The following is a 66,784-nucleotide window of genomic DNA, read 5'->3' as shown; positions in this document are numbered from 1 at the left end:
GTCAGTGATGCCATCCAACCATCTCATCCTCTGTCATGCCCTTTTCCTCCCACCTTCAATCTTTCTCAGCATCAGAGTCTTTTCCAATGAGCTGGTTCTTCATATCAGGTGGCCAAAATATTGGAGTTTCAGCTTCAGCATCAGTCCTTCCAAGGAACATTCAGGACTGATTTCCTTTAGGATTGACTGATTTGATCTCCTTGTAGTCCAAGGGACTCTTAAGACTCTTCTCCAGTACCACATTTCAAAAGCATCAATTCTTCAGTGCTCAGCTTTCTTTGTAGTCCAACGCTCACATCCATACATGACTACTGGTAAAACCATAGCCTTGAGTAGACAGACCTTTGTTCGCAAAGTAATGTGTCTGCTTTGTAATATGCTGTCTAGTTTGTTCATAGCTTTTCTTCCATGGAGCAAGCATCATTTAATTTCATGGCTGCAGTCACCATCTGCAGTGATTTTGGAGCCCAAGCAAATAAAGTCTGTCATGGTTTCCATTGTTTTTTGATTTTATCATTAGTTTTATGTTTAGTTCAGCCACAATAACACAAGAGGCACAGAGGGGGAAATTTCCTCTCCCCAACAGCACACAAATGAGACAATATTATCTCATAAAAGCAGAACCTCAGTGCTACCCAGAGTTCAGTCATTTCTTTAGCAGGTCAGTCACAAGCCTGCTATGGGCCTGGAGGTGGCTGGGCACCTGGGACACAGGGTGATCCATGTGAGCTTCCTGCCCACAAACTCTGGGCAGGGAGAGGGCACGGGGTGGTTTCCTCCCCTTTACACCGGCTTCCAGGCTCTCAGTTGGTCAGCCCTGACCTACGTCATCAGGGCACCCACGCCCTCCGGGGGTATTACACCCACAGGGCCATTGAGTTTCCCTCCTTTGATCCCTCCCTTCCCTGCATTTCATACCTGCGGCTCCTCCTCCCACTTACTCTTTCCCCTCTGGCCGGCCACTTTCTCCCCTCCTTCCTGGGTGGCTGGCTTTCTCCGGATGTCCCCTTTCATGGCTGTATTTATTCCTGCTGGGGTTGCTTTGAAGAGGACCAGACCAGATGGGTCTTCCTGAGCTGAAGGTTCTTGGTGTTCTATGCATCCATGGTCAGACCCCTGATATTGAGTGTTACCCCACTTCTCTTCTTGCTGCAGGTCACTGATGTGCTCATGAGTGTAGGTGTGATCGCAGGTGTCATTTTACAAGTGGGCCTGGCCCCTGCCTCACTGCGATGCTGCAGAAGCAAGAGGCAAAAGCAGTAGGTTCGAGGAATTGTCATGAAGGCAGCCAGTTACTATAGGGAAATCTTGCTTAGCTAGCAAGCATGGAGTTTAGTTTATTGATTTCCCTGTTTTGTGATCATTTAGGCTTATTTTAATGGAACTCAATAAAAACACAGGAAGATTTTATTTGGGGAAATGCAGACTAGCATGATTCTATTAAAGACACAGTCTCAACCCTCAGGCTTCCCTGGTGGTCCAGTGGTGAAAAATTTGCCTTCCAAAGCAGGGGGCACAGGTTCAGTCCCTAGTTGGGGAACTAAGATCCCATATACCTCGGGGCAAGTAAATCTGAACGGGGCAACTACTGAGCCCATGCCCTCTGGAGTCCACATGCTGCAACTGGAGTCCATAGTGAAAGTGAAAGTTGCTCAGTTGTGTCCGACTTTTGTGATCCCATGGACTGTACAGGACTGGATCACTTTTGTGATCCCAGGACTGTACAGGAATTCTCCAGGCCAGAATACTGGAGTGGGTAGCCTTTCCGTTCTCCAGGGGATCTTCCCAACCCAGGGGTCGAGCCCAGGTCTCCCACATTGCAGGCAGATTCTTTACCAGCCGAGCACACAAGGGAAGCCCAACAAGAGAGTCCATGCACTGCAACAAAAGATTTTGTATGCAGCAACTAAGACGCGATGCAATGAAAAAAAAAAAAAAAAAAAGACAATTTAACTCTGTTACGGACTGCTATGGGAGAAGGCAATGGCACCCCACTCCAGTACTCTTGCCTGGAAAATCCCATGGACGGAGGAGCCTGGTAGGCTGCAGTCCATGGGGTCGCTAAGAGTTGGACACGACTGAGCGACTTCACTTTCACTCTTCACTTTCATGCATTGGAGAAGGAAATGGCAACCCACTCCAGTGTTCTTGCTTACAGAATCCCAGGGACGGGGGAGCCTGATGGGCTGCCGTATGGGGTCGCACAGAGTTGGACTCGACTGAAGCGACTTAGCAGCAGCAACGGACTGCTATTTTGTCTTGTTTATGCCTCTCTCTCCATGCCAGCCACTGTGAGTTGAGGTTCCTAGCTCATTTGCTCTGTGGTTCCATATAAATCCTCCTCTTCTCACTGCTTTTATTTATTTATTTTTAAAAATGTATTTATTTAGTTTTGGCTGTGCTGGGTCTTCGTTACTACACAGGCCTTTCTTTCGTTGCGGAAAGTGGGGATTACTCTCTAGTTGTGGTGCGCACGGTTCTCATCGTGGTGGCTTTTTTTGATTGCAGGACGTGGGCTCAGTAGCTGCGGCTCCTGGGCTTTATAGCACAGACTCAGTAGTTGTGGTGCCCGGGCTTATTTGCTTCACAGCATGTGGGATCTACCCAGACCAGAGATTGAACCCATGTCTCCTGCATTGGTAGGCGAATTCTTTACCAATGAGCACCAGGGAAGCCCTCACCTGCTTTTATCACATGTCAATGGAAAGCACTGGACCTGGTGTTGTCCACATTGTCCCAACTTTAAATTCTCTGATTCACCTCTATAGGCTGGCTGCATGCTTCACGCAGTTTTTTTCAGTCTTCAAATATTTTTTTTATTGGAAGGCCACGCGTTGCCTTCATTTATTGGATTTCATATTACAATACGTCTACTTTGGTGAAACATGCCTGCATTTTCTAGTACAAAAAAGCTTTACAAATTGTTTCAGGCATGAAAAGAAATATCCAACTTAAATTGCGGAAATAGTGCAGCATACGTCCTGCTGCCCTGCAGGCATTTCTGCATTCCCCATGTTTCTTAAGTAACTATTGTCTGACTGCACACAATGTGAAGAGCAAGTACGAAAATCAGACATTTACATATTCTTCTAAAGTCCTCTTGAGAATATCCTGTTGACATTAAAGGCTCAGCTGCCGTGGCAAGATATGCATATGCCTGTTGGAAAGCTGGAATGACCGCCCGGTGATGCGCCTGGAACCGTCAGGGAGGGACCGCTGGACCTGCAGGACGCAGCGGGGCTCACAGGAAGCCTGCGGACAAATGTCCGTCTCTGAACAGCCGAGTTACCGAATGACCAGCTTCTAAATTCACTCGTGTGTGTTTCCCCTTTAGCTCACCTGTTTTATTTTCTTTCAAAACGCCATTTAAAAAAAGTCCCTGCCCCAGCTCGCTCCAGCTATAGGAGCAGGGATGGAGGTAGAGAAAGAGACTGCTGAGTCAGTACCAGGAGGGGCAGCGCTTAAGTCTTGCCAGGGTTGCCGATCCCGACGAGAAGGGGAAGGTGGAGGAAACAAGGTTAATATAGGCATGGGTATACGTCGCCAAGAACTGATTCTTTTCCATGAGAAAAGCACATTGTCTCCTCTGTCTCAACCCCCGAGAATCTCCCAACCTCGAGACTCTCCTGGGTTCATTTTCCTTTTTCTGCCTCCCAGACTCCGCATCTCCGCGATGGGCTTCTTCCTTTCCCCAGTAGAGGGCGCCCTCTCCTATGTTGCTGAGGGGAACTTGAACAACAGCATGTTGCTTCCTCTTTTTGAGGGGGTGGGTAGGCAGTTTCTTAAGATTAACCATTCGCTTACCGGTAACTGCACAACCCTACTTGTGTTTACCCAAAAGAAATGAAAAAATACGTTCATGCATGCAAACAAACCGGTATAGTAACGTCCATCTGTTCACTTCAGTTCAGTTCAGTCGCTCAGTTGTGTCCGACTCTGCGACCCCATGGATTGCAGCACCCCAGGCTTCCCTGGAGCCTACTCAAACTCACGTCCATCCTGTCGGTGATGCCATCCAACCATCTCATCCTCTGTCGTCCCCCTCTCCTCTTGCCTTCAATGTTTCCCAGCATCAGGGTCTTTTGCAGTGAGTCAGTTTTTTTGCATCAGGTGGCCAAAGTATTGGAGTTTGAGCTTCAACATCAGTCCTTCCATTGAATATTCAGGACTGATTTCCTTTAGGATTGACTGGTTTGATCTCCTTGCAGTTCAACGGACTCTCAAGAGTCTTCTCCAACACCACAGTTCAAAAGCACCAATTCTTCAGCTTCCCTGGTGGCTCGGCGGTAAAGAATCTGCCTGCAATGCAGGAGATCAAGAGACGTGGATGAAATCCCTGGGTTGGGAAGATCCCTTGGAGGAGGAAATGTATACCCATTCCAGTATTCTTGCCTGGAGAATCCCATGTACAGAGGACTCTGGTGGGCTACAATCCCTCAGGTTTCAAAGAGTTGTCACGACTGAGCAACTGAGCACTCACGCACACATTCCTACATCACAGGGTTGTTTCAAAAGCTAAATAAAAGCCTTTCTCACACTGCAGGCTGTGGTGAGCACTCAGGAAGTGTGGATATTTTTGATCCAGAAGGGAGAAGGACCACGTGGAGGAGGATAAAGGGATGGAGGGAAAGCAGAGGCGCTGCTGCGATGGAAGATGAGGGGGGACAAGGATGCCTTCTGACAGTCCACCCGGGCCCACCGCTGTGAACCACGCTCCTGGTCCCACTGATATGGACAGCATGACTGAGGAGGTGGGGCTGGGCTCCCTGAGCCCACCATTCCTGCCTTCTCAGGACTGCCCGTAGGAATGCTCCCCACCCAACCTGGACCCTCAGGTCTCAGCTTGTACCTGCGCCCCTCTGAGCCAGAGCTGCAGACCAACAAGGAAATCATCACCAACAGAGCTTGTTTTTAATTCTTTTAATGGTAATAGTGCTGCTTAGATTTTTTGGATTCATCCTGGATTCAATTTTGATTACGTGTTTTCCTTAGAATGTATTAATCACATCCAAATTTACTAATTTATTGTCTTCAAGTTATTTATTGATTTCTTGTTGTTTGATCTTAGCATCTGTAGTTATATCTCCATTTTCTAAAACATTAACTTGTGCATTCTCTTTTGTTGCTTATTTTGATTCATTTCTCTTGGTTCATATCTTTTTTACTTTCTTCCTATTTTTTCCCTTCTGCTTCTTTCTAGCTTTTTTTTTTTTCCAGTCTTTTAAAGGTATAATTAACATACAACATTGTCTTATTTTATCTTAGTTTCAGGAGCACAACATAATGATTTGATATTTGGATATATTGCAAATCATCGCTACAACAAATCTGATTAACATCTGTCATCATACATAGTTACAAACTTTTCTTTTTCTTTTGATGAGCACTTTTAAGATCTACTCCTAGAAACTTTCAAATATGCGATGCAGTATTTTAGCTATAGTCACCATGTGGTACATTACATCCTCATAACTTATTTATATATAAATGTAAGTTTGTACCTTTTGATCTCCTTCATCCATTTTGCCCACCCCCAAGCCCCACCTCTGCCAGCCACCATCTGTTCTTTGTGTCAATAAGCATAAGTCTTCTGAAAGATCCAATATATAAGTAAGATCATACAGTATTTGCATTTATATGACTTATTCACTTAGCATAATGCCCTCAAGGTCAATTTATACTGTTACAAATGGCAAGATTTCATTCTTTCTTATGACTGAATACTGTCCTGTTCCATATGTATATACCACAAATTTTTTCATTTTTTAGTTTGCAGTGAATCAACATCTTTTTAAAATTAAAAAAAACATTTTTTTAACCACCAAAAACATTTTGTATACCACAATTTCTTCATCCATTTATCGATTGATGGATACTTGGGTTGTTTCCGTATCTTGGATGTTGTGAATAATGCTGTGATAAACATGGGCGTGCACGTATATTTTCAAATTAATTTTCTCTTTTCTTTGGATAAATACCTGGAAGGGGGAATGCTGGATCATATGGTAGTTCTGTTTTTAATTTTTTGAAGAACCTTCTTACTGTTTTCAATAGTGGTTCCACCAATATACATACCCACCAACAGGGGACAGGGTTTGTCTTTTCTCCACATTCTCACCAACATTTGTTATTTCTTGCCTTTATGATAATAGCCATGAACTGTTATCTCGTTGTCAATTTGATTTGCATTTCCCTGATGATTATTGCTGTTAAACATTTCTTCATTTACCTGTTGGCCATGTGGGCTTCCCTTGTGGCTCAGCTGGTAAAGAATCTGCCTGCAATGAGGGAGAACTGGGTTAGATCCCTGGGTTGGGAAGATCCCCTGGAGAAGGGAAAAGCTATCCACTCCAGTATTCTGGCCTGGAGAATTCCTGGGACTGTCTAGTTCATAGGGTCACAAAGAGTTGGACATGACTGAACGACTTTCACCTCCCATTACTTCATTGGCCATCTATATGATTCTTTCTGTTAATATCTTCTTAAATTGGATGATTAATTCATTCAGTTCAGTCGCTCAGTCGTGTCTGACTCTTTGCCACCCCATGAACCACAGCACGCCAGGCCTCCCTGTCTATCATCAACTCCCAGAGTCCACCCAAACCCATGTCCATCGAGTCAGTGATGCCATCCAGCCATTTCATCCTGTCATCCCCTTCTCCTCCTGCCCCCAATCCCTCCCAGCATCAGAGTGTTTTCCAATAAGTCAGCTTTTTGCATCAGGTGGACAAAGTATTGGAGTTTCAGCTTCAGCATCAGTTCTTCCAAAGAACACCCAGGACTGATTTCCTTTAGGATTGACTGGTTTGATCTCCTTGCAGTCCAAGGGACTCTTAAGAGTCTTCTCCAACCCCACAGTTCAAAAGCATCAATTCTTCAGTGCTCAGTTTTCTTTATAATCCAACTCTCACATCCATACATGACCACTGGAAAAAACCGTAGCCTTGACTAGACAGACCGTTGTTGACAAAGTAATGTCTCTGCTTTGTAATATGCTGTCTAGGTTGGCCATAACTTTCCTTCCAAGGAGTAAGTGTCTTTTAATTTCATGGCTGCAGTAATCATCTGCAGTGATTTTGCAGCCCAGAAAGATACAGTCAGCCACTGTTTCCACTGTTTCCCCATCTATTTCCCATGAAGTGATGGTACTGGATGCCATGATCTTAGTTTTCTGAATGTTGAGCTTTAAGCCAACTTTTTCACTCTCCTCTTTCAGTTTCATCAAGAGGCTCTTTAGTTCTCTTCACTTTCTGCCATAAGGGTGGTGTCATCTGCATATCTGAGGTTATTGATATTTCTCCCGGCAATCTTGATTCCAGCTTATACTTCCTCCAGTCCAGTATTTCTCATGGTGTACTCTGCATATAAGTTAAATAAGCAGGGTGACAATATACAGCCTTGACGTACTCCTTTTCCTATTTGGAACCATCTGTTGTTCTGTATCCAGTTCTAACTGTTGCTTCCTGACCTGCATACAGATTTCTCAAGAGGCAGGTCAGGTGGTCTGGTATTCCCATCTCTTTCAGAGTTTCCACAGTTTATTGTGATCCACACAGTCAAAGGCTTTGACAGAGTCAATAAAGCAGAAATAGATATTTTTCTGTTATTCTATTGCTTTTTCTATGATCCAACGGATGTTGGCAATTTGATTTCTGGTTCCTCTGCCTTCTCTAACTTTCAGCTTGAACATCTGGAAGTTCACAGTTCACATATTGCTGAAGCCCGACTTGGAGAATTTTGAGCAATACTTTACTAGAATGTGAGATGAGTGCAATTGTGCAGTAGTTTAGTTTGAGCATTCTTTGGCATTGCCTTTCTTTGGGATTGGAATGAAAACTGACCTTTTCCAGTCCTGTGGCCACTGCTGAGTTTTCCAAATTTGCTGGCATATTGAGTGCAGCACTTTCACAGCATCATCTTTCAGGATTTGAAATAGCTCAACTGGAATTCCATCACCTCCACTAGCTTTGTGTGTAGTGATGCTTCCTAAGGCCCACTTGACTTCACATTCCAGGATGTCTGGCTCTAGGTCAATTATCACACCATCGTGATTATCTGGATTGTGAAGATCTTTTTTGTACAGTTCTTCTGTGTATTCTTGCCACCTCTTCTTAATATCTTCTGCTTCTGTTAGGTCCATACCATTTCTGTCCTTTATTGAGCTCATCTTTGCATGAAATGTTTCCTTGGTATCTCTAATTTTCTTGAAGAGATCTCTAGTCTTTCCTGTTCTATTGTTTCCCTCTATTTCTTTGCATTGATTAACTTATTAATTTGCACCTTTTTCTTTCTTAATGTTAGAATTCATGGTATAAATTCCTTTCTAGGTATCTCCTTAGTGCAATAACCCAAATACTGATATCTTAATATTTTTGTTATCACCTAGTTCTAAATATTGTCTAGTTTCCATCGTGTTTCCTTCTCCGACTCATAATTTATTTAACAGTGTGTTCTGAAATGTCTTAAAGTATAGGATTTTTCTAGCTATCTCTTTGTTATTGATTTCTAACTTAATTGCCTTATGGTTAGAAAAAACAATCTTTGTCTTACCAGTCCCTTGAAATTTGTTCAGACTTGCTTCAAGGTCAAGGACATGGTCAGTTTCATAAGCATTCCTTTGTGTGTGGTCAAAAAGAATCTGTATTGCACAATTGTACTGTATGTGTTCATTAAACCAGCGTGTAGGTAACTTCTTCAAAGCTTCTGTATCTTTACTGATTTTTGTGTACCCTTAATTTATCAGTTCCTGAGAGAGGTGTCTGTAGATCTCCCACTGTCATGGTGAATTTGTTATTTTCCCCTTGCAACAGGCTAACATTTCAATACCTATTTGAGGACTTTTATGAGATTCAAACAATTTTAGAATTATCGTACTTTCCTACTGAGTTGCAACTTTTATCAGAATTGTTGTGGAGTATTTTTTAACACCAGCCACTAATTCTCCAAGTTCCAGCCACCAACTGGTTGCTCAACAAGTCAATTCGATTTTGACACTAACCACAAACCTCGCAGCATCGGTGCTAAGCACCCTGACTGCCCTCCTTCACCTTCAGATGCTGTTCACCACTTGCAAGTCCCAGGCCACATGTATTTCTGACAATGGATTAAAAACCACAGGTTCCCACAACCCCTCCGATGGTTCAATAATTTACTAGAGAAGCTCACAGAACTCAGGAAAGCACTTTAATTATGTTTAGTGATTTATTGTAATGGATACAACTCAGGAACCACTAAGTGGAAGAGATGCATAGAGCAAGGCGTGGGGGCAGAGGAGGCAAGCAGCTTCCCTGTCCTCTTCAGGCAGTCACTCTCCAGATACCTTGGTATGTTCACCACCAGGAAGTTCAAGTCTCCTCGCTGAACAGTTTTTATAGAGCTTAATCTTCAGCACCCCCTCCCACGTTCCCGTCTTAGAGATCTGTAGCCTGAAATTTCCAACCCTCTAATCACTGGGTCTTTCCGATGACCAGCCCCATCCTAAGGCTATCTTAGGGTCTAAGTCACCCCTTTAGCACAAACTCAGGTTGAACAAAGGGGTTCCTTAGAAATAGCAAAAGACAAGCCTATCACTCGTGAAATTCTGAGGGTTTTAGGAACTCTGGCCCAGAACCAAGGACAAAGACCAAGTGTATTTCTTATTATGCCCCACTTTTTATCCTCTTTCTGTCTAGTAATCATTTTTGCTTTAAAGCTGATATATAAGATATGAAAGTGGTATACAAGCTTTTAGCTAATTAGTATTATTAATTAACAAATTTTTAGTTAGTACTGGCCTAGCATATCTTCTTGTAATTAAAAATAATTATATAATTTATTGAAGCCATTTTGAAAGTTTTATATAAATTTTCAAGTACAAATTTTGAAAAATTTAAGATGCTTTATGTAAAAATTTTAATATACACAAAATACTATAAAGACTAGTACAATGACTATTCATATATCCAGTGCATGGATTAAAAATTTATTTTTTGTCATAATTTGCTTTATCTGCATCTATTTTTAAACTGGATCATGTGCTTTACATAAAATTTCATGCCTATCACATTTAATAAAATTCATAATTTTTTAATATTGTAAAATACTTATTCCATATTTAAATTTCCCCAGTTATTCCAGATTGCATTTATAATCATTTTTCAAACTTAATTGTTTTGTCTCCAACATGTTTTTCTGTCTAGGACAATTTATACACACTCTCAATTTTTCTTCTTGATAACATTAACATTTTAAAGACATCAGATGAGTTGTCATGTAAAATGTCCATCATTTTAATTTGTGTTCTTATATTTCATTTTATCTGCTGTAAACAGTATTCCCTGGTTAGTTTTCTAATCCAGTGTAATGTTTGCTTTTACTTTGCAAGTTTGGCAACTTTAATCCATTTCTATTTATGGTCATGACTAATACATTTGGAACTGGTTCTTCCATCTTATCTGGTTATTTCTACCCACCACAGTTTTTGTGTTTTATTTATTTTTAAATTGAACTGGGTGTTTTGATTTGCTTTCTTGTGTTTATTTTTCCTCATTCCTCTTTTCCTACATAGTTAGTTTGGAGGTTTATATCTATGTGTCCACATCACATTCTGCCGCATGTGAGAGAAGGGGCTCTAAGATACCCACCCTTTTACGTTTGGCCTGTGTCTCTTGGGTTTGGGGAGCTTGAGAGCTGGCATGACATGTTACATCAATAGGGCTGAACTAAAAAAGAAAAAGAAAAACTACACTGGGCGAAAATTATTCTTTATCAACACTGGGGCATAAAAAGGCACAAGCTTATCCTAGGCCAGATATGGTCCAAGCAGGAGGGAGCTGGCAAGGGGCCATTTATAAGTTCTGTCCAGGATTCCACAGACAGATAGTCCCTATACAAGCAGAGCTGATCAAGGAAATACTGGCAACTAGATGGAGGAGAAGACTTGTCCTGTGGACTGAAGGACAAATTGGCCCCATCAGGGTGCTTCTGAGGAATGCATGAAAGCTCTTTTCAGGAAAATGGTCACTTTGAACATCTGCCAAGCCCAGTGAGTGATAGCAGCAAATCTCAAGGGTCCAACCAGGAATGGCCATACCTCCTTCACTAAGCCCTCTCCAGAGGCCTAAGCAGCAGGCAGGTCAGGTATAGGACCATCCACAACCACACTCCATAAGGCAGCCTTGTACCATGTGACCTGGCTCCACTGGGCAGAGCTGATTGGTCTAGTGGGGCCACCTGACCCAATGGCAGTCAACCAATTGGTAGATAGCTCAGTGTGGTGAGTGAGCCAATCAGATTCTTTCTCAGGAGCTGGTGCTAGGAGCTCCTCTCAGGCCAGGGGTAGGGATGGAGCTAAACAGATGTGGGAAGAGAAGCCACAGGAGTGGGTGTGGGATCAAAGACTTGGGGGCCGTGACAAGCCCCAAGAAGAGAAGATGCAGGATCACTAGAGGGTTGAAGTGATAAGGCAGAGAAAAGCTGTGGAGAGCAGGGGAGGTTTTAAACAAGGTTGGCCACAGCATATAATTTTCATTATGGCTGTGGTTTGGTTTGGTTTGAGCCCCATTGGACATCTACAGACTCTGGCTGCTGACTCCTGGAAGCCAGCCTGGGTCTAGTTCTAGGTCAAGGGTCCTGGTTTCCCTTGATTCCTGTTCTTGCATATCAGTCAGGTTTGTCTGTCTCTCTTGCTGCTGAACTGTTCCTACACAACTGGAAACACCCATTACTTGAAATATCCAGAGCTGGACTTTGTTTCCTACAGGTAAAGAACACAGCCTACAAATCGAAAGTGAGAGAAAATCACCAAAGAGCCAGAGCAGAGCCTGGCATCAGCAGGAACAGAGCCTTACTGCAACCTCAACAGACTTCATGCCAGGTAGGTCTCGATGCATGTCCCCCAATAAAATCCTCCCTTATTGGGTTTTGTTTTATTATTTGCAGAATTCCAAAGAATAGCAAGAAGAGATAAGAAAGCCTTCCTCAGTCATCAATGCAAAGAAATAGAGGAAAACAACAGAATGGGAAATGCCAGGAGCCAGCATGAGGAACTCCGCCCGTGGCAAAGGTCATGAGGAAGGAGGCTGGGCATATGCAAAGGTGGGATTGAGCCTCAGGAGTCCCCCTGGAAATTCTCGAGCATCTACCCCCAAAACCAGAGTCTGCCTACTTTACTGCTTTGTGCTCTCACCTACACCTCTGACTTTATGGGGGGCTGTCCCCCACCACCTCTCTCTGAAAAGGAGTTAACTTACAGCTCCAGTTGATAAAGTTCCTGGGCGTGACAAGAGTGTTTCAACCTACAAACTCCTCTGAAGGTATTCCGGCCACATGTGATTGTTCACAGCCTCCCAACCATGAGAGGCATGAGATGTTCTAAACTGTCTAAATACAGATTCCTTTGAGCAGTTAAAAGATTGATTAGAAATTGTATTGGTGAAGGGTTTTTCACTTGTTGGGTCAATGTTTGCTGCCAAGTTTCCATATCCCTTACCTACTGTGTCTCTGTGAGTGTATTGATTAATATAATTGGTGTATAGGAATGTAAGTAGTACCTTTAATGTTTGTAACCTTGAACCCTTGAGTTAATTCTTTTCTTGTTATAGCCCATCACACCTTTGCCCTATAGGAATGCAACTTTATCTAATGCTTTCGGAGGGTGGCGCCTGACTTTAGAATAATCACCTTTAGAGAAAAATAAGTTTTCTGAAGAAAGGATCTTAAAATGTTAACAGGCCTCTTGGCCAGAAGATGATGTAATTTACCTAAACTTTTGCATATGATAAGTTAGCAGGAAGAAAGCCTGGCTTACTGCTAACTCTACCCCTTCCCCCATTATCCTCTATGCACAACTTAAGGTATAAAAACTACTTTGGAAAATAAAGTGTGGGCCTTGTTCACCAAAACTTGGTCTCCCCATGTTGTTCTTTCTCTCACCTTCTTGCTGAATTCCCATCTGGGGCGTGGAGGCTCGTCAAGCCTACTAATTTTGCATGGGCTTCTAAGATCTGACCGGGGAGGCCTTAGTGTCTCCTCTCCTTCGGGAGAATGGGAGGATACCTGCGGCCTACGTAGGTGACGTAAATTCCTTATTTTGGAATTTTATTAGCTTTCCACGTAAACCAAGTTATTCAGCCTCTTTTCTCCACTGAATTTTTCTCACTGAGCTATCCTTATTTAACCAGTCTTTATATCTTTAATTCTATCGTATCCTGATTGCCGAAGCTGTCTCCTCTTTGAATTCCCTGGATCCACCGGGGCTGGACCCCAGTAGGGAAAGACTAGAGATCTTTTCAAGAAAATTAGAGATACCAAGGGAACATTTCATGCAAAGATGGGCTCGATAAAGGACAGAAATGGTATGGACCTAAAAGAAGCAGAAGATATTAAGAACAGGTGGCAAGAATACACAGAAGAACTGTACAAAAAAGATCTTCAAGACCCAGATAATCACGATGGTGTGATCACTGACCTAGAGCCAGACATCCTGGAATGTGAAGTCAAGTGGGCCTTAGAAAGCATCACTACGAACAAAGCTAGTGGAGGTGATGGAGGTGATGGAATTCCAGTTGAGCTATTTCAAATCCTGAAAGATGATGCTGTGAAAGTGCTGCACTCAATATGCCAGCAAATTTGGAAAACTCAGCAGTGGCCACAGGACTGGAAAAGGTCAGTTTTCATTCCAATCCCAAAGAAAGGCAATGCCAAAGAATGCTCAAACTACCGCACAATTGCACTCATCTCACACGGACCTGTGGTGTTGGAGAAGACTCTTGAGAGTCCCTTGGACTTCAAGGAGATCAACCAGTCCATTCTGAAGGAGATCAGCCCTGGGATTTCTTTGGAAGGAATGATGCTGAAGCTGAAACTCCAGTACTTTGGCCACCTCATGTGAAGAGTTGACTCATTGGAAAAGACTCTGATGCTGGGAGGGATTGGGGGCAGGAGGAGAAGGGGACGACAGAGGATGAGATGGCTGGATGGCATCACTGACTCGATGGATGTGAGTCTGAGTGAACTCCGGGAGTTGATGATGGACAGGGAGGCCTGGCGTGCTGCGATTCATGGGGTCACAAAGAGTCGGACACGACTGAGTGACTGAACTGAACTGAACTTTTATTATTGTAAGAAAAAATGAAATCCACAAACCAAACCAGAAACTGATAGCTTATGGTGTTTGCTGTCGAATTTGTGGTCTCCAAAGGAGATTTAACTCTAGGACCAAAGATGCAGTCTCAGTCACTCAGAGCTTTGTGCAGCCAAGATATTTATTTAAAGTAAAAGGACAGAGAAAGCTTCTGACATAGGTATCAAAAGGGGGTAGAAAGAGCACCCACCTCACTAGTTTAAGCAGGGCATTATATACTTTTCAACTGGTTGCTGAGACTAGATAAAAAGAATGCCTCAAGACTGAGAAAGTTTTATCCAGACCCTCTCCACAGCATACATCTTGAGATAGCATTGGCCCAAGACTAGTCTGGAAGAATGGGTTTCAAGCACTCTGTCCCTGGGGGAGATGTGTTATGGCTGTGTAGGCAGTGAGGAAACAGGCTTCCAGGCAACATTTGTTACAGTTATAATGACTAACATAGAGACATATAATGACTAACATAGAGTCTGAGAAAAGCATACCCAGGAGTAAGGTATATTATGCTTAAAAGGCCAGTTTTCAAATGCAATAGACTGATGCAAAATTAACACAGAGCTTTTAAAATAAGCACGTCCTTGGAAAGATATATTATAGCTTACAGAGCCTACGAGACTAAGGCAAAAGAATATGAAAAAGAAAGAAAGTTCACTTCCTCCTTAAAGAGACCTTGGACTCCCTATCAACCTGCCTGTTAACTCTCTCAAAACTGTCTAGCGAAACAAGACTCCCCTCAATGTATAATGTCACTGCTGACAAGACACTCCCTTCAGGTCATTGATGTTGCTTCTTGTTTCTTGAGAACATGACTCCAGCAGATAGGGCTATCAGGCCCACTCCCGAGATGGTAGCTGCTGTGAGAGCATCTCTGACCTGCAAGAGACAGGAGAGTGAGTCAGACTCTGCGTCAGTAAGCTGAGTACAGACTGTACATTCAACAAGGATGTGCAGCTCAGGGAGCTTCATGTGCCTCATAGCCTCTTTGACAAACTCAGGAGTCAACAAATATTGGCAGGGAAATGCAGAGAGGAGGGCAGCATGAGGAAGGAATTTGTAAATGGGGCAGCTGGCCAATGACATACACAGACCTGAAGAGGGAAATTCCCTTCAGCCCGCGGGTTTTTAAAGCAGACAGATCCCCAGAGGGTGACTGTGGAAAGGACAGGGAGATGAGGCCAGATGGTTGAAATCCTGGCTGATCAACAGGGAGCTCTTGAGATATAAAGTTGAAGAGGAATTGCTATTGAATCCTCCTCAATGAACTCTGACCTGGGTCCTAACAGAGCCCTCCCTTGTCTTCATCTTTGCTGTATCCCCAGCGCCCAGACCTGCCAGGCGCCAAGTGCTCTCTGCACTTTCTTCAATAAATGACTCAACTATGAAAAAGAGTGGTGATGTTATACTTTAAATTATTAAGATATCTTACTTATATTGCTTGTAGTAGGAAAAAACCCAGCAAAAGTAAGAGTAAGTTTCAGGGTAAAAAAAGAACATGTATCAAATTTCACTCCTTCCTGAACTCCAAATAAAAATAAAGTAAGACATTAGTTTTAGGCACAATTCCACTAGGACTCAGAGAACACTAAAGGCTAAGGCAGCTGTGGAAAAAGCTGAATATTAATCCTAAACACATTAAGTCCCCTACATACTAACCTGGTCAGTTCTGAGAGCACGTTCTTAAGTCCGATTTGTTCGTAAGTTCAACAAAGTTAGCTTAGGTACCCAAGTAACACAATCAACTATAGAGTACTGTACTGTAAAAGATTTATAATACTTTTCACACAAAAAATACATAAAAAAAAATAAAGAACACGTTTTTTTTTACTTCAACTTAAATTCTTTATTATCACACTCAAAGATACTTATTGAAAGTGAAAGCTTTAGCTGCTCAGCTGTGTCTGTTTCTTTGTGACCTCATGGACTGCAGCCTGCCAGGCTCCTCTGTCCATGGAATTCTCCAGGCAAGAATACTGGAGTACGTTGCCACTCCCTTCTCAAGGGAGACTTCCTAACCCAGGAATTGAACCCCAGTCTCCTGCATTGAATGCAGATTCTTTACCATCTGAGCCATCCTTTAAATAGGGTTCTCATACTTTTTAAAAAAAAATATTTATTCATTTATTTTTGGCTGCACTGGGTCTTCATTGCTGTGTTCAGACTTTTTTGAGTTGCAGGAAGTGGGGATTCCTCTCTGTTGTGGAGCATAGGCTCTAAGCCTGGGCTCAGTAGTTTTGGGCTCAGCAGTTGTGGCACAGGAGATCCTCCTGGACCAGAGATCAAACCTGTGTCCCCTACATTGGCAGGTGAATTCTTTACCACTGGAGCCACCAGGGATGTCCCTCTGATATTTATTTATTTTATTTTTTAACTTTACAATATGGCAAAACCTCTGATATATTTTTAACCTTACAGTATAGTACGTTGAAAAGTACAGTAGTGAAGGACAACAGCTGGCATCCAGGGGCTGGTGTCACGTTAACAACAAGAAGAGTTACTGACTGGAGGAGGGAGAGGAGGTGGAGATGGTGGAACTGTCCGGAATAGGAGATGAAGGGCAAGCTTCAATGTCACTCATTCCTGACTTTGCTGGAACACAAGTTCGCATCTTTGAAAGTTCAAAACTTGAATGTTTATATGTCAGGGGCTAACTGTATACAAAGGAATCCCTGAAGAAGATCACATATTGACATCACCAGGTACTTCTGGAAGTGGGTGAAAGAGAGAGAGAGCTGCAGCCCCTCCCTAACCATAATGAAAATCAGAAGATTTGGGGGTCTGAAAACAGAAGCACATGTGAGGGTGTGAGTATCATACCTCCAAAAAGGGACTGAGAGGCCATAAGTATGGGATGTGGGGAATCGTGCCCTTCCCATCCCCTCTGCTCCCAGTACTTTACCCTCTACATAAGAGTCAAGAAAACTCTTCTGGGGAATCGGACTGGCCCAAGTGAAAACAATAAAAGGTACCAATATGAGGGTTCCCAGTCTACTCTGAAGTGATCCTCAAAGTCAACAAGCCACTGTCCCTTCTGAGCTCACTCTGCAAGTCCCCTACTCTTAATCATGAGCACACAATCCAGATGTACCAGACATCTAGCAGGACCACTGAAATAGAAGACAGAGAGCAAAACAAAAAGGAAAAGGCAATCTGGAGAAAGAAAAGATAACATCTTTTTAAAAAACGGTCTTCAGACAATAGAATGTATACAGTAAAGAAGAGGGACTTCCCGGTGGCTCAGTGGTAAAGAATCCACCTGGCAACTCAGGATCCCTAGGTTGGGAAATATGAACAGTATGAAAAGGCAAAATGATAGGATACTGAAAGGCGGACTCCCTAGGTCGGTAGGTGCCCAATATGCTACTGGAGATAAGTGGAGAAATAACTCCAGAAAGAATGAAGGGATGGAGCCAAAGCAAAAATAATAGAAGCAGGGTCTGATGCTGTAAAGAGCAATATTGCATAGGAACTTGGAATGTCAGGTCCATGAATCCAGGCAAATTGGAAGTGGTCAAACAGGAGATGGCAAGAGTGAACATCGACATTCTAGGAGTCAGTGAACTCAAATGGACTGGAATGGGTGAGTTTAACTCAGACGACCATTATATCCACTACTGTGGGCAGGAATCCCTTAGGAGAAATGGAGTAGCCATCATGGTCAAAAAAAGAGTCTGAAATGCAGTACTTGGATGCAATCTCAAAAACGACAGAATGATCTCTGTTCGTTTCCAAGGCAAACCATTCAATATCACGGTAATCCAAGCCTATGCCCCAACCAGAAACGTTGAAGAAGCTGAAGTTGAACGGTTCTGTGAAGAGCTACAAGACCTTTTAGAACTAACACCCAAAAAAGATGTCCTTTTCATTATAGGCGACTGGAATGCAAAAGTAGGAAGTCAAGAAACACCTGGAGTAACAGGCAAATTTGGCCTCGGAGTACAGAATGAAGCAGGGCAAAGGTTAATAGAGTTTTGCCAAAGAACGCATGGGTCATAGCAAACACCCTCTTCCAACAACACAAGAGAAGACTCTATACATGGACATCACCAGAGGGTCAACACCGAAATAAGATTGATTATATTCTTTGCATCCAAAGATGGAGAAGCTCTATACAGTCAGCAAAAGAAGACTGGGAACTGACTGTGGCTCAGATCATGAACTCCTTATTGCCAAATTCAGAATCAAATTGCAGAAAGTGGGGAAAACCACTAGACCATTCAGGTATGACCTAAATCAAATCCCTTATGATTATACCATGGAAGTGGGAAATAGATTTAAGTGACTAGATCTGATTGATAGAGTGCCTGATGAACTATGGACTGAGGTTTGTGACATTGTACAGGAGACAGGGATCAAGACCATCCCCATGGAAAAGAAATGCAAAAAAGCAAAATGGCTGTCTGAGGAAGCCTTACAAATAGCTGTGAAAAGAAGGGAAGTGAAAAGCAAAGGAGAAAAGGAAAGATATAAGCATCTGAATGCAGAGTTCCAAAGAATAGCAAGGAGGGTAAGAAAGCCTTCCTCAGCAATCAATGCAAAGAAATAGAGGAAAACAACAGAATGGGAAAGACTAGAGATCTCTTCAAGAAAATTAGAGATACCAAGGGAACATTTCATGCAAAGATGGGCTCGATAAAGGACAGAAATGGTATGGACCTAACAGAAGCAGAAGATATTAAGAAGAGGTGGCAAGAATACACAGAAGAACTGTACAAAAAAGATCTTCAAGACCCAGATAATCACGATGGTGTGATCACTGACCTAGAGCCAGACATCCTGGAATGTGAAGTCAAGTGGGCCTTAGAAAGCATCACTACGAACAAAGCTAGTGGAGGTGATGGAATTCCAGTTGAGCTATTCCAAATCCTGAAAGATGATGCTGTGAAAGTGCTTCACTCAATATGCCAGCAAATTTGGAAAACTCAGCAGTGGCCACAGGACTGGAAAAGGTCAGTTTTCATTCCAATCCCAAAGAAAGGCAATGTCAAAGAATGCTCAAACTACCGCACAATTGCACTCATCTCACACGCTAGTAAAGTAATGCTCAAAATTCTCCAAGCCAGGCTTCAGCAATATGTGAACTGTGAACTTCCCAGATGTTCAAGCTGGTTTTAGAAAAGACAGAGGAACCAGAGATCAAATTGCCAACATCCGCTGGAGCATTGAAAAAGCAAGAGAGTTCCAGAAAAACATCTATTTCTGCTTTATTGACTATGCCAAAGCCTTTGACTGTGTGGATCACAATAAACTGTGGAAAATCCTGAAAGAGATGGGAATACCAGACCACCTGACCTGCCTCTTGAGAAACCTATATGCAGGTCAGGAAGCAACAGTTAGAACTGGACATGAAACAACAGACTGGTTCCAAATAGGAAAAGGCGTACGTCAAGGCTGTATACTGTCACCCTGCTTATTTAACTCATATGCAGAGTACATCAAGAGAAATGCTGGACTGGAGGAAGCACAAGCTGGAATCAAGATTGCTGGGAGAAATATCAATAATCTCAGACATGCAGATGAGACTACCCTTATGGCAGAAAGTGAAGAGAACTAAAAAGCCTCTTGATGAAAGTGAAAGAGGAGAGTGAAAAAGGTGGCTTAAAGCACAACATTCAGAAAACTAAGATCATGGCATCCGGTCCCATCACTTCATGAGAAATAGATGGAAACAGTGGAAATAGTGTCAGACTTTATTTTTTTGGGCTCCAAAATCACTGCAGATGGTGATCGCAGCCATGAAATTAAAAGACGCTTACTCCTTGGAAGGAAAGTTATGACCAACCTAGATACATATTAAAAAGCAGAGATATTACTTTGCCAATAAAGGTCTGTCTAGTCAAGGCTATAGTTTTTTCCAGTCATCATGTATGGATGTGAGATATGGACTGTGAAGAAAGCTGAGTGCTAAAGAATTGATGCTTTTGAACTGTGGTGTTGGAGAAGACTCTTGAGAGTGCCTTGGACTGCAAGGAGATCCAAACAGTCCATCCTAAAGGAGATCAGTCCTAGGTGTTCATTGGAAGGACTGATGCTAAAGCTGAAACTCCAATACTTTGGCCATCTGATGCGAAGAGTTGATTCATTGGAAAAAAAACCCTGACGCTGGGAGTGAATGGGGCAGGAGGAGAAGGGGACAACAGAGGATGAGATGTCTGGATGGCATCACCGACTCAATGGACATGAGTCTGAGTGAACTCCAGGAGTTGGTGATGGACAGGGAGGCCTGGCATGCTGTGATTCATGGGGTTGCAAAGAGTCGGACATGACTAAGCAACTGAACTGAACCAAAGGTTGGGAAGATCCCCTGGAGGAGGCACTCCAGGATTCTTGCCTGGGAAATCCCACAGACAGAGGCACCTGGTGGGCTAGGGCCCATGGGGCTGCAAAAGAATCAAATATGACTTAGTGACTAAACAACATCAACAATAAATAAGAACACAGTGCTATTAAAAATAATGGAATATTTAGAGAATAAAAGTAATTCTCAGAAAATAAAAATATGATGGAAATTACAAACCCAATAGACATTTTAGAGATAAAGTTGGGAAATCTCTCAGAAGGAACAGCAGAAAAGATGAAGGTATAGAAAACAGCTTCCAAAGGTAAAAATGAAGGAATAATCCAGTCAGTATAAACTTTGAATAATAAACTTTCCAAAAAGAAGGACTAGAGGAAACTCAGAGGTGGGGAAGCAAGAGTGAACTAACTCTTGAAAATTTACTAGGACCAAAGGATATATGTTTTCAGATTGAAATGGTGCTTTGAGGATAAAAGCAGACCTATGCCAAGGCACATTAGTGTGAGATTTTAGAACACTGGGTAAAGACAAGACATTACATCTTCTAGAGCAGGAGGGAAAAACAGGAAACTGAGAAAAGATAAGGAATCAGAATTACTTTAGGTTTCATCATAGCAATGCTGGAAGCAAGAAGACAATGGAAGAATGCCTTCAAAATCTTAAAGTAAAACAATTTCTAACCTAGAATTATATACCTATGTGCTTAGTTGCTCAGTTGTGTCTGACTCTGTGTGACCCTATGGACTATAGCCCACCAGGCTCCTCAGTCCCTGAAGAATCTCTAAGCAAGAATACTAGAGTGGGTTGCCATGCCCTCCTCCTCCACGGGATCTTCCAACCCAGGGATTGAACCCAGGTTTCCCACGTTGCAGGCAGATTCTTTCCTGTCTGAGCCACCAGGGAAGCCCAAGAATACTGTAGTAGGTAGTGTATCCCTTTGCCAGGGGATCTTCCTGACCCAGGAATCAAACCAGGGTCTCCTGCATTTCAGGAGGATTCTTTACCAGTTGAGCTACCAGGGAAGCCCTGGAATTCTATACCTATACAGACTATTAAATAAAGTGGGAGGCTAAATTGAAAAATAATTCAGACATACAGGATCTCAAACAAATTCTCCTTCCATGCACCCTTTTTTAGAAGCTGCTGAAGGAGTTTCCACCACAAGAACTGTGTAAACCAAGACAGGGCTTCCCAGGTGACTCATTGGTAAAGCATCCACCTGCCAAAGCAGGAGACATGGGTTTGGTCCCTGCATTGGGAAGATCCTCTGGAGAAGGAAATGGAACCCCCTCCAGTAGTCTTGCCTGGGAAATCCCATGGGCAGAGGAGCCTGGAGGGCTAAAGTCCTTGGTGTCGGAAAAGAGTCAGACACAATTTAGCTATTCAACAATAACAACAAACCAAGAAAGAGGTCATGAGATATGGAAGATGGAGCTCTGGTGCAGGAGAAAAGAGAGGGGAATCTTTCTAGAATAACAGCAAGAGGAGCTCCCGGGACAATAACTGTACCCAGTGTAAAGAGTAACTGGTAGGCAGAAAAATATCCCCCAAAGATGTCTAGGTCTTAATTCCATAATATGTCCTCATCCCTAATACTCGTAAATACATTATGCTACATGGGGAGAGAGAATTAAGATTGCACATAGAATTAAGGTTGCTAATCAATATACCCTAGAGTAGGAAGATTATTCTGGATTTCCAGGTAAGCCCAATGTGATCACAAAGTTTCTGATGGAAGCGGGAAGGAGTAGAGTCAGTATCATAGTTATGCAATTGAGAGAGACTCAACCAGCCATTTCTAACTTTGAAGATGAAAGGGAGCCACAAGCCAAGGAATGCAGGCAGCCTCTTGAAGCTGGAAAGGACTAGAAAACAGGTCATCTGTGAGAGCCTCTAGAAAGTAGCACAGCCTTGCTGATACCTTGATTTTAGTCCCGTGAGACCTGTTTCAGATTTCTGACCTCCAGAACTATAAGACAATACATTTGTGTTCTGTTAAGCCACTGACCATTTGTTACAGCAGCCACAGGAACTCATACAGCAACCAATTCAAGTTCGAGCCTGGCATGTAGAGCTAACTGTTGTCACCATTATCCTATATATCTTAAGGCAACTTCTGGGGCATGCGTCCTACCTGAGTAAGAGAAACAGCAGAGACATTAAAAACTAAGAGACAATGGAGCCAGGGACACACTGAGGACCCACCTGGTCGCTGCGGGAGACCCCGTAGCGCAGCTTATTGACGAAATGCTCGCAGTTGTTGCTGGTCAGACTGTAGCAGAACTCCTGGCCCACCAACTCCTCCGCCCACTGGACGATTTTGCTTGGAGGGAATGGGTTGTACTTGTCATCGTGCTTGTTGTTGACCCTGTACGGATCTCTCCCAACCACGTCACACAGCCGTTCCTTCTTTACTATGGCCCTGTCAGCCACTGCAGACATGATACTTGCCCCACCAGCTCCCGCGATTTCGCCTGTGGATTCAGGATGAGGAACACGATTGGTCTTGGGCCGGCAGGAGCCTAGCATCCATCACATCCACAATGGGATGAGCAGATGTGTCAGGGTCAGAGCGGTGTGGCCTTGGATAAAACCTTGTGGTCTGGTCCCTGGTTTTCTTATCTGAAATAAGGAGGAGTAAAATCCTGTGATTTGTTGTGATTTTTTTTTAACACAGAGAAGCTGGCCTTGTACACCCTGTGACACTTCAGGGGCCCTCTTGATTGTGCAGTATGGGCCTGAGCACACCCACCTCCCTAGGGGAAGAGAGTGTGAATTGTTTGTGATCCTGCCAAGGCTCCACTTTTCTGACACACTCACAAAGCTGATTACTGCAGAAAAGTTGAATGGATTTGCAGAAGGGGATTCCATCCTTCTGGGAATAAAGGGACCAAAACCCCACAGCTGCTCCCAGAGGAGTGACACCAGGGAAGTCAAGGAGGGGTCCATTCGCACAGCCCTGATCAATGCTGAGGGGTGGAAGGTGCAACAGATTTCCAGAAATAAAGCTGCCTTGAAGAAAGGGATTTGGGGTCAATACAGGGGCCATGATGGTGTGGAGCGAAAGCTGGTGCCTGCACAGAGATCCCTGTTGAGGTTACCAGCTTATATCATGTAGGGAGGGTATGATGACTGAAAACTGGGCTTGCATTAAAGAGGTGTACCCCATGGAACTTCACAGAGGAGACTCATGTCCCCAGAGAGCCTCTGTGGCCCTGTCATGATCGGGAACCCCCAGTCTCTCCCAGGAGGGGAAGCATCCCAGTACACGGGGTGGGACCCATCTTGCACTGTGACGCCACGTGACAGCAACAAGCAATGGCCAGAGGGTCTGATCAGAGTGCAAGTCCTGTTCTGCTCAGCTTTCCAGAGAGGACTGAACCCCTCTGCCCTGAGAACAATTCTGAGGTTTAGAAAATCAAGGAATTCAGATTTCCTCCTCATAGGGCAGGAGGTGCTTAATGGATTCAATGAGGTAAATAGAAGATGATGCTGTGTTTGAGCCCCGAGTCTATTGAAAGGGTCAATGTGGGAACTGGGTCAGGGGAGCTCTGGAGACCCATCCACCTTCAGCCCCTTGGCGGGCAGATAGGATCCTGGGACTGGGGAGAGGCAAGCAAGGTGCCTGGGGCACAGATTTCAGGAGGTTCCAGCTCCAGAGGTGCAAGTTTAGAGTCAACATCCAAAAGTGAGGGCTTCCTTACACTCCACACGCTGGGTGCCACCCTGGTGAGAGTGTGCACAGGCTCAGAGGCAGAAGCAATGGGTGCTTATTCTGGTTCCATTTCTGCATGGTCTAGACACGTCACTTAACTTAGCTGAGCCAGTGCTGGGAATCCACAAATACAAGCTAAGATGGATTCATGAACACACATCCACTTACGAATTTAAGGCTCCTTTTAAAAGAATTATTTTCCTTTTTAAAGTTAGTCATGAGAGACTATTTTCTTGGGCTCGAAAGTTACTGTGTATGGTGACTGCAGCCATGAAATAAAGGACGGTTGCTCTTTGGAAGAAAAGCTATGACAAACCTAGACAGCATTTTAAAAAACAGAGACATTACTTCACTGACAAAGGTCCATGTAGTCATGTATGGTTGTGAGAGCTGGACAATAAAAAAGGCTGAGTGACAAAGAACTGATGCTTTTGCACTTGGTGTTGGAGAAGACTCTTGAGAGTTCCTTGGACTGCAAGGAGATGAAACCAGTCAATCCTAACGGAAATCAATCCTGAATATTCACTGGAAGGACTGATGTTAAAGCTGAAGCTCCAAATTTTGGCCACCTGGCTCAAAGATCTGACTCATTGGAAAAGACCCTGATGCTGGGGAAGACTGAAGGCAGGAGAAGGGGATGACAGAGGATGAGATAGATGGATGGTATCAGTGACTCAATGGAAATGAGTTTGAGCAAACTCTGGGAGATGGTAAAGCACAGAGAAGCCTGGTATGCTACAGTCCAGGGGGTCACAATGAGTCGGACAAGACTGAGCAAGTGAACAACAACATTAAAGAAAATACCAATTAAACAATTGGAGAAAGGGCACATGAATATGGCAAATAATCAATGAATGAAATTTGGGGAACCTCAGACTTCATAGCAGAGCATCAGGTTTAAAGGCAGGAGATAGAGTCAGAGCCAGGGTTTGACTCCAACAACTGCGACTTTCTGCTATATGACTGTGGTCAAGTTGCTTAACTTCTCTGAGTCCCCAGTTCCTTGTAGAACAGGTCCAATAAGTCCCACCTGTGCCTACAGCTGTGGATGAGGAGCTGCAAGGATTGAAGAAACAGATTAGGTAAGGTGCCTCCACCAGTGCCTGGCATAGGGTTGGTGCCCAGCAAGTGTTGGGTCTCATTAGTACTGGGCTGATCTCTAAGTTTCCTTCCAGCTCTGACTTCCACCATTTTCTCAGTAGTATGAGGTCAGTCCCCCTGCCTCACCTATTTCACAAGATTCCTGTGAAGCTCCAATGAGAAGATGAAGATAGAAGCATCTTTTCCCTTTAAGGAGCATTGCTCACCCAGTGACGGGCATCACACTGTCCACCCAGATCCCTGTCATGCCCTTCCTGTCTCCTGTCCAGCATTTACACCCACTCAGCACAGTCAGTCAATACTGAGGCCCTACTATGTGCCAGGCCTTGTCCACAGTGCTGAAGCCTTCCATGAACTTGACAGCGTACCTGCCCTCAACTAGTATACACTCTAGTGAAAGGACACTGACAGTGAACAAATAGAACAAAGAAAATCCTTTTAGGTTTTGAAAAGGCTGTGGGGAAGATTAAGTGAAGTCACACAGGAGAGGATGACCAGGGGAGGCTGCCCTGGCTCAGGCTGGGGAGGGCCATGGCCAGGAATGGCCATGTGAGTTGAGACTTGAATGATGAAAGGGAGGCAGCTGTGGTGAGAGCCAGGAAAGAGCATCACAAGCAGAAGGGAGAGCAAAAGCAAGGACCTCAGGAAGGAAGGCTTCCAGGAGGTCAGTGAAGTCTGGAGACCCAAGAGGAGAGAAGAAGAAGAGGAAGATCAGATAGGCAGCCTGGGCCAGACCATGCCAGGCTCAGAGGCCGCAGCACAGATTTGAAACTTTTTCTATATGTGACGGAAATGCCAGTTGAAATTTTAGGGAGAGGAGTGACATAATCAGATTTATATTTTACAATGATCATGCTGGCTGCCCAGTAAAGGAAGGACTGACAATCGTGGTCAAGAGGCAGAGAGACCAAGCAGAACTGCAATGGCATCAGGTGAGAGAGCATGGTATCTTACTCCAGGCACATCAGTGGAGATGCTGAGAAGTGATCAGATTGCAGGTCTGCTTTAGAGATAAAGCCAATAGGATTTCCTGATGGATTAGATACAGAGTGAAAAGGATCAAGGATGATGTGTAGACTTTTGGTCTAAGCAACTGAATGGTGTTGTCATCTGGAGCCCTCCATCTGAGGAGTGTTAAGTTCAACATGCCAGTTAGACACCTAAGTGAAGATGCCAAGTAGTCAAGAGGTTATACAAGTCTCAAGGTGAGCAGCATCAAGTCTAAGTTAAGGTTGTGGTCTTAGGGAGACATCAACAAATAGAAGGTATTAGAATCCAGGGCACAGATGAGGGAGGAGTAAAAATGAGAGATAAGGGAGAGGAGGAGGAACCCACCCAACACCCCTCCCACATGAGGCCACAAGGAAGGGCCTAGAGGGAAAGGAAGAAAGGCAGTGCCAGGGAGTATAGAGAGAGGTCACTCATACTAAATGCTGTAGAGAAGCAAGAAGGCGTGGAACCAGGATATTGATGAAGCCTTGATAAGAGCTGTTCCAGGAGGGGAGTAAATACCCACTGGTGGAACAGAAGAGAGGATGGGAAGTGAGGAGCCAGCAATGGCCATGGCAGACAAGAGATCTACCCCATGGGAAGTTAGTTAGAGGAATGTGTGGTAAGGGGGTCTTTGTTTACCAGTGGGAGATACTCCAGTGGTTTCAAAGGCAAGAAGAAGAACACAGAAGGCAGGGGGGAATTTGAGGGCTAAATGCCTATGAAAGTAAGAGGAGGAGTCCACGGCCCTAGTCCACCCCAGGGGCTGGCTTCATAAATAAGGGCAAAGGCAGATTCTGTGGATGTCGAGATTGGTGGTTTGGTTGATCATGATGGGGATGGTGATTCTACCCTAGTTACTTTGATTTCTCTGTAAATGCAGCATGATGTCTCTGATTTTGCTACCAGCCTGGGTCAGCAGAAGACACACCCAAGAATGTCCACAGCAGCCCCAGGCAGAGCAACCTACAACTGGAACCATCCAATGCCAATCAGCAGAAGAGTGGTTAACAAATTGAGGGATTCCCATTGTCCGAGGATACACAGCAATGGAGAAGTAAGAACAGCATGGGTGACGTCATGGGGCCAGTGAAAGAGCTGACACAAGAGTTGCCCTGAAGCTCTAGAACAGGCAAAAAACCCAGGAGGATCTAGGGGAGTGGCTGCCCCTCAGGAGGGAGAGAGGGTCCTGAAGAGGCATGAGGGGCTTTTAAGGGCCGTGGAAATGTTCTAGGCCTTGATCTGTTCATCGTCACATGGATGGATACATTTTAAAAAATTCATTGACTATACACTTGACTATATTGTGCATTTTACTGCATTTAGGTTTGTCCACAGTTAAATAATTTAGGAAAAGGGAGTGGGGGAATCCTCAGAACAAAACCCCAAGTTAAGAATTCTCAACCTCAGTTTACAGATGAGGAAACTGAGGGTGGAGAATGAAACTGGATCCACAGTCACCTCTGCTGCCCAAACACCTGTGCTCTTTCCAAGTGATTTATTTAATTAAGATTAAAGTTAAAAGTTGAATGTATTTTATACAAGGTCATAACATATAAAATGCATTACAGTAGAACTGCCCCCTTGAAATCCCACCACAATCTCTCTGCACACCCGTTGGGTTCCAAGGAGCAGAGTTTGAAAACCATGGCCCTACCCCAAGATGTCTTCTTGTAGCACTCAGGAACCAACTGCCAGTTGGGGAGCAAGAGGAATGTTGGGGTCCCCGGTTACCCACAGCTCCTCCATCCCCTCTGCTTCCAGCCTCAGCATGGTGGAGGCCCTGTGTGCCCTTACTTGAGGGTGCCAGGTGGACCACATATCCACCGCCAACGTAGACAGCCCAGTGTCTGTAGAAAGGGCGGAAGACTTCAATCAGGTCTCCGGGCTGGGGTTCGGGCTGCAAAACCAAGAAGAAGGCTGTTAGAGGTGATGGGAGAGCTGGGAACCAAGGGTGGGGCTCAGCCCAGAGGGAGCAGCTCAGTGGCCTTCATCTCACAGCTCTCCAGGACGTCCTCCCGAGCTTGCCCTGCCATGCTGGTGCCCGGCCCACTTCACATGTCTGCCAGGGACTATGGGCCTGCCCACTTGTCATTACTACTTGCAAAGTGCACACCTCGCTGGGACTTCTACCTTATTGTTACTCTTTCTAGTATATTATTTACTGAACGCTTACTCTGAGCCAAAGACTCTGCTGACCAGTTTTACAAGAATAGTTCAATAAATTCACACAACCCGCCTGTGAGGTGGGCACTGTTGTGATCCCCGTGTGATGAAAGAGGAAATCAAGGCTCAGAGATGGAGAGGAGATTTTGTAAAACCACCCAGCCCCTGAGTGATGTGAGCAGGACTCAGCTCTAGGCCACCTGATTCCAAGGCCATCGTCTTAACCACCACAGTGACCGTCAGGCAAGCACACGGGTTATCTGACTAGAGCTGCCCACCTGGGGGCCCTGCAGAGGCTGCCAAATCTAGGGGCAATGGTATTCCACAGACACTCCCCTACCTGACCCAGAGCCTGGCAGACAGGTGAAGTCAGCCTCTGGCAGTAATGTCCCCCTGGCTGCTCCTCCTGAGGGTGAGAGTGCGTGCATGCGTGTGTGCCAAGCAAAGGAAAACTCTCTCTGCTCTGTGCTCACTCCTCTACTTCTGACACCGGATGTGTGGGTTTCCCACACTAAGCAGTTCAATCCTCGGTGCACACTGACTGGGTGTCCCACAGTTTAACTCAGTTCTGACACTCACGGCCCAGAGTCAGTGCAGACCCCACAGGCTTAGTCCCAGGAGACTGAGCTTCAGATGCCAGGTGCAAGTTGAAGTTGTTACCTGTGCCCTGAACAACTGGCTGTAAATTGATGGTTCCCACAGTCCCCTTCCTTGGGTTCAGTGGTTTTGTGGAACAGCTCATAGAACTCAGGAAAACAGTTTACTTGCTAGATGACCCATTTACTAGAAAATATGCAACTCAGGAATGCAGAGGGCAAGCTGTGGGGGCGGGGGGGGGGGATTCAGAGCATCCTTGCCCACTCCAAGGAACTCTGCTCTCCAGCACCTCCATGCTCTCATCAACACCCCAGCTTAGCAGTTTTATGGAGGCTTTATTATGTAGGCTCGGTTGATGAGATCATTGGCCATTAGTGATTAATGCTACTTCCAGCTCTTTGATCACTTGGTCAGTTGAAAGGGGCTTCTTCTGAATGATGAAACGGATTCCTCTCTCCCCTGCTGCTGCTGCTAAGTCACGTCAGTCATGTTTGACTCTGTGGGACCCCATAGACGGCAGCCTACCAGGCTCCGCCATCCCAGGGATTCTCCAGGCAAGAACACTGGAGTGGGTTGCCATTTCCTTATCCAATGCATGAAAGTGAAAAGTGAAAGTGAAGTTGCTCAGTCATGTCCGACTCAGCGACCCCATGGACTGAAGCCTACCAGGCTCCTCCATCCATGGGATTTTCCAGGCAAGAGTATTGGAGTGGGTTACCATTGCCTTCTCTGCCTCTCTACCCTACTGCTCAGGAAATTACTCGGGTTTTAGAAGCTCTGTGGCAGGAACCCAGGACCAAGACTAAATATACATTTCTCATTACATCACAGTGGGCATGTGTGGGAGTGAGGGTTTGTGTGTGTTTGCAGGGGAAGGTGGGAAGGATGCTGAAACGCTCATCAGAGCCCCGCCCTGTGATGGGAGCAGTGGCCCAGAGCCTGAGAACAGTCAGGAGATCTTCAAGATCACTGTCATTCAATGTACTAAGGTCCCAATACCAGACACTGTGCTAAGAGCTGCAGGTGGGGGCACTCCGATCTGGACTTCCCTCGTCTAAACCAACCATAAATCCCTTTGGGACACCTGGAGACAGAGCTCCTCTGAGGTTGTTCCAGCCCTCTGTCCTTTTCCACTCACCCCTTGCTCTTAGGGGACAGACCCATAGGGGCCTGCCCACATCCCACCTCCAAACTCTGGCCTGACTGAGAGACTCCATCAAAGATGAGTAGGGAGTGTGGATTCCCCCATGTATGGCCTCCCCTAGGAGGGGGAGGATAGCAATGATGGGCAGTGGGAATAGCTCATCACCAGTCTCTAGTGGCTGTGAAGCAGGGTCAAGGGCAGTTCATTTCTATTTATAGAAGCACTAGAACTGCCAAGAAGCATCCCATGTGGCAGGAAAAAGATCTTTTTTGCTGCAATTTTACAGACAAGTCATGCTATCTTATTGCAGTAACTATAATTTATCTTCCTAGAAGAAGTCACCCAGACCTTACTGAGAACCGATTTCAGAACACTGGACAATGGTCACAATTTATGAACCTCATTTGTTTTCCAAAATAGAAGGAAAAAAAAGTACATGAATTATTGGGTGAGAGTTAGGAGGTTGTCAGGGATCTCAGTGGAGAAGGAAATGGCAACTCACTCCAGTATTTTTGCCTGGAGAATCCTATGGACAGAGGAGTCTGGCAGGCTACCTCTCATGGGGTTGCAAAGAGTCAGACATGACTGAGCGACTGAGCACAGGGCTCCCCAAAGGGGAATTTAAATGAGCTTTTCCATGAATAATCCAGGACTTAAAGGCAAGGCAGAGACCCAGCCTTCAAGGAGTTTATGGATTAGAAAAAGACATTTTGGACATGAGTACTATGGGGTCAAGTAATAAGCTGCCAGTAGGTACACAGACTCAAGGAGTTCACTGTGTCCCAGGCAAATACCAATGAAAGGAGAGCTATACAGAGAAATATATATATATATACACACATACCCAGCAGCAAAATTATCTACAGAGAAACTTGGACTCATCTCATCTCCCCTTTCTTTGTCAAGTTCATGTCGAACTGAAAAGGCTGACCCTAAAAGTTGTCCCTGAATTCACTGCCTCCTCATTTCCTGTCCACTGACTTGGTCTGGGGCAGCCCAGTCCCTGCCTCTGTGACTCCCTCTGACCCCTGAAGCCCCCACCCCCACCCCACTTCCTGTCTCTATCTGGAGAACATATAGATCCCTAAGTAATCCCAGATGTCTAAGACCATGGCCGGGGTACTGGCAACAGCAGACAGGGAAAAGGCAGAACATCAGCTGTGTCTCCACTTGGAAAGGAAATGGGGCAGGAACCAGGCACGAAGTAGCTCAGAGCGAGGCTTGATGCCTCCTTTCTTGAGAAATATGACACCTCTTCCCAGAATTGGTTGATTTTCAGTAATGGCAGGAATCTGGCTTGTTCCTTTCCAGCTGCACACTAGGTAAGGAGCCTGCCCCTCCCCCCCCCCCCCCCCCCATGGAAACTTCTCTCATTCAGAAACACTGGCTGCTTGGGAGAGAGCTTTTCAGGAACAGAACGCTGAAATGCAAGTGCATTCTCTGCAGCAGGACTGATGCCTTGGGTGATGGAGGAGGCAGAGCAGGTGGGCCGCACTCATCTCCCTTGTCCCAGGGTTGCCGCCTCTGCTGCCACGCCAGCTTCCTCCCTGTGGCCCCCAGAGCACCCACCACTCCTCCCCATGGAAGTCCCTACCCCCCACTGCGCTGGGTGCAGACAGGAAGCTCACTCTGCCCCAAGACCTCGCGGTTTCAGCAGGAAAAGGGAGTTTTAAACAACCAATATATTTTCCTATGAAAGCCTTCTCCAGACAGGCTCTGGGAAGAGTAAGACCCGGCCTTTACAGGAGGGGAGCTGCCTTCTCATTTAGAGTCAGTGGTGGGAGTTTCAGGGGACTTACCGAAGCCATCACAAGCCAGAGCAGTACTGCAATCTTTCCACTCTCACACCAGCTTTTATGTTAAAGTTAAGAATTTCACTTTCGCTTTTCTTCTCTTCTTAAAAACTACAAAGCTGTAAACTTTTTTTCTTTTTTTTTTTAAAGGGAGACTATGATTTGCTGTAAGTGGAAAGGTCAATGATTACCTACCTCAAAACATAAAGTCGCTGGGACTTTAAAGCCCCCTGGAAGTAGAGTAGGAGGCTGGTGCTATCATCTGGCCTTGCTTGAGAAACCCAAGGTCTCTTTCAACAAAATCCTGGACGACTGTTCCTACTCCAGGAAGAGGGGCATTTAGAGGCTCAGAGGTGCCAACCCCCTAGTACACCTTCTAGGCCATTGTAATGACTCTAGGAGATACTGGGGCAGAAGCCATGGGGTGGGCCAGATAGGGTGTTGCACTCCACGGGACAAGCTTTCAAGAAGTGGGTGCCTCGTGGCATGTGGGACCCAGGACCTCGATGCCCCTGTAGGATGTGTTTGGCTGCAAGAAGCAGAACTTAACTAAAACAGGTTTTGACAGCCTGGGCAGTTACTGACTCTGTAACAGGAAGACAGAAGCTGGTGACTCAGATCCATTTCAGTAGCTCCTCGAGGCCACTAAGGACCTAGGCTTTTCCATCATGCTGGTGCTGTGTCCCCAGTGACACCCTGCCTGGTCACCATGGCTGCAGCAGCCTCAAGGGGCACATTTTTTCCTGGCGATGTCCAAATGCACTAAAGGAAGATGTTTCTCATCACTTGTCTTTTTTTTTTCTTTTCCTCCAGGGAATACAGTTTTTCCTATAACCCCCTGGCTGGCCTGCTCTCCCTCTTCACTGGCCAGAACTGAGTCATGCTTCCCCTTCCAAACCAATCGTGGGCAAAGACAAAGGGGCTTCCAGAGCAGCTTCAGACCACTCACGGTGCATCGACTGGAGCTGGAGGGTTGCCTGCTGCCTGATGAACAGCAGGATTGTGAGCCTGGGAGAAGGTGAGTGACTGTGGTGTATGCATCACGGGGAGAGATGGCTACTGATTATACAATCAACATATGGGACGCACTCACTTGCTTCTCATCTGGGTGAAAACCAACTTATTTCAAGGCTACAAACAGACAGGAACCAGTTCTCCAACAATCAGACAGCACCTGGATGGAAAATCAGGGGAGATTGACTCACTGGGAATGGGAGGAGGATGCAAAGCAGGCTCGTGGATATGTAGAGAGCCCCCGAGTTACTGAAACTCAGTCAATTCCTGGAAAAGGTATCATATTTCTCAGGAAGGGCGGGCCTGTGTGGCTTTGCTCTGTGGTGCTCTGCACCTCCATATTGCCCCATTTCCTTTCTAAGTAGAGACACAGCTGACTGCCTTTGTTAGCATCTGCTATTGTTAGCTGTTGTTAGTGTCCCAGCTGTGGTCTTAGACAACTGGGGACATTTGGGGATTGAATGATGGAGATAGGAGGTGAGGGGGGGCAGTCAGAGGGTAGAGGGGGTCACAGAGGCAGGGTAGGGGCTGGCCTGGACCAAGTCAGTGGATGGGAGATGGGCAAGGCAGAGAATTCAGGATAAACTTCCAGGGTGGGCACTGACTGGACTTTGTGGTTGGATGCAGGTGGCAGGGGTGGGTGTGAGTGTGGGGAAGAAGGAAAGGATGTGTTAGGGAGCTGGAGGACTTCGGATGGCCCTCTCTGGGGACTAGAAAACCTGGAAGAGGGGTTGGAACAGGGAACATCATTCCTCAGATCAGGAATGTAGCGGGAACAGAAAAATGATTCGTTCTTGCAGCTGGGGTGCCCTGGGGTGGAACACAGACCATGAGGAATGGGGTGCGGAAAGGGAGTCAGGCAGGACTGTGGGGTGCCTAGTGGGAGATGTGGACAAAAGCCCGGCTTGGGCTCTTGGCACAAGTGACCTTAAGCAGGGCATCACCCTCTGGGAACCCTGGTTCCTGCGCCTCCACAATGGGATGATGCTTCTTGTCAGGTTGTTGTGTGGGTGGAAGGGCCACGTGGCAGGTGTCCATCCCATTGCTGACAGCTGTGTGATCCCACAAGGTTCTGGTCCCTGAACTGCGTGTTGGGTCACATTAAGATCTCTCCAACTTGCATCTCTCGAGACATCAGGTAGGAGAGACGGGCATCCGGAGGGCAGGAGGGGACCTAAAGATGGGGCTGAAGGAGGCCATGGGCACCACGATCACAGGGTGGTGGGCTTGGGGGTCTGTCCACAGACTGACTGCCCAGCATTGCCCTGGGTGGGCCTGGTGCTGGGGCATGTTGGGAAGATGCTGTGCATGCTGTGTCACGAGTCCACACGTGCAGAAACACATCCGCACAGCCCCGGGCATATGAATGTACACCTGAGTGAACACGGACTCCGCCAACACAGTCCCAGGACCCTCCCTCCTTTCCCATGTCTTAGCAGGGGTGGGGGCTGGTGCCCAAGACAAGTGCTTGCACCGTCCTGGTTGCCCATCACGTGATGAAGACTGAGCATCACCCCTTCTCCCCAAAGAAGCCACTCTCTGCGAGACGGATGGCTTAGGTTCATGTTCATCTGGTTTTTCTAGGGCAGGCAGGTCAAACGCTCTACCTGGAGATCTGGCTGAGACGTTTTCAAAGTGGCTATTAGACAAGAACGCGGTCCATCTGGTCCCTGAAAGCAAGGAAGGATTTTCTGTCTAAATGCCAGTCCTGTCTGACTCTCAGTTGTGTCCGACTCTTTATGATCCCATGGCATATAGCCTGCCAGAGTCCTCTGGCAGGAAGTCTCAATGGATGTTAGCAAACATTTTAAAATGAACAAAAATGCAAACACAAAATATCAAAATTTGTGTGGTATAGATAAAGTGCTGAGAAAAAATGTATTATCTTAAATGCTTATAGTAGAAAAAAGAAAAGTTTAAAATCAGTACTCTGAGCTTTCAACTGAAGAAATTAGAAAAAGAGAGCCAAATAAACCAAAGCAAGTAAAAAGAAGGAAATAGAAAAGATAAGGGCAGACATCTATAAAGTTGGAAACAGAAAACAGTAGAGAAAATCAATAGGGTCAAAGCTGTTTTTCTGAAAATACCAATTAAATTGGTAAAACTCTAGTGAGACTGACAAAGAAAAAGAGGGGAAAAGATTCAAATTACCAACATCAGAAATGAAAGAAGGGTTTTCACTAAAGATCCCACAGACATTGAAAAGATAAGAAAATCATATTATGTACTGTATGTATGTATTACAGTTGATGACTAAGATTAAATGTAGATTTGTACAGCCACTATGGAGAACAGTATGAAGATTCCTTAACAAATTAGGAATAAAATTACCATATGACCCAACAACCCCACTACTGGGCATATGCTCTGAGAAAAGCACAATTCAAAAAGACATATGTACCCTAGTGTGCATTGCAGCACTATTTATAACAGCCAGGACATGGAAGCAACCTAGATAATTCATCGATAGATGAATGGATAAAGAAGATAGCATACATATGTACAATGGAATATTAATCAGCCATAAAAAGGAATGAATTTGAGTCAGTTGTAGTGAGGTGGATGAACCTAGAACCTGTTTTACAGAGTAAAGTAGTCAGAAAGAGCAAAACAAATATTGCATAGTCATGCGTATATATGGAATCTAGATTAAATAGACCAATTTCTTGAAAAACACAAACTATCAAAAGCAACCCAAGATAAAATAGATACACAGTCTATTTCTATGTCCTAGTAAAGGAATTGAATTTTTAATTAAAAAATCTTCCAAATGGAAATAACCAGGTCTAGATAGCTTCCCCAGCAAATTTCATGAACAGTTTAAGGAAACAGTCCCAATTTTTACAAAATTCCAGGAAATAGAGAAGGGGACAGCACTTCTGAGAGAACACACAGATGGAAAATTAGCACATGAAAAGATGGTCAACATCTTTAGCTGCTAGGGAAATACAAATTAAAGCCACGAGATACCTCTACCCATCAAGAATGGGATCCGTTCCCCAAATCCATCCACCTTTTCTGCAGCAATCAGCTTTGTGTGTGTCAGGAAGTGGAGTCTTGGTGGGATCACAACAAATTCACACTCTATTCTCCCAGGGAGGTGGGTGTGCTCAGAGCCTGTATTTGCACAATCAAGAGGGCCACTGGGGTGTCACAGGGTGTGCAAGGCCAGCTGCTGTAGGTTAAAAAAAATCACAACAAATTATGGAACTTCATTCCTCATTTCATATAAGGGGACCAGGGACCAGAGACCACAAGGGTTTTATCCAAAGCTACACAGCTCTGACCCTGACTCATCTGCTCATCCTCTTGTGGATGTGGTGGGTGCTAGGCTGGGGGCCAGCCCAGGACCAATTGTGTTCCTCATCCTGAATCCACAGGCGGAATCTCGTTAGCTGGTGGGTCCAGTTTCATGTCTTCAGTGGCCGACAGGGTCATAGTAAAGAAGGAATGGCTGTGTGACGTGGTTGGGAGAGATTTGTACAGGGTCAACAACAAGCATGATGACGAGTACAACCCATTCCCTCCCAGCAAAATCGTCCAGTGGGCAGAGGAGTTGGTGGGCCAGGAGTTCTGCTACAGTCTGACCAGCAAGAACTGTGAGCATTTCGTCAATGAGCTGCGCTACGGGGTCTCCCGCAGCGACCAGGTGGGTCCTCAGTGTGTCCCTAGCTCCATGGTCTCTTAGTTTCTTATTTCTCTGCTGCTTCTCTTACTCAGGTAGGCCACATGCCCCAGACGTTGCCTTAAGATATATAGGATAATGGTGACAACAGTTAGCTCTACATGCCAGGCTCGAACTTGAACTGATTGCTGTATGAGTTCCTGTGGCTGCTGTAACAAATGGCCAGAAATTCAGTGGCTTAACAGAACACAAATGTATTGTCTTATAGTTCTGGAGGTCAGAAGTCTGAAACAGGTCTCACGGGGTAGAATCAAGGTGTCAGCAAGTCTGTGTTATTTTCTAGAGGATCTCACAGAGAACCTGTTTTCTAGTCTTTTCCAGCTTCAAGGGGCTGCCTGCATTCCTTGGCTTGTGGCTCCCTTTCATCTTCAAAGTTAGAAATGGCTGGTTGAGTCTCTCTCAATTGCATCACTATGATACTGACTCTACTCCTTCCCACTCCCATCAGAAACTTTGTGATTACATTGGGCTTACCTGGAAATCCAGAATAATCTTCCTATTCTAAGGTAAATTGATTAGCAACCTTTATTCTATGTGCAATCTTAATTCTCTCTCTCCATGAAGCATAATGTATTTACCAGTATTAGGAATGAGGACATATCATGGAATTAAGACCTAGACATCTTTGGGGGCTATTTTTCTGCCTACCAGTTACTCTTTACACTGGGTACAGCTATTGTCCCGGGAGCTTCTCTTGCTGTTATTGTAGAAAGATTTCCCTCTCTTTTCTCCTGCACCAGAGCACCATCTTCCATTTCTCATGACCTCTTTCTTGGTTTGTTGTTATTGTTGAATAGCTAAATTGTGTCTGACTCTTTTCTGACACCATGGACTTTAGCCCTCCAGGCTCCTCTGCCATGGGACTTCCCAGGCAAGAATACTGGAGGGGGTTCCATCTCCTTCTCCGGAGGATCTTCCCAATCCAGGGACCAAACCCATGTCTCCTGCTTTGGCAGGTGGATTCTTTACCAATGAGTCACCTGGGAAGCCCTGTCTTGCTTTACACATTTCTTGTGGTGGAAACCCCTTCAGCAGCTTCCTAAAAAAGGATTCATGGAAGGAGAATTTTTTTGAGATCCTGTATGTCTGAATTATTTTTCAATTTACCTTCCTACTTAATTTACTAGTCTGTACAGGTATAGAATTCCAGGGCTTCTCTGGTAGCTCAACTGGTAAAGAATCCTCCTGAAATGCAGAAGACCCTGGTTTGATTCCTGGGTCAGGAAGATCCCCTGGAAAAGGGATAGAGTACCTACTGCAGTATTCTTGGGCTTCCTTGGTGGTTCAGACAAGAAAGAATCTGCCTGCAATGTGGGAAACCTGGGTTCAATCCCTGGGTTGGGAAGATCCCCTGGAGGAGGAGAGCATGGCAACCCACTCTAGTATTCTTGCTTGGAGATTCTCCATGGACAGAGGAGCCTGGTGGGCTATAGTCCATAGGGTTGCGAAGAGTTGGACACGACTGAGCAACTAAGCACATAGGTATGTAATTCTAGGTTAGAAATTGTTTTATTTTAAGATTTTGAGGGCATTCTTCCATTGTCTTCTTGCTTCCAGCATTGCTATGATGAAAACTAAAGTAATTCTGATTCCTGATCTTTTCTCGGTTTCCTGTTTTTCCCTCCTGCTCTAGAAGATGTAATGTCTTGTCTTTACCCAGTGTTCTAAAATCTCACACTAATGTGCCTTGACATAGGTCCTCTTTTATCCTCAAAGCACCATTTCAATCTGAAAACATATATCTTTTGGTTCTAGTAAATTTTCATGAGTTATTTCACTCTTGCTTCCCCGCCTCTGACTTTCCTCTAGTCCCTCTTTCTGGAAAGTTTATTATTCAAAGGTTATACTGGCTGGATTATTCCTTCAGTTTTACCTTTGGAAGCTGTTTTCTATAGCTTCATCTTTTCTGCTGTTCCTTCATAGAGATTTCCCCAACTTTATCTCTAAAATGTCTTTGGGTTTGTAATTTCCATCATATTTTTATTTTCTGAGTATTGCTTTTTTTCTCTCAACATTCTGTTATTTTTAGTAGCACTGTGTTCTTCTTTATTGTTGTTGTTGTTTAGTCTCTAAGTCATATTTGATTCTTTTACAGCCACATGGGCCATAGCCCACCAGTACCTCTGTCCGTGGGAGAAGAATCCTGGAGTGCCTTCTCCAGGGGATCTTCCCAACCTAGGAATCCTGAATTGCCAGGTGGATTCTTCACCACTGAGCCACCAGGAAATCCCCCTTCTTTACTGTATACATTCTATTCTCTAAAGACCTTTTTAAAAAATATGTTATCTTTTCTTTCTCCAGGTTGCCGTTTCCTTTTTGTTTTGCTCTCTGTCTTCTATTTCAGAGGTCCTGCTAGATGTCTCGGAGAAGGCAATGGCACCCCACTCCAGTACTCTTGCCTGGAAAATCCGATGAATGGAGCAGCCTGGTAGGCTGCAGTCCATGGGGTCGTAAAGTGTTGGACATGACTGAGTGACTTCACTTTCATTTTCACTTTCATGCCTTGGAGAAGGAAATGGCAACCCCCTCCAGTGTTCTTGCTTAGAGAATTCCAGGGACGGGGAAGCCTGGTGGGCTGCCATCTATTGGGTTGCATAGAGTCGGACAGGACTAAAGTGACTTAGCAGTAGCAGCAGCAGCATCAGCAGCTATATGTCTGGTACATCTGGTTTGTGGGCTCATGATTAAGAGTAGGGGGTTTGAAGAGTGAGCTCAGAGAGGGCAGTGGCTTGTTGACTTTGAGGTTCACTTCAGAGTAGACTGGGAACCCTCATATTGGTACCTTTCATTGCTTCCACTTGGGCCAGTCTGATTCCCCAGAAGAGTTTTCCTGACTCTTATGTAAAGGGTAAAGTACTGGGAGCACAGGGGATGGGAAGGCCAAGAGTCTCCATTTCGCATATTTATGGCCTCTAAATCCCTTTTTGGAGGTATGATACCCACAGCCTCACATGTGCTTCTGTTTTCAGACCCCCAAATCTTCTGATTTTCATTGTGGTTAAGGAGGGGCCTCAGTTCTCTCTCTCTTTCACCCACTTCCAGAAGTACCTGGTGATGTCAATATGTGATCTTTTTTAGGGATTCTGTTGTACACAGTTCAGTTCAGTTCAGTCACTCAGTCGTGTCTGACTCTTGGCAACCCCATGAATCGCAGCTCTGCAGGCCTCCCTGTCCATTAACAACTCCCGGGGTTCACTCAAACTCACGTCCATTGAGTCCGTGATGCCATCCAGCCATCTCATCCTCTGTCATCCCCTTTTCTCCTTCCTCCAATCCCTCCCAGCATCAGAGTCTTTTCCAATGAGTCAACTCTTCACATGAGGTGGCCAAAGTACTGGAGTTTCAGCTTTAGCATTATTCCTTCTAAAGAACACCCAGGGCTGATCTCCTTCAGAATGGAGTGGTTGGATCTCCTTGCAGTCCAAGGGACTCACAAGAGTCTTCTCCAACACCACAGTTCAAAAGCATCAATTCCTGGTGCTTAGCTTTGTTCACAGTCCAACTCTCACATCCATACATGGCCACTGGAAAAATCATAGCCTTGACTAGACATCTGGACCTTTGTTGGCAAAGTAATGTGTCTGCTTTTGAATATGCTATCTAGGTTGGTCATAACTTTCCTTCCAAGGAGTAAGCATCTTTTAATTTCATAGCTTCAATCACCCTCTGCAGTATTTTGGAGCCCCCCAAAATAAAGTCTGACTGTTTCCACTGTTTCCCCATCTATTTCCCATGAAGTGATGTACACAGTTAGCCCCCGACATACAAACATTCAAGTTTTGAACTTTCAAAGATGCCAACTTGTGTCCCAGCAAAGTCAGGAACGAGTGGCAATGAAGCGTGCCCTCCATCTCCTATTGCTGACGATCCTTCAGTTCCACCATCTCCACCTCCTCTCCCTCCTCCAGTCAGTAACTCTTGCTTGTTCACGTGACACCAGCCCCTGGATGCCAGCTGTTGTTCTTCTCTACTGTACTTTTCAACGTACTATACTGTAAGATTAAAAATATATCAGAGGGCCATCCCTGGTGGTCCCAGCAGTAAAGAATTCACCTGCCAATGCAGGGGACACAGGTTCGATCCCTGGTCAAGGAGGATCCCACATGAGGTGAGGTAACTAAGCCCTTGTGCCACAACTACTGAGCCCAAGTTCTAGAGCCTATGCTCCACGACAAAGAGGAGTCCCCACTTCCTGCAACTCAGAAAAGTCTGAACACAGGAATGAAGACCCAGTGAGCCAAAAATCATTGAATAAATCTTTTTTTTTTGTAATGTATGAGAACCCTATTAAAAGGATGGCTCAGATGGTAAAGAATCTGCGTTCATGCAGGACACTGGGGTTCAATCCCTGGGTTAGGAAGTCTCCCTTGAGAATGGAGTGGCAACCTACTCCAGTATTCTTGCCTGGAGAATTCCATGGACAGAGGAGCCTGGCAGGCTGCAGTCCGTGAGGTCACAAAGAATCAGACACAACTGAGCAGCTAATGCTTTCACTTTCAACAAGTATCTTTGAGTGTGATAATAAAGAATTTAAGTTGAAGTAAAAAAAATGTGTTCTTTATTCTTTGTTTTTGTTTTTTATGTAATTTTGTGTGAAGAGTATTATAAATCTTTTACAGTACAGTACTGTATAGTTGATTGTGTTACTTGGGTACCTAAGCTAACTTTGTTGAACCTATGAACAAATTGGACTTAAGAACGTGCTCTCAGAACTGACCAGGTTAGTATGTAAGGGACTTACTGTATTTAGGATTAATATTCAGCTTTTTCCACAGCTACCTTAGCCTTTAGTGTTCTCTGTGTCCTAGTAGAATTATGCCTAAAACTAATATCTTACTTTATTTTTATTTGGAGTTCAGGAAGGAGTGAAATTTGATACATGTTCTGTTTTTACACTGAAACTTACTCTTACTTTTGCTATTTTTTTTCTACTACAAGCAATATAAGTAAGGTATCTTAATAATTTAAAGTATAACATCACCACTCTTATTCATAGTTGAGTCATTTATGGAAGAACGTGCAGAGAGCACTTGGCGCCTGGCAGGTCTGGGCGCTGGGGATACAGCAAAGATGAAGACAAAGGAGGGCTCTGCTAGGACCCAGATCAGAGTTCATTGAGGTTCAATAGCAATTTCTCTTAAACTTTATATGTACCTCGAGCTCCCTGTTGATCAGCCAGGATTTCAACCATCTGGCTTCATCTCACTGTCCTTTCCACAGTCTCCCTCTGGGGATCTGTCTGCTTTAAAAACCCGAGGGCTGAAGGGAATTTCCCTCTTCAGGCCTGTGTATGCCATTGGCCAGCTGCCCCATTCACAAATTCCTTCCTCATGCTGCCCTCCTCTCTGCATTTCCCTGCCAGTATTTGTTGACTCCTGAGTTTGTCAAGGAGGCTATGAGGCACATGAAGCTCCCTGAGCTGCACATCCTTGTTGAATGTACAGTCTGTACTCAGCTTACTGACACAGAGTCTGACTCACTGTCCTGTCTCTTGCAGGTCAGAGATGCTCTCACAGCAGCTACCATCTCGGGAGTGGGCCTGATAGCCCTATCTGCTGGAGTCATGTTCTCAAGAAACAAGAAGCAACATCAATGACCTGAAGGGAGTGTCTTGTCAGCAGTGACATTATACTTTGAGGGGAGTCTTGTGTTGCTAGACAGTTTTGAGAGAGTTAACAGGCAGGTTGATAGGGAGTCCAAGGCCCCTTTAAGGAGGAAGTAAACTTTCTTTCTTTTTCATATTCTTTTGCCTTAGTCTCATAGGCTCTGTAAGCTATGATATATCTTTTCAAGGACGGGCTAATTTGAAAAGCTCTGTGTTAATTTTGCAACAGTCTATTTCATTTGAAAACTGGACTGTTAAGCATAATATATCTTACTGCTGGGTATGCTTTTCTCAGACTCTATGTCTTCATGTTAGTCATTACAACTGTAACAAATGTTGCCTGGGAACCTGTTTCCTCACTGCCTACACAGTCATAACACATCTCTCCCCAGGACAGAGTGCTTGAAACCCATTCTACCGGACAAGTCTTGGGCCAATGTTATCTCAAGATGTATGCTGTGGGAGAGGGACTGGATAAAACTTTCTCAGTCTTGAGGCATTCTTTTTATCTATTCTCAGCAGCCAGTTGAAAAGTATATAATGCCTTGCTTAAACTAGTGAGGGGGGCACTCTTTCTACCCCACTTCTGATATGTATGTAAGAAGCTTTCTCTATCCTTTTACCTTAAATAAAAATCTTTGCTGCACAAAACTCTGAGTGAGTGAGACTGCATCTTTGGTCCTGGAATTCAATCTTCTCCTTTGGAGACCACAAATTCGACACCAAACACCATAAGCTATCAGTTTCTGGTTTGGTTTGTGGATTTCATTTTTTCTTACAATAATGAAAACAAAACCCAGTAAGGGAGGATTTTATTGGAGGACATGCATCAAGATCTGCCTGGCATGAATTCTGTTGAGGTTGCAGCGAGGCTCTGTTCTTGCTGATGCCAGGCTGTGCTCTCGCTCTTTGGTGATTTTCTCTTACTTTCGATTTGTGGGCTGTGTTCTTTGCCTGCAGGAAACAAGGTCCAGCTCTGGTTATCTCAAGTAATGGGTATTTCCAGTTGTGTAGGAACAGGTCGGCAGCAGGAGAGACAGGCAAACCTGACTGATATGCAAGAACAGGAACCAAGGGAAACCAGGACCCTTGACCTGGAACTAGACCCAGGCCGGCTTCCTGGAGTCAGCAGCTGGAGTCTGTAGATGTCCACTGGGGCTCAAACCAAACCAAACCACAGCCATAATGAAAATTATATGCTCTGGCCAATCTTCTTTAAAACCTCCCCTGCTCTCCACAGCTTTTCTCTGCCTTATCACTTCCACCCCACAGTGATCCTGCGTCCTCTCCTCTTGGGGCTTGTCACGGCCCCCAAGTCTCTGATCCCACACCCACTTCTGTGGCTTCTCTTCCCATCCGCTCAGCTTCATCCCTCCGTGAGGCCTGCGAGGCTTCCTAGCACAAGTTCCTGAGAGAGAATCTGATTGGCTCCCTCACCACACTGAGCTGTCTCCTGATTGGTTGACAGCCATTGGGTCAGGTGGCCCACTAGACCAATCAGCTCTGCCCAATGGAGCCAGGTCACGTGGTACAAAGGCTGCCTCAGAGCTTATGAGGTGTGGGTGAGGATGGTCTTATCCCTGACCTGCCTGCTGCTGAGGCCTCTGGGGAGGGGTTAGGGAAAGAGGTATGACCATTGGTGATTGGTCCTTGAGGTTTGCCTCTGTTACTAGCTGGGCTTGGCAGATGTTCAAAGTGACCAGTTTCCTGAAACGGGCTTTTGTGGGCTCCTTGGAAGCACCCTTCTGGAGCCAATTGTCCTTCCCTCCACAAGGCAAGTCATCTCCTCCATCTGGTTGCCAGTGTTTCCCTTGGCAGCCTTGGTTGTCTGGGGACCATCTGTGTGTGGAATCCCGGACAGGACGTATAAATGGCTCCTTTCTAGTTCGCGCCTGCTTGGACCATACCTGGTCTAGGAAAAGCTTATGCTCATTCTTTCCCCAGTGTTGACATAAGCATAGTTTTCTCCCAGTTAGTTTCTTTTCATTTTATCTTAGCTCTATTGATATAACATCTCATGCCTGTTTTCAAGTGTGCCAAGCTCAAGGGACACAGGCCAAAATTAAAGGGGAGTCTCTTGAAGGCCCTTCTCTCACACTGGGAAGATTATGATATGGACCCATGGAGTATAGATCTCCAAATTAATTATTGATTAAAAAGGAATGAGGTAGACTAAACATAAGAAAGCAAAACACAAGCAGCCCGTTCAATTAAAAAATAATGAAACATTACATATAAAAAGTGAGATTTGTGGAAATAATCAGATAAGATGGAAGAACTAATTCCAAATATATTGATAGTGACCATAAATATAAATGAACTAAACTTGCCAAGTAAAAGACAAACATTATACTGGATTAGAAAGCGAATGCAGGGAATACTGTTTACAGCAGATACAATTGAAATATAAGGACATAAAGACTGAAGTTAATAAGGTGGACAGTTTATGTGACAAGTCATTTGACATCGTGAAAACATTAATGTTACCAAGGAAAAAAATTGAGGGTGTGTATAAAGTGTCCTAGACTGAAAGACATGTTGGAGACAAAGTAACTAAATGTGAGAAAGGACTCTAAAAGCAAATTGGGTTTCCTGGGGAAATTTGAATGTGACCTGTATAATGAAGAATATTAAGGAATCATGACTCTTATTAAGTGTGAGAAAGGTATGAGGCTTATGTAAAACACATGGCATAAAAAATAGATGCAGATAAAGCAAAATGACCAAAAATCAGATTTCAAACCATGAATTTAGTATATGGGTGGCCATTTTACTGCTACTTTTGTATATCAAAACATTTACATAGTAAATATCTTATAAATAGCTGAAACTTGAAAATTTAAACAAAATAAAACTTTCAAAAGTATTTCAATACATTTTATAGTAATATTTTTAATAGAAGATATACTAGGCAATTACTAACTAAAAACTGGTTAATTCAGTTCAGTTCAATTCAGTCGCTCAGTTGTGTCCAACTCTTTGCGACCCCAGCCAGGCCTCCCTGTCCATCACCAACTCCCGGAGTTCACTCAAACTCACGTCCATCGAGTCCGTGATGCCATCCAGCCATCTCATCCTCTGTCGTCCCCTTCTCCTCCTGCCCCCAATCCCTCCCAGCATCAGAGTCTTTTCCAATGAGTCAACTCTTCACATGAGGTGGCCAAAGTACTGGAGTTTCAGCTTTAGCATCATTCCTTCCAAAGAAATCCCAGGGCTGATCTTCTTCAGAATGGAGTGGTTGGATCTCCTTGCAGTCCAAGGGACTCACAAGAGTCTTCTCCAACACCACAGTTCAAAAGCATCAATTCTTCAGCGCTCAGCTTTCTTCACAATCCAACTCTCACATCCATACATGACCACAGGAAAAACAATAGCCTTGACTAGACGGACTGAAAGCTGGCATAGCTATATTGATATCAGAAAATATAAGCTTTAACCAAAAATGATTACTAGTTAGAAAGGATGAAAAGTGTGGCCTAATAAGAAATACACTTGGTCTTTGTCCTTGGTTTTTGGCCAGAGCTCCTAAAACCTTCAGAATTTCCTTGTTGATAGGCTTTATCTCTTGCTATTTCTAAGGAGACCCCTTTGATCAACCTGAGTTTGTGCTAAAGGGGTGACTTAGACCCTAAGATTGGAGAAGGCAATGGCACCCCACTCCAGTACTCTTGCCTGGAAAATCCCGTGGATGGAGGAGCCTGGTAGGCTGCAGACCATGGGGTCACAAAGAGTTGGACACAATTGAGCGACTTCACTTTCACTTTTCCCTTTCATGCATTGGAGAAGTAAATGGCAACCCACTCCAGTGTTCTTGCCTGGAGAATCCCAGGGACGGGGGAGCCTGGTGGGCTGCCGTCTATGGGGTCGCACAGAGTCGGACACGACTGAAGTGACTTAGTAGTAGCAGTAGCAGACTCTAAGATAGCCTTAGAATGGGGCTGGTCATCAGAAAGACCCAGTGATTAGAGGGTTGGAAATTTCAGGCTACTGATCTCTAAGAAGGGAATTTGGGAGGGGGTGCTGAAGATTAAGCTCTATAAAAACTGTTCAGCAAGTAGACTTGATGAACTTCCTGGTGGTGAACACACCAAAGTATCTGGAGAGTGGCTGCCTGAAGAGGAGAGGGAGCTCCTTGCATCTTCTGCCCCCACGCCTTGCCCTCCACCTTTCTTCCATTTGGTTGCTTCTGAATTGTTTCCATCCTAATAAATTGGTAAACATTTAAGGTGCCTTTCTGAGTTCTGTGAGCCATTCTGGAAAACTGCTGAAATGTAGGAGGGGTTTTGACAAAAGTACAGGTGAGTGGTGAAGGACATCTGATGTGAAGGAAGACACAGCAGTCTGTTTATAATTTTGAGGGGCAAGGAGGAGGATGCATTTAAAAGCCTGATGACTCTGGAGCCAAATTAAGGAGAGTTTGCAGATCAGAAATTGGTTACCATTTCTTGTCAGTGTCTGATGTAGCCACTATGGCTCCCAAGAATTCCTCAGCTGGGTTAATGGGGTCATATTGTGAATGCCTCACTACTAAATGACTTGAGTCCAGTGAAATCTCATTAGGGTTAAGAATATTTCAGGGATCCTTAATATTTTGATTTTTGTTTTCTAAAATTGGATTTTATTTTATTTTATCTTATAATTTCAGTTCATCTAAATTTGTGTTCTGTACATGTGATGTTTGACTGTACCATTGACTGTTATGGAAGTTCAGCGTTGTATGTCTCTCTCTACACTGTGGTGCACTTAACTTGTGGATTTTTTATACTAAAAATGTAGAATAAAGACTATTTTGAAGATTTGAATAAAGTGATGAAGTTGCTCATTAGGGGACTGAGCACTTAGGCTGTGAAGTCTGTGTTTAGTGTCAAAATCGAACCGATTCAGTGAGCACCCAGTTGGTGTCTGGAAACTCAGAGAATTAACTGCTGGTGTCGAGAAACGTTCCACAAAGGTCCTGAAAACACTTTCAATTCCCTAGGAAGATATGATATTAATAGTTCTAAAATTGTTTGCATCTAATAAAAATCCTAAAAGAGATATTAAAAATTTTGGTCTGTTGTAAGGAGAAAATGACCAGTTCACCATAGTGGGAGATCTACCTTTGCCTCTGTCAGGATCTGATAAATCAAGGGGACACAAAAATCAGTTAAGATACAGAAACTTCGCAAAACGTACTGACAAGCTGATTCAATGAGCACATAGAGTGAAGTGTGAAATAGACTCTTTCTGACCACACACAAAGGAATGCTTATGAAAACTGACCATGCCTGGGTAGGAGGCAGGCGGCCCTTTAGGAGGCATTTCAGACCTCCTGAGAGTCAGGACTCACTCTCTGACACACACATACTCTGCACATACAGTGCACTCACACCCAACTGGTGTACATCACTCTGACTCACCCCCCTGCTGCATGTCCACCCACAATGCCTTCTGGACCCCTCTCCATCTGTTCTGTGTCCTCTAAAGAGCACCTTTCCAGCCCAGTCATCACAGTAAAGAGAGGGACTTCTCAGCAGTGCAATAAGAGCTCCCAACTGTTGACTGCAGGTGATGAACAGAGGGAGCCTGCAGGCTGGACTGGGGCTCCTTGAGGGTCAGGTTCTAGAATGTTCCCTGCCAGGGCTCCCCTCTGTCTGTCTCTGGTTTTCCTGTCTCAGGCCAAGCCAAGACTGAGAGTTGGAGACCTGACTGTGATTTCTGCCTCTGGCTGTGAACACTGGGCCTTTTCTGTGAGCAGCGGCTGTGTGAGCCATCTGGCTCCCTCAAGCAAGGACGGGTTCTCTGTTTAAGCCCCAAGGTTGAGGTGGAGAGGGGGAACAGTTGCACCATCATGCACTGGTTCCTCCTTCAGTGCCTGGCACAACAGGCATTCAAGGGCCATTTGCTGACTTCATCATGCTCCCCACCCCCAAGTGTACCAAGGGTTCGTCTTCGCTAGAAGGGAGTTCATGGGCAGACTGTTGACTTTATTCCATTGGAGAGTGGGGTTCAGTTCCAACCAACCCCCGGTTCTTGGGAAGCATCTCATCTTGGGTCCAGGCTCCTATATATTAGTTGTTCTGGAGGGACGAACAGGAATAAGACACGTTACTTCCTTTCAATAGTTAACAACTGGCTGCACAGTGCAAGGAGAGGAGTGTGGGCCTCCCAACTGGACAGAAGCAGTTGGGGATCCTCGGTCTTCTGCTCCCTGACTGTGCAACTTGCACACGTGACTTCCACCACCCCCCTGCTAAGTTCAGCTGCACTTCCTGCAGAGCAGATAATAATCCCTACCTCCGGGCTGTGTAGGGATGGAGTGAAAGCCTGCGTGGGGAGGCACTGGGGCAGGCTTGGCCGAGTCCTGGACCAACTCCTTACTGCCTTCCACAGCATCACAGCATTAAAGAGAATGTCCAAACACTGGAAACCACTCAAGGAACTGGCTAAATAAAATAGGTGTCTGCATTTAATGGCGTGTTATTCAACCATTAAAACAGATGGAGAGCATGTGTGTGTATACACATGTAGGCATATGTGTATATATATATATAGGTTTATATTCAAAATAAGTATAACTGTTAGACTTACTGAAGAACATTTAGTAATAGTAAATTGACGCTTTTTGTATATAGTTCTTTGTCTGTTGACACTCTCACATATCCATGTGACCATCAGGAGAACACAGATCACAGGAGAGTCACTCACCCCTAAATCTCCCCAGGCCCCTTTGTCGTCAGCCAGCCTCTCCCCACAGCTCCACACCTCAGCTCCTGTGATCTCTTTTCTCTCCCTATAGCTTTGCCTTTTCTAGAATGTCATATAAATGGAATCATACAGAAGCTTGCTTTTTGTGTCTGGGTTCTTTAACTAGCAGAATGCCTCTGATGTTCATTTTTGTTGTAGCACGTGGCGCGCTTTGTTCCTTGTTACTGCTGAGTGGTATCCTGCTGCATGCATGGGTCAGCCTTTCTTTATTCACCAGCTGAAGGACATTCGTGAAGTTTTTGATATTTGACAATAATTATTACAGCCACTATAGATATTCCCATACAGGTTTGTATGTGTGCATGAACATGGATTTTAACTTCTTTTGGGTAAACACTAGGTGTAGGATTGCAGAATCATAAACTAAGATTAGTGAAGTCCCATCACCTCATGGCAAACAGAAGGTGAAAAGGTGGAAGCAGCAGCAGATTTTATTTTCTTGGGCTCCAAAATCCCTGCAGACTGTGACTGCATCCATGAAATTAAAAGTCGCTTGCTCCTTGGATGGAAAGCTATGACCAACCTAGACAATATATATATTAAAAAGCAAAGACATCACTTTGCCGACCAAGGTCCATATAGTCAAGGCTATGGTTTTTCCAGTAGTCATGTACGGATGTGAGAGTCAGACCATAAAGAAGGCTGAGTGCCGAAGAATTGATGCTTTCTAACTGTGGTGCTGGAGAAGACACTTGAGAGTCCCTTGGACTGCAAAGGACATCAAACCAGTCAATCCTAAAGGAAATCAATGAACATTCCAATGAATATTCATTGGAAGGACTGATGCTGAAGCAGAAGCTCCAATACTTTGGCCACCTGATGCGAAGAGCCAACTCATTGGAAAAGACTCTGATGCTGGGGAAGATTGAGGGCAAAAGGAGAAGAGGGTGGCAGAGAATGAGATGTTTAGATAGCATCACCGACTCAATGGACATGAATCTGGACAAACTGCAGGAGGTGGTGAAGGACAAGGAAGCCTGGCATGCTGCCGTCCATGAGGTCACAAAGAGTTGGACAGTACTTAGATACTGAACAACAGTAAGTGAATGTTTATTAGAAGAAATGACCCAGTTGGTGTCCAAGTACCTCACAGCACTGCAGGAGTGCGCGCCCTCTACTGGGAAAAGAAGAGGCCCTTGAGATAGCAGGAGGCGCTCAGGGGTGTGTGTAGTCTCTTCATCTGTTCGTTTTCCCTGGCCCTGGCACCTCTATTTCTGAACTCTTTCCACTGAAGGGAACTCACTAACTTGCCTTTCTTTCTCCCTCTTACCCCTTCCTTCTCATCACACTGTTTCTCTAGAAAGACTCTCCTTTGTCTCCTTCTCTCTAGGTAAGAATGTGGGCCTGTGAGAACAGTGGAACTTGAGCCACAGAACAAACACATCCAGGCTTTTGCACCAAGGAATCATCAAACTCCAGCAGGGCTTCTGGCAACATGAGGCCATATCTGCAGGATGACCCCTCAGATGCCTGCATGAAAAAGCTCAGTGCTGCCAGGACCTGAAGCCATCTCTTTGAATGTGGTCCCCAGGAAGAATGGGGCCACTGTCTCCAAGTCTCTGTTGGGTATAGAAGCCCAGCTTCCAGTCTTACCAGCTGGCCCACCCCGTCCATGTCACCGTGTCGGGAGCACAGCGGAGCTGGGCTGGGTACACTGGTCTTCGGGGATCATCCTCATGTATCTACTGTATCCTTTTGTGTTTCCCAAGTATCCATGTCTTTATCTAGAACCGTTTTCTGACTAGCGCTGTTGGGACTTGGGGTGGACTACTCCCAAATATATTGCAATGGAACATTGCTTATTTTGAATTAAAGTTAAGAAATGGCCAAGGCAAGAGGGATGCTCTGACTCTCCTTTCTGATCTCCTGAAAGCAGGAAATACACCCCTCATGTGAAAGGTGCCCCCACTACACCTGGACGTAGAAGGACATCCTTATTGCCAGGGACAGGGAATTTGGGGGAAGAAACCTGGATCAACGCCTCGTTACTTCTTTAGTTTACCACCCCAAGCGCGAACTCTGCTTAGATTCCTCACTAATTGAACACGCAATACCTAAGTTTTAGGACTTCACTGGTGGTCCAGTGGTTAAGAATCCGTCTTCCAATGCAGGGGACCAGGTTCGATCCCTGGTCAGGATACTAAGATCCCACATGCCTCAGGGCAACTAAACCTGCTCAGTGCAATGGAAGGAAGCCTGCAACCAGAGCAAGCCTTCAGCTAGAGAAACCTGTGCACTACAACCAGGAGCCCCTGTGCTGCAACAAAGACCCAGGGCAGCCAAACAAACAAACTGCAACAATAACAACACAAACCACCCAATACTCAGAACACAGTAGTTTCTTTGTCCTGTCAATTTCTCACAAATGTATTGTTTCTTTGTCTAAAATGTCTAAAAGCTGCCTGCTTCTTAGGGACCGTTTCCATGAGGTTCTGTGTGTATGCATTAAAATGTTTTTCTTTTTCTCTATGAGTCTATCTTGAGTCGATTTTATCATTCAGTTCGGTTCATTTGCTCAGTCATGTCCGACTCTTGGACTGTAACATGGACTGTAACATACCAGCCTTCCCTTCCATCACCAACTCCCGGACCCTACTCAAACTCATGTCCACGAGTCAGTGATGCCATCCAACCATCTCATCCTCTGATGTCCCCTTCTCCTCCCATCTTCAATCTTTCTCAGCATCAACGTCTTTTCCAATGAGCTGGTTCTTCCCATGAGGTGGCCAAAGTATTGGAGTTTCAGCTTCAGCATCATTCCTTCCAATGCATATTCAGGACTGATTTCCTTTAGGATTGACTGATTTGATCTCCTTGCAGTCCAAGGGACTCTCAAGAGACTTCTCCAGCACCACAGTTCAAAAGCATCAATTCTTCAGTGCTCAGCTTTCTTTGTAGTCCAACTCTCACATCCATACCTGACTACTGACAAAACCATAGCCTTGAGTAGACAGACCTTTGTCCACAAAGTAATGTGTCTGCTTTGTAATATGCTGTCTAGGTTGGTCATAGCTTTTCTTCCAAGTAGCAAGTGTCTTTTAATTTCATGGCTGCGGTCACCATCTGCAGCGATTTTGGAGCCCAAGCAAATAAAGTCTGTCACTGTTTCCATTTTTTTTTTCATTTTATCATTAGTTTTATCTTTAGTTCAGCCACAATAACATAAGATGCACAGAGGGGGAAATTTCCTCTCCCCAACAGCACACAAATGAGACAATATTGTTTCATAAAAGCAGAACCACAGTGCCACCCAGGGTTCACACATTTGTTCAGCAGGTCATTCACAAGCCTGCTACGCGCCTGGAGGTGGCTGGGCACCTGGGACACAGGGCAGTCCAGGCGAGCTTCCTGCCCACAAACTCTGGGCAGGGAGAGGGCACGGGGTGGTTTCCTCCCCTTTACACCGGCTTCCAGGCTCCCCGTTGGTCAGCTCTGACCTAAGTCATCTGGGCACCCACGCCCTCCGGGGGTATTACACCCACAGGGCCATTGAGTTTCCCTCCTTTGATCCCTCCCTTCCCTGCATTTCATACCTGCGGCTCCTCCTCCCACTTACTCTTTCCCCTCTGGCCGGCCACTTTCTGCCCTCCTTCCTGGGTGGCTGGCTTTCTCCAGATGTCCCCTTTCATGGCTGTATTTTTTTCCTGCTGGGGTTGCCTTGAAGAGGACCAGACCAGATGGGTCTTCCCTGAGCTGAAGGTTCTTGGTGTTCTATGCATCTGTGGTCGGACTCCTGGTATTGAGCGTTACCCCACTTCTCTTCTTGCTGCAGGTCACTGATGTGCTCATGACTGCAGGTGTGATCGCAGGTGTCATCGTAGAAGTGGGCCTGGCCCCTGCCTCACTGCGATGCTGCAGAAGCAAGACGGAAAAGCAGTAGGTTCAAGGAATTGTCATGAAGGCAGCCAGTTGGGAAATCTTGCTTAGCTAGCAGGCATGGAGTTTATTGATTTCCCTGTTTTGTGGTCATTTAGGCTTATTTTATTTTTTATTTTTATTTTTTTAAGTTTATTTTTTTATTTTTTAAACTTTACATAATTGTATTAGTTTTGCCAAATATCAAAATGAATCCGCCACAAGTATACATGTGTAGGCTTATTTTAATGGAACTCAATAAAAGCACAGGAAGATTTTATTTGGGGAAATGCAGACTAGCATGATTCTATTAAAGACACAGTTGAGGGCTTCCCTGGTGGTCCAGTGGTGAAAAATTTGCCTTCCAAAGCAGGGGGCACAGGTTCAGTCCCTAGTTGGGGAACTAAGATCCCATATGCCTCGGGTCAAGTAAATCTGAACGGGGCAACTACTGAGCTCATGCCCTCTGGAGTCCACATGCTGCAAATGGAGTCCACAGTGAAAGTGAAAGTTGCTCAGTTGTGTCTGACTTTTGTGATCCCATGGACTGTACAGGACTGGATCACTTTTGTGATCCCAGGACTGTACAGGAATTCTCCAGGCCAGAATACTGGAGTGGGTAGCCTTTCCGTTCTCCAGGGGATCTTCCCAACCCAGGGATCGAGCCCAGGTCTCCCACATTGCAGGCAGATTCTTTACCAGCCGAGCACACAAGGGAAGCCCAACAAGAGAGTTCATGTGCTGCAACAAAAGATGTTGTATGCTGCAACTAAGACGCAAAGCAGTAAAAAAAAAAAAAAAAAAAGACAATTGAACTCTGTTACGGACTAATATTTTGTCTTGTTTATGACCCTCTCTCCATGCCAGCCACTGTCAGTTGAGGTTCCTGGCTCATTTGCTGTGTGGTTCCAGATAGTCCTCCTCTTCTCACTGCTTTACTTATGTTTTTAAAAAATGTATTTATTTAGTTTTTGCTGTGCTGAGTCTTCGTTGCTGCACAGGCCTTTCTCTCGTTGTGGAAAGTGGGGATTACTCTCTAGTTGTGGTGCACATGGTTCTCATCGTGGTGGCTTTTTTTGGTTGCAGAACGTGGGCTCTAGGGCTCCTGGGCTCAGTAGCTGCAGCTCCTGGGCTTTATAGCACAGACACAGTAGTTGTGGTGCCCGGGCTTATTTGCTCCGCAGCATGTGGGATCTACCCAGATCAGGGACTGAACCCATGTCTCCTGCATTGGTAGGTGAATTCTTTACCAATGAGCCACCAGGGAAGCCCTCATCTGCTTTTATCACATGTAAATCGAAAGCCCTGGGCCTGGTGTTGTCCACATTCTCCCAGCTCTAAATTCTCTGATTCACCTCTAAAGGCTGGCTGCCTGCTTCACCCAGTTTTTTTCAATCTTCAAATATTTTTTTATTGGAAGGCCACGCGTTGCCTTCATTTATTGGCTTTCAAATCACAGTACGTCTACTTTGGTGAAACATGCCTGCATTTTCTAGTACAAAAAAGCTTTACAAATTGTTTCAGGCATGAAAAGAAATATCCAACCAAATTGTGCAAAAGTGCAGCATACTTCCTGCTGCCCTGCAGGCATTTCTGCATTCCCTGTGTTTCTTAAGTAAGTATTGTTTGATTGCACACAATGTGAAGAGCAAGTATGAAAATCAGACATTTACACATACTTCTAAAGTCCTCTTGAGATTATCCTGTTGGCATTAAAGGCTCAGCTGCGGTGGCAGGATATGCATATGCCTGTAGGAAAGTTGTAATGACCGCCCGGTGATGCGCCTGGAACCGTCAGGGAGGGGCCACTGGACCTGCAGGACGCAGCGGGGCTCACAAGAAGCCTGCAGAGGACTGTCCGTCTCTGAACAGCCGAGTTACCGAATGACCAGCTTCTAAATTCACTCGTGTGTGTTTCCCCTTTAGCTCACCTGTTTTATTATTATTTTTTTTCAAAACGCCATTTAAAAAAGTCCCTGCCCCAGCTCGCTCCAGCTATAGGAGCAGGGATGGAGGTAGAGAAAGAGACTCTGCTGAGTCAGTACCAGGAGGGGCAGCGCTTAAGTCTTGCCAGGGTTGCCGATCCCGACGAGAAGGGGAAGGTGGAGGAAACAAGGTTAATACAGGCATGGGTATACGTCGCCAAGAACTGATTCTTTTCCATGAGAAAAGCACATTGTCTCCTCTGTCTGTACCGCCAAGAATCCCCCAACCTCGAGTCTCTCCTGGGTACTTTTTCCTTTTTCTGCCTCCCAGACTCCGCATCTCCGCGATGGGCTTCTTCCTTTCCCCAGTAGAGGGCGCCCTCTCCTATGTTGCTGAGGGGAACTTGAACAACAGCATTTTGCTTCCTCTTTTTGAGGGGGTGGGTGCAGTTTCTTAAGATTAACCATTCACTTACCTGTAAGTCCACAACCCTACTTGTGTTTACCCAAAAGAAATGAAAATATACGTTCATGCATCCAAACAAACCTGTATGGTAACGTCCAGCAGTTCACTTCAGTTCAGTTCAGTCGCTCAGTCGTGTCCGACTCTTTGCGACCCCATGGATTGCAGCACCCCAGGCTTCCCTGGAGCCTACTCATACTCATGTCCATCGTGTGTCGGTGATGCCATCCAACCATCTCATCCTCTTTCGTCCCCCTCTCCTCTTGCCTTCAATCTTTCCCAGCATCAGGGTCTTTTCCAGTGAGTCAGTTTTTTTGCATCAGATGGCCAACGTATTCCAGGATGTCTGGCTCTAGGTCAGTGATCACACCATCATGATTATCTGGGTCATGAAGATCTTTTTTGTACAGTTCTTCTGTGTATTCTTGCCATCTCTTCTTAATATCTTCTGCTTCTGTTAGGTCCATACCATTTCTGTCCTTTATCGAGCCCATCTTTGCATGAAATGTTCCTTTGGTATCTCTGATTTTCTTGAAGAGATCTCTAGTCCTTCCCATTCTGTTGTTTTCCTCTATTTCTTTCTTTCTTTTTTTTTTTTTTTCTTGTTTTTATTCTTTTTTTTTAATTTTATTTTATTTTTAAACCTGAAACACTGTTTTAGTTTTAAACCTGAAACACTGTATTATTTCTTTTTTTTAAATTAATTTTATTTTATTTTTAAACTTTACAATATTGTATTGGTTCTGCCAAATATCGAAATGAATCCGCCACAGGTATACATGTGTTCCCCATCCTGAACCCTCCTCCCTCCTCCCTCCCCATACCATCCCTCTGGGTTGTCCCAGTGCACCAGCCCCAAGCATCCAGTATCGTGCATCGAACCTAGACTGATGACTCATTTCATACATGATAGTATACATGTTTCAATGCCATTCTCCCAAATCTTTCCACCCTCTCCCTCTCCCACAGAGTCCATAAGACTGTTCTATACATCAGTGTCTCTTTTGCTGTCTCGTATACAGGGTTATTGTTACCATCTTTCTAAATTCCATATATATGTGTTAGTATACTGTATTGGTGTTTTTCTTTCTGGCTTACTTCACTCTGTATAATAGGCTCCAGTTTCATCCACCTCATTAGAACTGATTCAAATGTATTCTTTTTAATGGCTGAGTAATACTCCATTGTGTATATGTACCACAGCTTTCTTATCCAGTCATCTGCTGATGGACATCTAGGTTGCTTCCATGTCCTGGCTATTATAAACAGTGCTGCGATGAACATTGGGGTACACGTGTCTCTTTCAATTCTGGTTTCCTCAGTGTGTATGCCCAGCAGTGGGATTGCTGGATCATAAGGCAGTTCTACTTCCAGGTTTTTAAGGAATCTCCACACTGTTCTCCATAGTGGCTGTACTAGTTTGCATTCCCACCAACAGTGTAAGAGGGTTCCCTTTTCTCCACACCCTCTCCAGCATTTATTGCTTGTGGACTTTTGGATCGCAGCCATTCTGACTGGTGTGAAATGGTACCTCATAGTGGTTTTGATTTGCATTTCTCTGATAATGAGTGATGTTGAGCATCTTTTCATGTGTTTGTTAGCCATCTGTATGTCTTCTTTGGAGAAATGTCTATTTAGTTCTTTGGCCCATTTTTTGATTGGGTCATTTATATTTCTGGAGTTGAGCTGTAGGAGTTGCTTGTATATTTTTTAGATTAGTTGTTTGTCAGTTGCTTCATTTGCTATTATTTTCTCCCATTCTGGAGGCTGTCTTTTCACCTTGCTTATAGTTTTGTTTGTTGTGCAGAAGCTTTTAAGTTTAATTAGGTCCCATTTGTTTATTTTTGCTTTTATTTCCAATATTCTGGGAGGTGGGTCATAGAGGATCCTGCTGTGATTTATGTCGGAGAGTGTTTTGCCTATGTTCTCTTCTAGGAGTTTTATAGTTTCTGGTCTTACATTGAGATCTTTAATCCATTTTGAGTTTATTTTTGTGTATGGTGTTAGAAAGTGTTCTAGTTTCATTCTTTTACAAGTGGTTGACCAGATTTCCCAGCACCACTTGTTAAAGAGATTGTCTTTAATCCATTCTATATTCTTGCCTCCTTTGTCAAAGATAAGGTGTCCATAGGTGCGTGGATTTATCTCTGGGCTTTCTATTTTGTTCCATTGATCTATATTTCTGTCTTTGTGCCAGTGCCATACTGTCTTGATAACTGTGGCTTTGTAGTAGAGCTTGAAGTCAGGTAGGTTGATTCCTCCAGTTCCATTCTTCTTTCTCAAGATCGCTTTGGCTATTCGAGGTTTTTTGTATTTCCATACAAATTGTGAAATTATTTGTTCTAGCTCTGTGAAGAATACCGTTGGTAGCTTGATAGGGATTGCATTGAATCTATAAATTGCTTTGGGTAGTATACTCATTTTCACTATATTGATTCTTCCAATCCATGAACACGGTGTATTTCTCCATCTATTAGTGTCCTTTTTGATTTCTTTCACCAGTGTTTTATAGTTTTCTATATATAGGTCTTTAGTTTCTTTAGGTAGATATATTCCTAAGTATTTTATTCTTTCCGTTGCAATGGTGAATGGAATTGTTTCCTTAATTTCTCTTTCTGTTTTCTCATTATTAGTGTATAGAAATGCAAGGGATTTCTGTGTGTTGATTTTATATCCTGCAACTTTACTATAATCATTGATTAGTTCTAGTAATTTTCTGGTGGAGTCTTTAGGGTTTTCTATGTAGAGGATCATGTCATCTGCAAATAGTGAGAGTTTTACTTCTTCTTTTCCAATTTGGATTCTTTTTATTTCTTTTTCTGCTCTGATTGCTGTGGCCAAAACTTCCAAAACTATGTTGAATAGTACCAGTGAAAGTGGGCACCCTTGTCTTGTTCCTGACTTTAGAGGAAATGCTTTCCATTTTTCACCATTGAGGATAATGTTTGCTGTGGGTTTGTCATATATAGCTTTGATTATGTTGAGGTATGTTCCTTCTATTCCTGCTTTCTGGAGAGTTTTTATCATAAATGGATGTTGAATTTTGTCAAAGGCTTTCTCTGCATCTATTGAGATAATCATATGGCTTTTATTTTTCAATTTGTTAATGTGGTGTATTACATTGATTGATTTGCGGATATTGAAGAATCCTTGCATCCCTGGGATAAAGCCCACTTGGTCATGGTGTATGATCCTTTTAATGTGTTGTTGGATTCTGATTGCTAGAATTTTGTTAAGGATTTTTGCATCTATGTTCATCAGTGATATTGGCCTGTAGTTTTCTTTTTTTGTGGGATCTTTGTCAGGTTTTGGTATTAGGGTGATGGTGGCCTCATAGAATGAGTTTGGAAGTTTAGCTTCCTCTGCAATTTTCTGGAAGAGTTTGAGCAGGATAGGTGTTAGCTCTTCTGTCAATTTTTGGTAGAATCCAGCTGTGAAGCCGTCTGGACCTGGGCTTTTGTTTGCTGGAAGATTTTTGATTACAGTTTCAATTTCCGTGCTTATGATGGGTCTGTTAAGATTTTCTATTTCTTCCTGTTCCAGTTTTGGAAAGTTGTACTTTTCTAAGAATTTGTCCATTTCTTCCACGTTGTCCATTTTATTGGCATATAATTGTTGATAGTAGTCTCTTATGATCCTTTGTATTTCTGTGTTGTCTGCTGTGATCTCTCCATTTTCATTTCTAATTTTATTGATTTGGTTTTTCTCCCTTTGTTTCTTGATGAGTCTGGCTAATGGTTTGTCAATTTTATTTATCCTTTCAAAGAACCAGCTTTTGGTTTTGTTGATTTTTGCTATGGTCTCTTTTGTTTCTTTTGCATTTATTTCTGGTCTAATTTTTAAGATTTCTTTCCTTCTACTAACCCTGGGGTTCTTCATTTCTTCCTTTTCTAGTTGCTTTAGGTGTAGAGTTAGGTTATTTATTTGACTCTTTTCTTGTTTCTTGAGGTATGCCTGTATTGCTATGAACTTTCCCCTTAGGACTGCTTTTACAGTGTCCCACAGGTTTTGGGTTGTTGTGTTTTCATTTTCATTCGTTTCTATGCAAATTTTGATTTCTTTTTTGATTTCTTCTGTGATTTGTTGGTTATTCAGCAGCGTGTTGTTCAGCCTCCATATGTTGGAGTTTTTAATAGTTTTTCTTCTGTAATTGAGATCTAATCTTACTGCATTGTGGTCAGAAAAGATGCTTGGAATGATTTCTATTTTTTTGAATTTACCAAGGCTAGCTTTATGGCCCAGGATGTGATCTATCCTGGAGAAGGTTCCATGTACGCTTGAGAAAAAGGTGAAATTCATTGTTTTGGGATGAAATGTCCTATAGATATCAATTAGGTCTAACTGGTCTATTGTATCGTTTAAAGTTTGTGTTTCCTTGTTAATTTTCTGTTTAGTTGATCTATCCATAGGTGTGAGTGGGGTATTAAAGTCTCCCACTATTATTGTGTTATTGTTAATTTCTCCTTTCATACTTGTTAGCATTTGTCTTACATATTGCGGTGCTCCCGTGTTGGGTGCATATATATTTATAATTGTTATATCTTCTTCTTGGATTGATCCTTTGATCATTATTTAGTGACCATCTTTGTCTCTTTTCACAGCCTTTGTTTTAAAGTCTATTTTATCTGATATGAGTATTGCTACTCCTGCTTTCTTTTGGTCCCTATTTGCATGGAAAATCTTTTTCCAGCCCTTTACTTTCAGTCTGTATGTGTCCCTTGTTTTGAGGTGGGTCTCTTGTAGACAACATATGTAGGGGTCTTGTTTTTGTATCCCTTCAGCCAGTCTTTGCCTTTTGGTTGGGGCATTCAACCCATTTACGTTTAAGGTAATTACTGATAAGTATGATCCCATTGCTGTTTACTTTATTGTTTTGGGTTTGAATTTATACACCGTTTTTGTGTTTCCTGTCTAGAGAATATCCTTTAGTATTTGTTGGAGAGCTGGTTTGGTGGTGCTGAATTCTCTCAGCTTTGCTTGTCTGTAAAGCTTCTGATTTCTCCTTCATATTTGAATGAGATCCTTGCTGGGTACAATAATCTGAGCTGTAGGTTATTTTCTTTCATCACTTTAAGTATGTCTTGCCATTCCCTCCTGGCTTGAAGAGTTTCTATTGAAAGATCAGCTGTTATCCTTATGGGAATCCCCTTGTGTGTTATTTGTTATTTTTCCCTTGCTGCTTTTAATATTTGTTGTTTGTGTTTGATCTTTGTTAATTTGATTAATATATGTCTTGGGGTGTTTCGCCTTGGGTTTATCCTGTTTGGGACTCTCTGGGTTTCTTGGACTTGAGTAATTATTTCCTTCCCCATTTTAGGGAATTTTTCAACTATTATCTCCTCAAGTATTTTCTCAGGGTCTTTCTTTTTGTCTTCTTCTTCTGGGACCCCTATGATTCGAATGTTGTAGCGTTTAATATTGTCCTGGAGGTCTCTGAGATTGTCTTCATTTCTTTTAATTCGTTTTTCTTTTTTCCTCTCGGATTCATTTATTTCTACCCTCCTATCTTCTAATTCACTAATCCTATCTTCTGCCTCTGTTATTCTACTATTTGTTGCCTCCAGAGTGTTTTTAATTTCATTTATTGCATTATTCATTATATATCGACTCTTTTTTATTTCTAGGTCCTTGTTAAACCTTTCTTACATCTTCTCAATCCTTGTCTCCAAGCTATTTATCTGTGATTCCATTTTGATTTCAAGATTTTGGATCAATTTCACTATCATTATTTGGAATTCTTTATCAGGTAGATTCCCTATCTCTTCCTCTTTTGTTTGGTTTGGTGGGCATTTATCCTGTTCCTTTATCTGCTGGGTATTCCTCTGTCTCTTCATCTTGTTTAAATTGCTGAGTTTGGGGTGTCCTTTTTGTATTCTGGCAGTTTGTGGAGTTCTCTTTATTTTGGCGTTTCCTTGCTGTGTGTGGGTTTGTACAGGTGACTTGTTAAGGTTTCTTGTTTAGGGAAGCTTGTGTCAGTGTTCTGGTGGGTGGAGCTGTATTTCTTCTCTCTGGAGTGCAATGAAGTGTCCAGTAATGAGTTATGAGATGTCTATGGTTTTGGGGTGACTTTAGGCAGCCTGTATCTTGGAGCTCAGGGCTGTGTTCCTTTGTTGCTGGAGAATTTGTTTGGTATGTCTTGCCCTGGAACTTGTTGGCCCTTGTGTGGTGCTCGGTTTCAGTGTAGGTATGGAGGCATTTGATGAACTCCTGTCAATTAATGTTCCCTGGAGTCAGGAGTTCCCTGAAGTCAGGGTTTGGACTTAAGCTTCCTGCTTCCAGTTATCAGTCTTATTTTTACAGTAGTTTCAGAACTTCTTCTATACAGCACCATTGATAAAACATCTACGTTAAAGATGAAAAAAGTTTCTCTGCCATGAGGGTCACCCAGAGAAGTTCACAGTGTTACATGGAGAATAGAAGAGAGAGGAGGGAGTTAGAGGTGACCTGGATGAGATGAGGTGGAATCAATAGAGGAGAAAGTGGGCTAGCCAGTAATCACTTCTTTATGTGCACTCCACAACTGGACCGCTCAGAGATGTTCACGGTGTTATACAGAGAAGAGAATAAGGAGGAAGGAGGCAGAGGTGGCCAAGAGGATAAAAGGGGGGAATGAAAAGGAGGGAGACAGATCCAGCCAGTAATCAGTTCCCTAAGTGTTCTCCACCGTCTGGAACATACAGAAATTCACCGAGTTGGGTAGAGTAGAGAGGGGTTAGGGAGGAGACACAGGCTATCTCATGGAGAAAAAGGAGAGTCCAAAGGGAGAGAGAGCAGTCAAGCCAGTAATCTCACTCCCTAGTGAAAAATGGGTACTGAAGATTGGGTTCTTAAAGGTACAAAATTGGTAACAAATACATAAAAGCAAAAATTAAAAATCTAGAGTAGAGTTTGGAATTTCAAAAATACAATGTTAAAGAAAAGAAGAAGGAAAAGAAAGAGAGAGGAAAACAAAAACAAAAACAAAGTTGCAAAAATTATAAAGAAAATATAGGTGTAAAATTGATAACAAATACCAAAAAGCAAAAGTTAAAATTCTAGAGTAGAGTTTGGAATTTCAAAAATACAATGTTAAAAAAAAAGAAGAAAAAGAAAGAGAGAAAAAAACAAACAAAAACAAAAAAAGTCACAAAAATTATATAAAAAAATATAGGTAAAAGATTGATAACAAATACCAAAAAGCTAAAATTAAAAATCTAGAGTAGAGTTTGGAATTCCAAAAATACAATGTTAAAGAAAAGAAGAAAAAAAAAAAAGGTCAAATAAATTATAAAAAAAATATATATATGAAGTTTGATTGAAAAAAAAATAGGGTCTTTTTTTTTGCAAAGTAATAGTAGGTTATAAAAGTGAAAATTAAAGGAGTAATAGAGGACTTAAAATTTTTTTAAAAATTAAAAAGAAAGAAAGAAAGAATGATCATAAAAATAGTAAAAATATATCTAAGACTTTCTCTGGTTTTGTTGTATTGTATTTGTTGTATTATGGTTTCAGTTCATTTTGGGCTAGTTCCTTTTCCTGCTTATATTTATCAAGATCTATAGGCCCCTTCCTATGTAAATGGTACTAACCACAGGCGGTTCCCTCTGTTATTGCTTCTTCTGTTTGCTGGTCTCTTCAGTGTCTGGTGTCCGCCCTGACACAAAGGGGACAGTGGAGGGCACTTTTTTTTTTTTTTTTTTTTAGGCTCACTTGTTCAGCCACGCTGTGGGGAGGGAGGGACGCTGCAAACAAATAACACTGGCGTGCGCTCGCAGTTCCTCAGCCACACTGGGTCTGCCCCCGCTTACGGCACGTGTAGCCTCCCTGCCCACACTGCTCAGGCTCTAGGTTGCGCTGCCGGGAACTATCCGTGGCCAGCCCTGGGCTGCTTGCACCTCCCAGGTCCAAGCCGCTCAGGTGCAGGCACTCGGGTAGTCCCCAGAGGCGCAGACTCGGTTGGGCCTGCGTTTTGTGCCCTTCCCAGGTCCGAGCAGCTCAGGTGATGAGGTGTTTGGCGAGCGCGATTGCTGTGATTTATCACCTCCCCGCCGCTCAGTTATCTAGGTGTACAACCGACGCACCTTCTCAGGCAGATGTTGACCATCCAGACCCCCAAGAAGTCTTAGTTAGCAAAGAAGCCTGCTTACAGTTTTATAGATAATGTCTCTCTGGGGCTGCAATTGCCCCCTTCCGGCTCTGGCTGCCTGTCACCGGAGGGGGATGGTCTGTAGCCGGCTATCTCTGTTCAGTCCTTTGTTCCGTGCAGGGGCCTGGCGGTGTCTTAGGTTAGGGCTGGCTTTTCGCGTGGTTGATATCCCACAGTCTGGTTTGCTAGCCCAAATTATTTCACTCAGATAGCGCTCGAGGTATTCAGGCCAAATCCTTTAAGCAATGCAGCCCACGCCACGCCTCCCTGCCCAGCCCCCGCTTGCTAGTGGCGTGCACAGGCGTCTGCGCTGCTTCTCCATGGGTGAGTTACCGTAGGGCTTGTAATCTGCGAGTTTTAATTGTTTATTTATTTTTCCTCCCTGTCATGTTGCCCTCTGTGCTTCCAAGGCTCCGCACAGATTCGGCAGTGAGGTTTCCTGGTGTTTGGAAACTTCTCTCTTTTTAGGACTCCCTTCCCAGGACAGAACTCCATCCCTCCCTCTTTTGTCTCTTTTTTGTCTTTTATATTTTTTCCTACCTCCTTTCGAAGACTTGGGTTGCTTTTCTGGGTGCCTGATGTCCTCTGCCGGCATTCAGAAGTTGTTTTGTGGAATTTACTTGGTGTTTAAATGTTCTTTTGACGAATTTGTGGGGGAGAAAGTGTTCTCCCCATCGTACTCCTCCGCCATCTTAGCTCCTCCCCTTGTTTTCCTCTATTTCTTTGCATTGATCACTGAAGAAGGCTTTCTTATCTCTTCTTGCTATTCTTTGGAACTCTGCATTCAGATGTTTATATCTTTCCTTTTCTCCTTTGCTTTTTGCTTCTCTTCTTTTCACAGCTATTTGTAAGGCCTCTCCAGACAGACATTTTGCTTTTTTGCATTTCTTTCCATGGGGATGGTCTTGATCCCTGTCTCCTGTACAATGTCACGAACCTCAGTCCATAGTTCATCAGGCACTCTATCAGATCTAGTCCCATAAATCTATTTCTCACCTCCACTGTATAATCATAAGGGATTTGATTCAGGTAATACCTGAATGGTCTAGTGGTTTTCCCTACTTTCTTCAATTTCAGTCTGAATTTGGCAATAAGGAGTTCATGATCTGAGCCACAGTCAGCTCCCGGTCTTGATTTTGCTGACTGTATAGAGCTTCTCCATCTTTGGCTGCAAAGAATATAATCAATCTGATTTTGGTGTTGACCATCTGGTGATGTCTATGTGTAGAGTCTTCTCTTGTGTTGTTGGAAGAGGGTGTTTGTTATGATCAGTGCATTTTCTTGGCAAAACTCTATTAGTCTTTGCCCTGCTTCATTCCATATTTCAAGGCCAAATTTGCCTGTTACTCCAGGTGTTTCTTGACTTCCTACTTTTGCATTCCAGTCCCCTATAATGAAAAGGATATCTTTTTTGGGTGTTAGTTCTAAAAGGTCTTGTAGGTCTTCATAGAACCGTTCAACTTCAGCTTCTTCAGCGTTACTGGTTGGGGCATAGACTTGGATTACTGTGATATGGAATGGTTTGCCTTGGAAACGAACAGAGATCATTCTGTCGTTTTTGAGATTGCATCCAAGTACTGCATTTCGAACTCTTGTTCACCATGATGGTTACTCCATTTCTTCTGAGGGATTCCTGCCCGCAGTAGTAGATATAATGGTCATCCGAGTTAAATTCACCCATTCCAGTCCATTTTGGTTCTCTGATTCCTAGAATGTCAACGTTCAGTCTTGCCATCTCTTGTTTGACCACTTCCAATTTGCCTTGATTCATGGACCTGACATTCCAGGTTCCTATGCACTATTGCTCTTTACAGCATTGGGCCTTGCTTCTATCACCAGTCACATCCACAACTGGGTATGGTTTTTGCTTTGACTCCATCCCTTCATTTTGGAGCCCCCCAAAATAAAATCTGTCACTGTTTTCACTGTTTCTCCATCTATTTGCCATGAAGTGATGGGACCAGATGCCATGATCTTAGTTATCTGAATGTTGAGTTTAAGCCAACTTTTTCAGTCTCCTCTTTCACTTTCATCAAGAGGCTCTTCAGTTCTTCTTTGCTTTCTGTCATAAGGGTGGTGTCATCTGCATATCTGAGGTTGTTGATATTTCTCCTGGCTATCAAATATCAAAAGTCACAAAAATGTCCTTCAGCTGGTGAACAAACAAATGCTGGGACATGCATAAAACAGGATATCACTCAGCAGCAACAAGGAACAAAGTTCATTTGCTATAACATAAATGAACGCCAGACATTCGTTAACTCAGCATTCTGCTAAGTTAAAGAAACCAGACACAACAAGCAAGCCTTCTGTATGATTCCATTTCTATGACATTCTAGAAAAGGCAAAGCTATAGGGAGAGAAAAGAGATCACAGAAGTGGAGGTGTGGAGCTGGGGGTGAGGGGCTGTCTGACAACAATGGGGCGTGGGGAACTTTAGGGGTGAGTGACTCTCCTATGATCTGCGTTCTGCTGATGGTCACATGGATATGCGAGTTTGTCAACAGTCAAAAAACTATATACAAAAGGGGTCAATTTTTTATTAGTAAATGTTCTTCAATAAGCCTGCTTTATATATTTATTTTGAATATAAACATATATATATATGCAAATACATACACACATATGTATGTGCATATGTGCTGTAAAGCTGTTTTAATGGTTGCATAACATGCCATTCATGCAAGGGCTTCCCTTGTAGCTCAGCTGGTAAAGAATCCACCTGCAATGGAGGAGACCCCGGTTCTATTCTTGGGTGGGAAAGATCCGCTGGAGAAGGGATAGGCTACCCACTCCAGTATTCTCGGGTTTCCCTGTTGGCTCAGCTGGTGAAGAATCCGACCGCAATGTAGGAGACTTGGGTTCAATCCGTGGATTGGGAGACACCTTGGAGAAGGGAACGACTACCCACTCCAGTACTCTTGCCTGGAGAATTCCATGGACTGTATATCTATGGGGTCGCAAAGAGTTGTACATGACTGAATGACTTTCACTTTCACTTAACATGCCATTACATGCAGGTATGTATTTTATTTGTCCAATTCCCTGCTATTTCCAGGGTTTGGGCATTCTCTTTAATGCTGTGATGCTGTGGAAGGAAGCAGGGAGTTGGTCCAGGACCTAGCCAAGCCTGCCCCAGTGCCTCCCCACACACGCCTTCACTCCATCCCTACACAGGCCGGAGGTAGGGGTTATTATCTGCTCTGCAGGAAGTGCAGCTGAACTTAGCAGGGGAGTGGGGGAAGTCACGTGTGCAAGTTGCACAGTCAGGGAGCAGGAGACCGAGGATCCCCAACTGCTTCTGTCCAGTTGGGAGGCCCACGCTCCTTGCCTTACACTGTGCAGCCAGTTGTTAATGGTTGGGAGGAAATAGCTATTTCTTACTCTTGTTCCTCCCTCCAGAACAACTAATATATAGGAGACTGGACCCAGGAAGGGATGC

General features: G+C 44.1%; 2 protein-coding genes across 5 annotated transcripts; one reads left to right on the top strand and one right to left on the bottom strand.

The window, feature by feature from the left end:
* Positions 1 to 14,070: 14,070 nt before the first annotated feature.
* Positions 14,071 to 32,081, bottom strand: LOC102400403 (phospholipase A and acyltransferase 3). 3 transcript variants are annotated; one of them, XM_006050828.4, is made up of 4 exons: positions 31,930 to 32,081; positions 28,021 to 28,123; positions 22,623 to 22,891; positions 14,071 to 14,995 (listed from the first exon to the last, which is right to left on the bottom strand). In XM_006050828.4, exons 1-4 carry the CDS (start codon positions 31,936 to 31,938, stop codon positions 14,897 to 14,899), a joined length of 480 nt encoding a protein of 159 aa, XP_006050890.4. In that variant the 5' UTR covers positions 31,939 to 32,081; the 3' UTR covers positions 14,071 to 14,896. The 3 variants fall into 3 exon arrangements, with proteins under 3 accessions (XP_006050890.4, XP_044799571.2, XP_044799572.2); XM_044943636.2 differs by lacking the exon at positions 31,930 to 32,081 and having other exon boundaries at positions 22,623 to 23,039; XM_044943637.2 differs by lacking the exons at positions 28,021 to 28,123; positions 31,930 to 32,081 and adding an exon at positions 27,881 to 28,012 and having other exon boundaries at positions 22,623 to 23,039.
* Positions 31,320 to 42,865, top strand: LOC112585204 (phospholipase A and acyltransferase 3). Of its 2 annotated transcripts, XM_025286565.3 has the most exons (4): positions 31,320 to 31,452; positions 32,737 to 32,941; positions 36,318 to 36,586; positions 42,120 to 42,865. In XM_025286565.3, exons 2-4 carry the CDS (start codon positions 32,911 to 32,913, stop codon positions 42,216 to 42,218), a joined length of 399 nt encoding a protein of 132 aa, XP_025142350.3. In that variant the 5' UTR covers positions 31,320 to 31,452; positions 32,737 to 32,910; the 3' UTR covers positions 42,219 to 42,865. The 2 variants fall into 2 exon arrangements, with proteins under 2 accessions (XP_025142350.3, XP_025142349.3); XM_025286564.3 differs by lacking the exon at positions 31,320 to 31,452 and having other exon boundaries at positions 32,439 to 32,941; positions 36,469 to 36,586.
* The last annotated feature ends 23,919 nt before the right edge of the window (positions 42,866 to 66,784 follow it).

Source organism: Bubalus bubalis, chromosome 5 (genome assembly GCF_019923935.1).
Source record: "Bubalus bubalis isolate 160015118507 breed Murrah chromosome 5, NDDB_SH_1, whole genome shotgun sequence".
Taxonomy (NCBI): domain Eukaryota; kingdom Metazoa; phylum Chordata; class Mammalia; order Artiodactyla; family Bovidae; genus Bubalus; species Bubalus bubalis.
Note: the sequence above shows the minus strand (reverse complement) of the source record. Positions and strands in the feature narration are given on the sequence as shown.

What these genes read in the sequence shown, in the direction of transcription:
- LOC102400403 (XM_006050828.4), bottom strand. An exon ending in GGTCCACCTGGCACCCTCAA is followed by an intron (nt 22,892 to 28,020) that starts GTAAGGGCACAC and finishes CTGAATCCACAG; the next exon opens with GCGAAATCGCGGGAGCTGGT. An exon ending in GGGTCTCCCGCAGCGACCAG is followed by an intron (nt 14,996 to 22,622) that starts GTGGGTCCTCAG and finishes TGTCTCTTGCAG; the next exon opens with GTCAGAGATGCTCTCACAGC.
- LOC112585204 (XM_025286564.3), top strand. Translation starts at nt 32,673, where the DNA reads ATGTCCAAATGCACTAAAGGAAGATGTTTCTCATCACTTGTCTTTTTT. An exon ending in GATTGTGAGCCTGGGAGAAG is followed by an intron (nt 32,942 to 36,468) that starts GTGAGTGACTGT and finishes ATTCCCTCCCAG; the next exon opens with CAAAATCGTCCAGTGGGCAG. An exon ending in GGGTCTCCCGCAGCGACCAG is followed by an intron (nt 36,587 to 42,119) that starts GTGGGTCCTCAG and finishes TGTCTCTTGCAG; the next exon opens with GTCAGAGATGCTCTCACAGC.